This window comes from Denticeps clupeoides, chromosome 3 (assembly GCF_900700375.1).
Source record: "Denticeps clupeoides chromosome 3, fDenClu1.1, whole genome shotgun sequence".
Taxonomy (NCBI): Eukaryota; Metazoa; Chordata; class Actinopteri; order Clupeiformes; family Denticipitidae; genus Denticeps; species Denticeps clupeoides.
The window spans coordinates 30,783,407-30,844,354 of NC_041709.1; the positions used below are offsets into that span (position 1 = coordinate 30,783,407).

Sequence of the window (60,948 nt, forward strand, 5' to 3'; positions counted from 1 at the left end):
TTGCATTGATTTTGCAGATTCGCTGTAAGTATAGCTCTGTTATGCTGGTCAAATGACCATTTGTTCATCATAATCAGGAAAACAGCATGTGATGTGATATTATAGTTTTGTACATGCATATAAGTTTATACTAGTCATCAGAGACTGGAAAAGGCAATCCAAAAATATATTTTATATATTGAAAATTTAATTAGCTATTTTTCATTGAGGAATTCATATATTGTAGGACTGTTAAAGAGAGCTTTTTTTTTTTTTTTTTTTTTTCTCTAGATATTGGAAAATACCTTTTTGAAATGTTAGTGTATGATATGGGTAAGCATGGACATTTCACTGGGATGAGTGTCAGGCAAGGCTTTCTGGGAATGGGGTCAGCTCCCTAATGAAGGGGTGATAGTGAGAGGTGGAGTTTTAAGGCAACTTTCTTTCTTCGTCTCCTGTTGTCTGTGTCGACCCTTTGTTACATTTAGTCTTGTTTGCCGCATTTTATGCATTTTTTTTTTTTTTTTTCTTGACCAGGTGTCTCAACCTGACCACTAATGATCGTCATATTGAACACTGGGTCATTTGTGCCTTTTCGTGGCTATGTAGAATTATCGATTCTCGCACTCATGTGCCACAAACCAGCCCGTTACCACAGAAATCACAGGCATGTAACAGTGTACTTGGACAATGCAGAGCTCAGATAATTAGTCATTGTCTCGCCTGGAGAGAGGAGAGGTAATCCTTTTCTTTTTTCCTGACAAATACCACATGGCAGCCCTGGCACAGTCACGAAAGAAGAATAAAATTCTCTGAAGCAATGATTCCATGCCACATTTCAGATCAGATACACCCCTTTTTTTTATCCATCTGCAGTTGCATGCGAGCAGTCGTCACGTGATCGGTTGGCTGGGCAGCCGCCCTGCACTCCGCCGGGGTACGCTCATTAGTGAACCTCACCGAGATGCCAGGCTACGGTTTTGGCCGAGGCTTGAGCTTATTTCCAGTGGAAGGTCCCTCAGTGATGGTGATGGTCTGAATTCTGGCTCCCTGACACAATTGACCATTTAACTAATTTTTTATTGTGAAATGTCTCATTTGTAATTATTTACCTGCTTTACCATGCAAATACCATATTTTCTGTGCCTGTTGCTTCTGGAAATATGTACATTTCAAAAAATTTTCTCTCTTGTAGAATAGAGACAAAAGATTGACAGTTATGACTGTTTTGCTCAATAATCAACATTTAAGCAGGGTGACTTTGCATAGGCAACAGAAATGAGCATGAAGAGACATAATCAAATCACACTCAATCACATGGCTGCATTTAAGCGATGCAGCTTGACCTGTTTCAAAATCAGCAGCAAAAAAAGTGGTCTGCATTGGTCCAATCAGAGTAGCTGTCACTGGTGATGTCACATCGTGTGAATAATATGAACTCCATTAATTTTGGACCAAAATCATTTATGTGAATCAATGGTGACATGGGATTTTCTTTATTGTTTGTACATTTTTATGTATGATTTATTTAATCTAATAATCTTTTAGACTGTTAAAATAGTAAAACTGAATTTTTCAAAGCTCAATAAGTAATCATTTAAAATAATTGTGATTTTTATATTTAAATCCATAATATTTGTGTATGTGAATTGTGCGTGAACTATATTGTGACTCAATTTGTCAAGTATTAGCCACGTTAGGGTGTAACAAACTGGCGTTACCCAGCTAATTATGTGTGAAATGCTATTTTAAGAATGGCCTCCTGGCAAGATCCTTACATGATGTTGGCCTCTGCATGTCTGATTGTCTTCTACCGTCATTGTCCATCACCACTGACTGACTGCACAGACCAGAGTCTTACTCTGCTGCGCACGTGACTTGAGAAATTCCTGCACTTTGTCTTTAGTGCACAAGTCATTAACAGAACAGTTCACAGAACAACAAGAATGGTGCCGTGGAACATTTAGTGGCTTGAAAGCAAGACTTCTTTACATTGTACGCTGCGACAGACTCGTTTCTGTTGTAAACCAAGTCGGAGTTGCATTACACAAATTGGCCCATAATTTCCCCTCATCGTTCGTATGATGTATAATACTGTACATACTATAATGTATCAGTTTTTGTTTACTGTGTGATGGCATGGTTGATTCTGAAAGTGTTGTTGGTCAGCTTTCCATCAGTTAAGTGAGAACTTTTCCCCTGAAATCGTGTTGCCCGGCGCCACGACACCCCCCCACCCCGCGTGCAGTCCGCGGCGATGCCGCAGCTGAGGCCAGACTGAAATGTTTTGCTGCCACAACTCGCACCGCACTCTGTACGATGGTGTCCGTCCCGCCTCTCTGCACGTGTGTGATTGTTCGATTTCCAAACACTCGATTTGTCACTTGTTCTCCATCGTTTCATATATCGTTTATTCTAGAAAGAATAATGTCTTAGTTTCCAGTTTTTTGTTGAGAGACCTGAAAGACTGTTTGTGAATAAAAATGCGTAATTTCGCCACCTCGTTCCTTCTCTTTCTGCCTTTTGTTTTCTTTTCTTCTCTTCCCCCCCCCCCCGCTCTCTCCTTCCTGAAGCCCAGCGTCCTCCTCTCATCTCTGCCTTTCGCTCCCTCCCCCTGCCCTGGCTGTGACATGTGTTTACTCATGCTGGAAGCAGCCGGGGAGTGCCAGTGGGGCCACAGGCTGCATGGAGCAGCGGTCTGGCCTCACGCGCCGCACGTAGGCCGATCATTAAAACACAGCCTGTCTGGCCAAAGTCCAACGGCGCGCGGTTTACTACAGTTCACTCGGCGCGCGGCATACAGGCGGCCGCGTCCAGGTTCACACGCGATGCTGCGGATGCATGGCTCCGCCCCACTCGCGCGTCATATTTGGTGCATGACCACATGATAATTACTGTTTCCTAAAATATGACACAACCCCTAAAAAATGGCAACGTATTTAAATGTAATGGGTAAAAAGTTTATTTTATGTGTCAGGTTATTTATATATGATTTAAGTAGGTATCACACTTCACTTTGAAACTAAAGGACACAAGTAATCATACATTTTGACTATTGTTATAATAAAATAATAATTTGTTTAAAATTATTTTTCTGTTGCGAAAATCTGTATTATGGCATTTCTTTAATTGTTAATTAAATCTCAATTTAATAAAGGAAATCCATTTTAACATTACTGGACATCCAAAAGGTTCAATGTTTCAATAATTTCTACCTTACTGACTTCAATATTGTGTATGGGTTTGAGCTTGATATATGAGGTCGCACGTTTTTTGTTGGGTGAAGTTACTTGGGAGGGGCTTATAATGATTTAAATGGTTTAGAAGACCTACAAGTGCTACTCAGACACATTGATCCGTCGTAAATCACGCTGGTGACCGTATGGGCGGTGCTCTGAGTTCAAAAGGTCAAATGTGCTTTTTTTTTTTTTTTTTTTTTTTTTTTTTTTTTTCCCCTCCTTTAAGAGTGACAATGAAGCTAATGTGAATTCAACTAGTTTAAACATTAGTGTTAATGTTTCTTTAAACCTCTTAGTGTTGTATTTAGTGTTATATTTACCGTTTAGTGTTATATTTACCATTTTACCTTTGCTGTGTGCAGTTTTCTGCAAAATGTATAAAGGTTTTGTGAGAAAAAGAATGGCATTAATGGCCAATTTTTCTTTTTAGTGTCAATCCTGAACATGAAAGGTGGCAACAAAGTTAACCTGACAACAGGAATGAATGAATAACTCCTAAAACACAGGTGTGTGTGTGTGTGTGTGTGTGTGTGTGTGTGTGTGTGTGTGTGTGTGTGTGTGTGTGTGTGTGTGTGTGTGTGTGTTAAAAGCATGGTGTTATTAGTTGACCTGAACTGGCCTTTTCTTCATTGGAGCCCCCTCGTACCAAAACGCCTTCGCTGCCATTGTCCTGTTGGGCCTGAGGTGGGCGTGACTTCCACACTGCGGCTTAGGCAGATCCTGGTCGTCCTCTTGGACGTTTTGGCACCGCGACACAGCTGCCAGCTTCCATTGACGCAGCCGAGGTGCCCCCCCCCGGCCGCGGCGGCGAACGCTGACGCAGGTCGCCCGGCTCTGGAGCGGGCGAGCATGCGAGCCGCCGTTATCTCCGGCCAGTCACTCGCGAGGTGTTTTCTGTGGGCTCCATTGAAGAGTGCTTACGTCAATGCGCCGAGCTCGTCTCTTTATCCCCCCCTCCATCTCTCTCCATCTCTCTGTTTACGTTTTTACACACGTGTCATTTGTTTTTCGAAGCCCCTCCCGCCACCTCGCACCTGCTAGGAGGAAATCGGTGTGAACAGGACGCGGCGAAACGGCGGCGCGTTGATTGCGCCGAGTCATGCATAGCGTGCCAATGCAGGCGCGCCTTTCTCATGGACCGCACGTTACCCATTCAGGCACGGGAGAGATGGAGCGTTCCGCCCCGCCCTGTCCCGCCCCCCCGACTCCTGCATTCCACCACCGCTTCCAGAACGTTCCGCCCGCCCAGTGTCCTGTGCGTTGTGTGTGTGTGTGTGTGTGTCGCGCCTGTGCGTGTGTTTCCATCGTTAAGTGAGAACCCCGCTCAGATTTATGCTAACAGGAAGTGACCTGCCACAGAGGCGTAAAGGAGGGGCGTACGGCGCATCCTGTGTGTATATCGGTCATATGGAAAACAGCTCAGCGCGTCCTTCTTGGAAACAGCCTGAGAAAACTCCGCCCCGCTGCCGGAACGTGGCCCTTTGACCTCGCCTAATGTGAAATCGTTGGCCCGAGTCCCCTCTTGTAAAAATAGGCCCGTCTGTGTTAAAATAGCCACGTTCAGGGATGACCTGGCGTGATGAATATCCAGCGACCTTGTTTGTTGGCCGCGATCTTGCGATGATCTGTCTGCACAGAGTTCGCACGTCCCCAGTGCGAGACGCGGTCCCCGGCGACTCGTGCGGATCACTTAACGGATGTTTATTAACTGAAATGACAGCGGCGCGCTGCCGCGGCCCAACATGGTGCGTGAAGGAGGAAGAGCGGCTTTTGCTGCGCGGAGCATGCAACAGGAAGCAGGACGCATGTGTGTGTATAAGAGGAAGAGTGGACCGTAAACTAGTTACGCCGGCCCATTGTTTCCTGGCATTTGTAATACGGACTAATTACAAAGCAGAAATGTGCCCCATTACCCCAATTACAGCCCGCCTAATAACGTCCGTAGCCAATAGAGGTGTCAATTTTAGCGCCTTCTTGGGACTTTTGGAGTCTTAAGTATTACATGCATTAAATTCAGTCATTTAAAAAATGTCACCTTCACTGACATTTTAGGAAATAAAACCTCTGTATAAAATTTCTGTATTTTCACACACACACACACATTCTCCAAAAGACTTTGCCTCACTGCAGATGCACTCACACCTGCCTGCTGCCATTCTTGAGCAAGATCTGCACTGGTGGCACCCCGATACTGCAGCTGGATCGTCTTTAGGAGGCGCTTGCTGGACTTGGGTGCCCTGAAGCCTTCTTCCGAACACTTGAACCTCTCTCCGAAAAATGGTTGATTTAGGTGCAGTCTTTGTAGCAGCAATATCCTTGCCTGTAAAGCCATTTTTATGCAACGCAATGACGACTGCACGCGTTTCATTGCAGGTAACCACGGTTAACAGAGGAAGAACAGCGATTTCACGCATCACCCTCCTTTTCATTAAATTCAGTCATTTAAAAATGTTCACCTTGACTGATGTTTTAGGAAATGCTTTTACAATTACACTGATGGCATTTATCAGACGCGACTTATCCAGAGCGACTTACATGGACGGTCCCCCTGGAGACACTCAGGGATTGTAGTCAGTGGGATTTGAACCTGGGTCTTGTGGTTCATAGGCAAGCATGTTACCCGCTAGGCTACCAAAACCTGCACTGCCATCGGTTTTTGTGGATCACCGTTTGCAAAATAAAAACAACGCAGACGGTTTGTGGGCAAATGTGTCGTATGTAATTATTGAATAAAATCTCTGGATTTACCCTTGTGTAGTTGAGTTCATGTTATGCAATTTTTGCCAGTTTTGATGTTGTCGCTATGTATTAAATACAAATCTCACTCCCACAGAGAAGGTGCTGAGTGGGTTCTGGTCTCCACTTACTTATTAAAGTAGTTAATTGGTTTGCCTTGAGTGCCTTAATTAGTACATGATGAAGCTGCGATCCCCCCCGGCCCGCCTATTACACCCCTTCCGTGGTAGAGCTGTGATCCGGAGCGAAACTCTGGCTCAGTCAGTGACGCTGCATTTCTGAGACTCCCATCATGACCCTGTTTCTCAGAAAGCTTTTCTTTTCTTTTTTTATTTTATTACAGGCTATGGTGGCCTGTTACCCAGGCAACGGCACCGGGTACGTGCGGCACGTGGACAACCCTAATGGAGATGGAAGATGTGTCACTTGCATTTATTACCTAAATAAAGACTGGGACGCTAAGGTACGCTTTTTGGTTTGTTTGTTTTCTTTTTAATTACGTAATTTGTAAAATTCTCCCAGAATTCTATGAACCCCAAAGTCCCCGGTTAGAACCCCACTTACTACCATTGTGTGCCTGAGCAGGACATTTAACTCCGAGCGCCTCCAGGGACACTGATTGTCGTTCTGGATAAGGGCGTCTGATAAATGGCGTGCTTTTATTAATGTAATGCAGTGCTGCTTTCTGCCATAATGGCCGTTTCATTGCATTGTTTCATTTTCATTTTTTTTGTATTTAATCCAATCAATGAATTCATTGTTCCCAGCTGTATGCTGTGAATGCATCTATAGTTGTGGCCAAAAGTTTTGAGAATAATACAAATAGTGGTTTTCATAAAGTTTGCTGCTTCAGTGTGTTTTGATCTTTTTGATCTTTTGTATAATTAGATGCATTTTATATGTTTCAGGCTTTTACTGACAATTATTTTAAGTTTATGCCAAAAGTCAATATGTTTTTATCCCAAGATGTCTGCAATTTGCCCCGACATGCTGTCAATCAACTTCTGGCCAAATCCTGACTGATGGGGACCATTTCCTTCATAATCAGTGCTTGGAGTTTGTCAGAATTTGTGGGTTTTTGATTGTCCTCCAGCCTCTTGAGGATTGACCACAAGTTGGAGTAAGATGGAGTAAGAGTTTCCTGGCCAGGGACTCAAAATATCAATGTTTTGTTCTCCAAGCCACTTATTTGTCACTTTGGTCTTATGGCACGGTGCTCCATCATGCTGGAAAAGGCATCGTTCTTCACCAAACTGGTCTTGGATGGATGGGAGAAGTTGTTGTCTGAGGATGTTTTGGTACCATTTTTTATTCATGGTTGTGTTCCGAAGCTAAATTGTGAGTGATCCCACTCACTTGGATGAGAAGCAGCCCCACATATGAATGGTCTCAGGTTGCTTTACTGTTGGTACGAGACCGGACTGATGGTAGCGCTCACCTTTTCTTCTCAGGTTTCCAGATGCCCCAAACATCGGAAAGTGGTTTCATCAGAGAAAATGACTTTACCCAAGTCCTCAGCAGGTCACCCCATCCCATTATCCAAAAGACTTTGCCTCAATGTGCAGATGCCCTCACACCTGCCTGCTGCCATTCTTGAGCATGTTCTGCACTGGTGGCACCCCGATCCTGCAGCAGGATCGTCTTTAAGAGACGGTCCTGGTGCTCGCTGGACTTTCTTGGGTGCCTTGAAGCCTTCTTCCGAACACTTGAACCTCTCTCCAAAAAATGGTTTATTTAGGTGCAGTCTTAATAGCAGCAATATCCTTGCCTGTAAAGCCATTTTTATGCAACGCAATGATGACTGCACGTGTTTCCTTGCAGGTAACCACGGTTAACAGAGGAAGAACAACGATTTCATGCATCACCCTCCTTTTAAAGCATCCAGTCTGCTATTCTAACACAATCAGCATGACAGAATGATCTCCAGCCTTGATCTCCTCAACACTCTCACTTGTGTTAAGTGAGAGTGTTGTGAGAAATGATCTCAGCAGGTCTCTCCTTTTGTTAACTTCTTAGTTCATTTTCATGGCAAAGAGGGACTTTGCAATTCATATGTTCACTCTTCATAACATTCTGGAGTTTCTCAAAACTTTTGGCCGCGACTATATCAAGTCATACAATGTATGCTTTACAATAGACCTGATATGGAACCACACTGTCTTATTACCTATGAAGTAGTTTAAAAAAAGATCAGTAATGGAATTGGTTACCTCATATTTTAATTTGCAGAAGAATATTGTTACGGTTTAAGTAGATTCATTTTGTTCTTTCTTAGTGAGAATGATACCCTAAATATTATATACCATTAATATAAATATACACCATAATAATATTTTTGTTTAATTTAATTGCATTTTTTTTTTAACTTATGCATTTATTACAAATTTTTGACATTTTAATGACCTTTTCGTTTTCTTCCAGTATCTCATTCTGAATATTACAATACCATATAGTATTATCTTAAGCAGGTGCTATTTGCCCTGTAAAAGTTTTAAAATAGCCGCCGACTGAACCAGCTGTAGTTGGTGTTAAAGGTCAGATTGTTTGTTTTTCATATTTATTTGCCATAGTTTGCTTCTGCTTTTCACACACATTCACTCACATCCCTTGATTCTTCAGACCTTCCCGAACAGCGTTCGATGCCAACATTGTATAAGGTTTACTCGGTACTCTGGCACTACAGGAGATGTGTGTGTATGTGTGTCCAAGGTCAGCTGCGCCACTGGGCACTGATGAACTACCTGGGTCTCACGCGAGGACTCAGTACAGTTGCCACGGTTCTGTAGATTTGACCGTCACTGCAGCAATTCTTCTCTTATTTTTAGCATCTTTAGACAGGAAAAAGCATTCTGCTCTTGAATCTTCCCACCGTCAAATATGAAGGCTGAATTAAAACAAGGAAGAAAGTGTCTGAAGGGTTTGTTTTGTCTGCGGTGTAGGGTTTGGATTTACATTTACAGCATTTATCAGACACCCTTATCCAGAGCAACTTACAATAAGTAGTTACAGGGACTGTAGAGTCCCCCCTGGACCAATTTAGAGTTAAGTGTCTTGCTCAGGGACACAATGGTAGTAAGTGGGAATTGAACCTGGGTCTTCTGGTTCACAGGCGAGTGTGTTACCCACTAGGCCACTACCACCCTGGATTAGGCACGAAAGAGTCTTGTTGCATACGGGTAATAACATTTACTATCAGTCTACACACAAGATAAGCGTGTGTGCGTTAACTTGTTCCGCAGCTGATGCAACAGACCCATGTACTCGTGTTTGCTCCATGGTGCCGCAGGAGAGATTACATGGGCCTGAATGGAGCAGTTAATCCAGGTTTTGATTTTAGGATTGGATCAGGAAATGTCCCGATGTTTTCTTTTGTGACCTTGGTTTTGCCTCCCTGCAGGAGCATGGAGGCCTGCTAAGAATATTCCCAGAAGGCAAAGCGCAGTTCGCTGATATTGAGCCCAAATTTGACCGACTTCTCTTCTTCTGGTCGGACAGACGGAACCCCCACGAGGTGCAGCCAGCTTACGCCACCAGGTACACCCCAGTGCCACCTTCATTTCATAAGAACCCTGAAAATATGGGTTTGTTCAATTAAATCTGTGACTATTTGTCTGTTTGAGCCTGAACCTCGATTTTCAGTATGTTTGCATGATGTTTTTTTTCATTGTGTCCAACAAGGGCATGGCCATATGGCCAAAAATAATATTACTGTGCTTTTAAGCTTTAACCATAACATAACCACAACAGAGCTCTAGAGTGCAGCCAATTTCATATTGGTGCGACTAAAAAAAAATCTGTTTTGGGGGGGAAATTTCCATAACTCAGGCACACATTGGGTCTACAGCATATTCTAAACCAATCAGAGATTTTAAAAGGCAGGCCCCGCCTCTGATTGGTCCAGATATCTTTGTTCTTTTGAAAGTGGGGTACTACAGTGACGGAGAGAGGTGAGGATTCCAACATGTTTTGCATGCGTTACGAGTCCTTTATACTACTATACAGTGGTGGCCTAGCGGTTAAGGAAGCGGCCCCATAATCAGAAGGTTGCCGGTTCGAATCCCGAGCTGCAAAGGTGCCACTGAGCAAAGCACCGTCCCCACACACTGCTCCCCGGGCGCTTGTCATGGCTGCCCACTGCTCACTCAGGGTGATGGGTTAAATGCAGAGGACAAATTTCACTGTGTGCACCGTGTGCTGTGTATCACGTGTGACAATCACACACTTGTGTGTGAGAGTGTGTGTGTTTAATTATTTAAATTTCAAACTTTTATTTTCCTCTGCAACCATTTTCATTTAATTTTCTTTTTATTTCATTTATCTTCTTTTAATTTCAGCTCAGTTAAAAACTTTAAGCACAAACACAATTTACTTTACTTTTTTAGTCGCTTTTATCCAAAGCGACTTACAAGAGGAAGACACCAGCAATTCTCGTTCGATTTCTATAGAATATTGAGTTTACAAACTAAGAGCCCTGATAAAGCTCAACTTGTCAGCGAGGAGCATGCTCAGAGTTTCAGTAAGTTACCTTTTGTTACTGATTTGTGCATCAAATAAAGAACTAGGGAAACTGTAAAACTGTTTTTGGGGCACCTGTTTTGCTGTTTTTGTGCTGGTTAGACGCACTAGTGCAACCAGTGCAAACGGTCACTCTAGCACAATATATATCAATACCTTAGAATTTTCTTATAAATCAATATATAAATGCAAAGTTCAGCCCAATGTAATGAATTTAGGCAATAAGGTTTTTATCCATACAACAGGTCAGAGAAGCGAACCTCAAAAGCGAAGTTGTCTGTTTAACTGTAATGTTACGCTATATCATGTCATGATATATGGTCATTTACTACATTGCACATGGATACATAGAGTACATTTGATTGTAATCGTATTAAATTACACCTCTTTTTGCTAGTCGAGCTGTTCCTGCATGTGTACGGTGAACTGGATCTACGTTTGTGAAAGGGATAATGCACGTCTCATTTGAAAAAATAAGATGTAAAGCTGTGCAGTTCTCCTTTTATTCTACTCTGTTGTCCCTGGCTGGTGGAACAACTTGCCCTGCTCCATTCGACTAGCCAAGACTACTACCACCTTTAAAGAAGCAGTTGAAAACCCACTTATTCAAAAAGTATTTCAGACAAAACTAACACTAACACACACATGCACACACACTGCACAAAAAAATGTCCTCGTCTAGCACTTAACAATTTCCCAGCATGTTCTTTTTCTGACAAGCTAGGCCTTATCAGGGCTCTTAGTTTGTAAACTCAATATTCTATAGAAATCGAACGAGAATTGCTGGTGTCTTCCTCTTGTAAGTCGCGTTGGATAAAAGCGACTAAAAAAGTAAAGTAAAGTCATGTGCCACTATTGTTTGTCTATTTTTGTGGTCTGTGCCATAAAGCGGAAAGAGCCTAAAAAGCAGATCACCACATGGCGTGACGGAGACGGCCAATAAATCGATTTCTCTCCCATTCGTGTAGACTGGGACGAGGACTCTAGCTCACTACTTAATTACAGTGTCCATGGAAACATACTGATTGGTCGTAAGAGTTTAACATGTGACTTACCAGCTCCTCTAGAGGCAGGTTGTGGGCTCTAATCCCAAACAGGCAGGGTGCCACTGAGCACCGTCCCCCACACACTGCTCACCGGGCGCCTGTCATGGCTGCCCACGGCTCACCACGTTGTCCAATACGGAGGACACATTTCGTTGTGTGCAACGTGTTCTCTGCTCGCTGTGTGTCACAATGACAAAAATGAACCACCGTGTTCATCCTGAACGTGTGTGTGTGTGTGCGCAGGTATGCCATTACGGTTTGGTATTTTGATGCAGATGAGCGGGCGAGAGCTAAAGAAAAATATCTGACAGGTAAGCGTTTGTTTTATTTAATTATTTATTTATTTGTCTCTTTATCTGTGACTTTGTAATGAATTTTGTAACTTTTCTGTGACCCTCAGGTGCGGGGGAGAAGGGAGTGAAGGTAGAACTGAACAAGCCGTCAGAGCCAAGCTAACACAAAAGACTATGAACAGAAACAAAAGAATCAAGGAAAGCGGAGATGGAGATGGATCCACCATCAGCGCTTTGTGCTTTCGGGTCGTGAAGCAGGGAGTGAATAAAGAGAAGAGAAGAAGACTGGAGTGGAGGAAAGTTCTGCCAGAGACACGCCTCCCTCCTGGACACTCTTTACCAGAGCGTAGACTGGACTGTTGGCGCCATCTCTACACTAGGAGCCTGTTCTTAATTTTGCTTCATGTGAAGAATGCTTGCCATGACGATGAAAATGAAAGTAGTTATGTAACTGTAAATACGTGTGTGTGTGTGTGTGTGTGTGTGTGTGTGTGTGTGTGTGTGTGTGAGCGTTTCTGTGATTTGTAACATGCTCCCTCACGGACGGTTGGCTCACTTTACCTAAAGTCCTTCGCTGTGTCTTTCAGGAACTAATCTTGCTCTCTAAGAATTTTAATTTCTTTGGTCAGGGCTTCTTTTTTTTCCCCTTTTTCTCCTCTGCATCTTGTTTCCAAAAGAAACGGTACCTTTATATTCAACACTATTTCCATCCTGGCATAAGCTATTGTCATAGGTTGATCAGAAGCTACAGTGAGGGTCGCCACGCCGTCTTTTCTCTTCTGAGCTCGTCTGTGTTGCCTCGTGATCGAGTGTGTTGCTGGAGCACCTGAGCCAGTGTTCAAAAATCTGTCTGTTGTTGCAGACGCAATGTTTCTCTCGTCTTTATACCAAAACTGACGACACCTACCTGTGCTGCTGCTCTCAAGTTGAAAATAAAAACTCTGCCCGTTTTCACCTTGTTGCAGCACTTGTCTACTTATCAGGTGGCGGTGTAGCGCCGCCTTGTGGTATGCTTGGATATCTCTGTTTGACATCATTTCCCCATCCCCAGTCATCCACTACCGTTCAGTATGTTCTTAAATAAAGTTTCCAGTACTTTACCACCACGGAACTGCAGCTCTGGTCACTGTATAAGAAGCCTGTAAAATGAATTAGTTAGGGAATTAAAGTCCACAGGTTCTAGATTGAAAGGAGGAGTTCTAGGGGAACGAAGGTGGGATTATACAATTCCTCCGGATTCATGACAAAATGGGGAATGTAAATTGTATCACGTTTTATCGGAACATAACATTTCTTTTATTTTTGTAGTTTCACATGACCATGCAACCTATGGAACATGCTGCCATTCCAGCATTTTTTTTTCCCCCCTTCATGTCAGAACAGAGCATGTCTTAAACAGACTAATGTCTGCTGGTGAAGGTAGCAGTCCTTTACTTTACTTTTACTTTACTTTACTTAGCAGACGCTTTTATCCAAAGCAATCCAAAGACACCAGCAATTCTCATTCGGTTTCTATAGATTTTGAGTTACAAAACTATGAGCCCTGATAAGGTCTATCTTGTCAGGAATTGAACATGCTCGGGAATTGTTAAATTGTTTTGTGTGTGTGTGTGTTAGTGTTAGACTAAAATACTTTTTAACAAGTGGGTTTTCAATTTTTTTATTTAACTTTTTTGACTGAGCCTGGAAATGTTAAAGATGTCTCAGGCAGGACATCATTGTGAAGGTGATCCATGGCAGCAGCTACTGTTTCCTTTAGTTTATTTATTATTTTTGGTTATTAACGTACAGAGGAAGCATTTTAAGATTCCAAGCTCCAACCGAGTTGATGTTTCTGCAGACTGGACGGAGAATAAAAAAAAGAGATATTGAACTATTCCCCAGTCTCATCCTCACCACCCACGCCTCTGTCCTTCCAAGGCAGGGTGACAGACAGACGGACTCCCCCTTTTGAGTCAGTACCTGCAGGGATTTTTTTGGTTATATATCTGGTACAGACTTTGTGGGTTCCCTTTTGTGGGTTCAGATGCGCTTTCCTGCACAGCTTCTCTGTTACTGCGAAATCTATTAAAAACCCTAATGACTGTGTTGCATTGAAATACATACGATACTGTGAGAGGGAAAAAAAAGCGTTTATTGACCAATGTACCATTTTTAAATGAATGCGTTACCACAGCTGCATTTCACTTACTGTACGCTCACACGTACACGTCACGTCTTTGACGGTGGCCATGTCTGCCGTGCCTGGAGCGCGTTATTTCTCGCTCAGGACAGTGTAGCTGCGTAACCCGCAATAAATCCGACTGATTGGCCAGTGCATAAGCAGGGCGCAAGCTGAAATGTAATCGAAATGTTACATCGATTGATTGCCCAAGTTATATTTACATCCGTTCAAGTATTTCAAATATGACTAATATTACAGTCGTTGTCAGGATTTATTGCAATGTGTATATTATGCTAATTTGCGGGTCTTGGGATTCTAAATCCCAACCACGGTCGCGGTGTCCCCCGCCAGCCACCTGAAAAAGCGGCACGGGGCCATTAGAGAGAAAACGCAGAGCTGCAGGAATTTTCCACACACACACACACACACACACACACACACACACACACACACGCACACACACACGCACAGACAGACAGACAGACAGTGTCGAACGTGCTGGAGTTCAGAGCTTGCTCATCCAGAGAAGCCCTTTGCGTGACTGAGGACTGTGAGATCAGGCTGACCTTCTCTCAGCGCTCTATCGCTCTTCATTTCCTTTCTTCTCGCTCTTCATTTCCCCCTGCCTCTCTCTCCGGCTGTTCAGTAGCGCTGTTGTTCAGATAATGCAAGGTTTCTCTAGGCTCAATACATGCACTTCTGGACCCTGACCACAAGTTCTATAATCACAGAGTCAGCACAGGGCTACTGAGTAATTAATAAAAGGCAAATATGCTTATTATAACGTCCCTGTACATAATTGAAACAATTCATTATGTACAATTGACATATTTTTATGAGTTCAGAAGGCGACTCAGAAAAATCTGTGCTTGCTGCTCAAGGACGTTCAATGTTGTCATGTGCTTTGTGGTTTGACAGCAGCAAGATCAAGCAGGATGAGGAAGGGGTGGGCGTGGACTAGTGAGATCAGTCATAGCTGGCTTTCCATTGGTTAACCACAGCGTGCCCCACCGCCCCCCCCCTTTTCACCTTACGCCATGACGTCACCGATCTGAGATTTAACCCCGTTCCTCATGATGCAAAATACACACACGCATGCTGACTCACAGCAAAAGCCCAATGGGCCACTGTAGTCACGCAAGAGCACTTACCATATGACACACAAACACTTCCAGGTCAGATTCACCCCATGGTGGAGGTGCTGAGTGTGTGATTCCTGGTCCGTGCTCCATTTCGCAGGAATACATCTGACAAACAACTGGGGTTTTAAACAGAGGACTCTGTAATCGTGTCAAAATAAGTGTCTTTTATAAATAAATTTGAACTAAACGTGTAAAGTGGACGTGTTGAGACTACATATACTTCCTGTGTCAACCCAGCCTGGTTTTAAGTTAACCACAGGTTAGACCACCAAAAGTGGGTTTCCATAGAAACGTCTCACTTATTCTGGTAATTGGGCACAGGATGCATTAAAGGGGAAATAAGTCACTGATACTTATTGACTTTGTCCTAATTATTGCTGGTGATTTAACATCTCCTACCTGTCTTATAAATTTCTGTCTTTGGTTCAGATTTTTCTTTTTGTTTTTTTTAGATCAGGCAGCTTCGTGGACAGCCCTCCAAGTTCCCCAACACAGGAAACGGTGGCTTTCAGGACCTGTGTCTGGCCAGCCCAGCGTCCGCAGAAGGCGAGTACCTCAGCTCGGACGAAGACCTGCTGTCCAGTCCCGTGCCTGGTAGCGCGCTGTACCCGCCTCTGCCTGCCCAGTGCCACCCCAGCGCCCCGCTGGACAGCGAGGGCAGCACGGACAGTGAGGACCCCCACACAGAGACCCCCCAGCAGGTCTTCTCGAGCTTGGTGTGCACCGAGGCCCTTGACAATTGAGCCCTGTGCCTGGACAGTGGTGGGCACTCTAACACACAGAACTCAATGGAACACTATGGAAGAACCTATGGACCAAGGCCATGTATGTGTGGGGGTGTGTCACCAACTTTTTTTGGACACCCCAAGCTTCCCCATTTTGTGTTGTTTTAGTTAAAATCCCGTTCATATCCACTCTGGACCAAGCAGCCAGATGCCCGTCGCATGTTTACCGATGGACCAACCAAATGGGCGAGTGCTTCGCATTCAGAACTGGCCTCCGTGCCCAAGCAGCTCGCCGGCTCGGCCGCTGCAGCCCCCCCCCATCCTTTTTTTAGCTGTCGTGTCCATGTCTTTCTGAGTTGTCCTCCCGCTGTAAATAATCATGCGTGCCATTTCTGCTGCCTTCAGAGATCATTAGAACAACCCGTCCTGGTGGGAATGATGGACGGAGAGGTAAAGAGGACGTGGCTTCGAGGAGATTTACACAGATGGACCAGTCTGTGTGTGTCTTCAAAATGGCACAACCTGTCAATGAAGAAAAAAACATATATATATATATATATATCTATGTTGCCAAATCTTACGTTTTGCTGTTATTTATTTTGATATTTTTTTATTTTTTTATACATAGATATTTCAGAAGCCAATATTAAGATAAAACTACTTCATACCAACAGCGGCCAAACTTGTTTATAATTGTCATTATGATTTCGTTTTCCTGCACCGTGCCAATCTTGTGGAGGAGAGATCCTGACATCACAGATGGCGTCCAGGACTTAAAGAATGTCTTAAAGGAACAGGATGTTAAAGATAAAAAAAAAAAAACCTGCTGCTATTTCGCCACACAGCCCTTCTGGAGGTGTCAGTGTTTGCTCTTTCTAAGCGTCCTCAGAAGGGATCTGCCATCAGCAGCGTCCGCCCGTGAATGATGATGAGTCAGACAATGCAGCCTGTCAGTGTCAGCGATGTCTCATAACCTATTTTGGCAGATGGACCGGTGATGTATCTGGTGGATCCTGTAGATATGATTTTTGGCCACAGTTCTGTCCGATCATAGACGTGCGTGTGGTCGCATCACGCGGCTACATGCCGTTCGTGAGAACGGGTACGGTGAGAGCCGACGGTCTCGCGAGGAACCACGAACTTGTTCAATTATCGGTCAGTCGAATATTCTCCAGAAGCATGAAACCACGTTACTGCTTCAGATTCATGCTACTGTTGTAACATTGTAACTGTTTACTTGTCTGCCTGGAAGTGACTGAAACTCTGACAAATACCCTTTTAATTTAATTTATTTAATTTATTCGATTCGTTCTTTTTTTTTTTTTTTTTTTTTTTATGTGCAGATCAGATCGAGCTGTGGAGAAGCCACTTCCTGCTGTGAGCACAGATTTCCCCTCCTGCCAAATATAAAACACAATACTCACATTCTGATTGGTCCTGGACACCTTTTTAAAAATTCTAATATTTATATCTGAAAGGGACCTGATTGGTTTTAAGGGGCTTCTGTCCTAATATCTGGAGCATTTGATTCGGGGTGTGGTCTGTGCTGCCAGAATTTTAACCCTACAACCATGGTGCTTGGTGAAAAATGCTGTCTGACTGACATTTATTATAATTTAATTTATTACGGATTATTTTTTTTATTTTTTTTCCTCATTTCTGTCTGTCATAAAGGTTATCGATGTATAATGACTACTGTGAAGACCACTGCTGTTATATGTGTTACTGTACCCATGAGTCTGGATTTTTACACGGAGACTACTTCAACAATATGCAGTGCCATTTAAAAAAAAAAAAAAAACGTGTTTCATGAACGTGGATGGAATTCCAGGACCTTTACAATATTTTCTCTCACACCTGCGCTGTGTATTTTTTTTATGTGTGTGTGTGTGTGTGTAGGTGGCCTCAGATGCCACCTGGTAATTATCACGGTCTGTGACATTTCTTTAATGTTGCTGAGGAGGACCTGTGAGGGAGCAGGGCCGGCGCGGACACCCGCTTCCCTTTAGAGACTAGGCGAGGTCCCGTCTCCGGCCGTCTGGTGTCTCAGCAGTGTCCCCGTCCTGTTCTGCACCCCAGGGTGGGAAAAATATTCAGCACCACTCAACCCCCCCCTTTAGCAATGTTGTTGTCAAAGTATATCCCTGACAGTTACCAAGACGATATTAATGATATATGAAATATTTCAGTGTTCTGTACTTGAAAGATATGAAATAAAGATTTACACGTATCTCCTCTGAGTTTGTGCGCAACTTCAGTTCTTCATTTGCTGTCCACCACCGCTTCTTTCTTTCTTTTTCACAATCACTCGATCTCTCTCTTTCGTAGCTTCCTTCCTAAACTCTGCTGGAGGGATTCTCTTCACCTCCACCATTCTCTCGAAATCAACCTGCCATCCCCAAGAGGTTGGCCAACAGTGTTGCAGAACTACAAAGTGTCACGAGACACTTTGAAGCAACAGCTGCAACGCTCAACTGTTAAAAGAAAAAAAAAAAAAAAAAAGAAACCCACACACACACACACACACACACACACACCCAGAAAGGCTGAGTTCAGCCCGCACAACCATCAGTCCAGAGTCAGCACTTACTGGCCCTGTTCCTCCACCTCCAGCCTGAAGCTGAGAAGAGAGCGGCAGCTCAGCGGTTGGCGGCGCAGGACGCCACAAGTGAGTACTTCAACAACGGCAACAACAACAAAAAAACTTCATATTTCGTACATTTTGTGGTGTTCAGGGTGAGTGTGTCGCGAGTGTATTTTTGGGAGCTGAACCCAGGCTCTGCTGCTCGATGCAGGGCCGCGGCGTGAGGGTGCGAGGGCCCCGTGGCGACGGTTGCCGGGCTGTTGAGGAAGCGGGGCTGTGCCGCGTTTCCACCGCGCGTTCAGTCTGTTCCGCTGCCAGGGCCGCGCGTCGGGCCCTGGCACCGAGGCCGGAGCCCCGCACAAATCACTGCAGGCCAGGTACGAGGAGAGAGAAAGAGAGCGAGAGAGCTGACACACACACACACACACACACACACAGGTACCAGTTTCAGAAATACATATATTCAAAAAAAGTACAAAACATTATAAAAAAAATGTTGTATTTTGAGTAAATATTGCTAATATTGTTTTATTCAAATATATTTTCTTTGGAATGTCTTGTTTTAATTGTACTTAATTTAATATAAGCACTTAAGCCTGTATAATTAGGCCATATTAGGTATCATATGTGTGTCTATATGTATGTGTAAGTTGTGAGCGGGGGGTCAACTTCCTGATGCAAATTATTAATTCAGAATCAATCCGATTTAAACAAAGCCGCAATTAGAGAAGGTGTTGTGTTGAGAAATTCTCCGTAATAAATTGCGATGCTTGTCGTGATCCGTAAGAACACAACTGCGGCGAGGAGTGTGGACTCGCTGATTAATAATGACAGCAGGGCATCGTGTGTTGTTAGGTTGTACAGTTTTGTTCGTATTGCTCATGATTTTTCGGTGGAGACGTGTACTGATGACTGGTTTCCGTTTGAGTCGACTTCTCTGCCTCTCGTAGATGTGTGTGTACGTGTGTGTAAGTGACACAGATGATTTAAGGTCAGGGGGTCAGGGGAGAAATACAGCAAAAAAAAATTACACACAATGCCAGGAGGTGGTAGCCTGGTGGGCAAAAAAAAAAAACAGGCCCCTCGGAAAAGTTGCAGGTTCGAAGCCCACTTTGCAACCCGACCTGCTCCGGTTATTGAGTGGTAATCGGCCCGGACCAGAGCATCAGCCGAACGGGTCTGCCCACTAAAACGCCGGCGCTACAAATTCCCACGAAACGATGGCGTGAGAGGGCGAGTCAATATTCCCAGACAATATTCCAGATGTAGGACGGATTCTGGATCGCGGGCAGATTCGCTCTGATTTTCAACCACTTGAGTCTATGCTGCCCTCCTGTGGACTAAACGTTACTCCAGACTTTTGCTTTTTTGACTTTTTTCCCCCTAGATTCTCCATTCTTCCTTCCCCCGTTCCTCAACCATGCCACGTTCCTTCCTGGTGAAGTGTAAGAAGGTGTCCTCCCATCCGCATCGGCCCGCAGCCGAGAGCCCCGGCCTGTGCCCCGCCCCCGTCCTGGAGTCTCCCGACGGCAGAGCTGGCGATTCGACTCCTCCTTTCCGGAGCCCGTCGCCACCGAAGGACCCGAATGGCATCTCAGTCGACGTTGTGCACGCCCACATGTGGCCCACAGGTAAAACGCGGCAGAGCCCAGGTCTACAAGGCTTTTACGATGTGGGGCCCCAAAATGCCCAGTTCGGTGGTGGTAGTAACCTAGTGGGTAACACACTCGCCTGTGAACCAGAAGACCCAGGTTCAAATCCCACTTACTACCATTGTGTCCCTGAGCAAGACACTTAACCCTGAGTGTCTCCAGGGGGGGACTGTCCCTGTAACTACTGACTGTAAGTCGCTCTGGATAAGGGCGTCTGGTAAATGCCGTAAACGTAAGTTTAGACCGATGGGCGGGTGTTGGGGGAGAAGCCTGGGACATGCACGCTGACCTGGAGGCCGGATGGCACGACTGATCACTGCCTTCACTACAGTAGCAACTCGTGACCTCTGGGCTCCCAGGGTCATGTGGGAATTGTCTGTATGGGGTGTGGGCGGAGTTTCGCACGTTGTCCCCCATGCGCTGGCGTGAGTGTAACTCCCGCTTCGCAAGGCATGTACGGGGCATGGCGACCGCGTGTGTGAATGAATGGTGTAACCTGTCCCGTCCTGTACCCAAAGTCCCAGGGCGGGCTACGCAATAAGCGCTGATGGGAAGTGTTCATTTGGCCCTAGATTGAACGAAAACAGCAAATCAATCAAATATTCACGGCAAAATCAAGATGGTGATGGTATTGCCCTCATGCCGGCATCCGGTATCGGTGTATCAACGTTAATATAAAAAAAAAGCCGTGACTTTCACAGGTTTCTTTGAAAAATCCCACTGAATCCCACTGAATTTATTACCCTCAGGGAGACCTGGCTGCAGGGAGGGCTCCTCACCAGCGCCACGCCTCTGGAACCCCCTGCACCAGCCCGCAGGCCTGGGCCGGCAGGAGCTGGCGCAGCTCCTCAGCGGCGAGAGGGGCCGTCCTGAGGTCAGGCTCGGCAGCTCCTCGGTGAGGGAGTGCCCGCTGTGCGGCAAGGTGAGACGTCCAGGCGCGGGCGGGGACTGAGATACGAATTTCATGCAAGATGTTTTATAAACTTGTAAGAAGAGGAAATCGGCACAACCAACATCTCTGAACTTCTCACTGGAGAAGTTGATCTGGTGCCACATACATTTATTTTGGGTTATTGCTTCATCTCAGGAACACCACCTGAAATTCTACATTTTCCAGAAAATCCCCTTCCTCTCCTCCTGCGAGACTTCCCGTAGGGAACACACTCGCCTATGAACCAGAAGACCCAGGTTCAAGCCCCAATTACTACCATCGTGTCCCTGAGCAAGACACTTAACCCTGAGTGTTTCCGGGGGGGGGGACTGTCCCTGTAAATCCGTATTGTAAGGCGCTCTGGATAAGCTTAACTCTCATCAATATCTCACTAATAAGAAAAGTAATAAAATGAAATAAAGCACAAGTATTCAACCAAAATTATAATAAATAAATGCTGTAAAAAAAAAAACAAACAGCTCTAACCACATACGTATCTTTTCACCTCTACACGTATAAATCTGCTGTGCCACACAGGGATGCTGGATATAGTGAAGTGATTGTCACTTGTGATACACAGCAGGACAGCACACGGTGCACACAGTGAAATTTGTCCTCTGCTTTTAACCATCACCCTGAATGAGCAGTGGGCAGCCATGACAGGCGCCCGGGGAGCAGTGTGCTCAGTGGCACCTCAGTGGATTTGGATTCGAACCGGCAACCTTCTGATTACGGGGCCGTTTCTTTAACTGCTAGGCCACCGCTGCCCCCTTAAAGTACGGCACTGCCCGCGTCCGGGATTTGAACCCGGGAACTCTTGCACCCGAAGCGAGAATCACACCCCTAGACCAACGAGCCAATATAAAATTTTAAATAAAATATAAATATATATAAAAATATAAAATATGAAAATAACATGGTGATGACGATCCTCTGCATTTATTTGGAGGCTATTAGGCCGATCCTGATACATTTATCAGATGCCCTTATCCTTCGAGGCACTCTGGATAAGTTATTAATTTAATGATTAAGCGAAATCCAGCACACCATCGACCAGAAAGACCGGCTCATTTAAATAATAAAACTTGCATTCAAATAAAATGAGGTATGAATTCTCTTGTCAAGGCTCTGCAAATTAATCAAGTTTATTATATACGTTGCCAGATATGATGTGCCTTTGATGAGCGTGTGTGTGTGTGTGTGTGGTGCACTTTCTCCCCAGGGATTCTCGTCCCTCTCTGGCCTGGAGGCTCACACACAGAAGGCTCACGGGGCCCGACACAAGCTCCGCCTCCCCAAGGCTGGCGAGATTCCGTACGGCCTGCGCTCGGAGGCCGGCCTCCGCTGCCCAGTCAAGGTGCGGATTCCACCCTCTTTCCATTGGAATGTTCAGAATTTGTGTGAATAGTCGTAAATGGTGATTGGTTAGATCAGAGTATCACGAGTTCCATTCACGTGACCGGTCTGGCGCTGGCGTGCTTGTGCAGGAGCGGACGTTCGAGTGCAAGGTGTGCGGTAAAGTGTTCAAGCGTTCCTCCACCCTGTCCACGCACCTGCTGATCCACTCCGACACGAGGCCGTACCCCTGCCAGTACTGCGGCAAGCGGTTCCACCAGAAATCCGACATGAAGAAGCACACGTTCATACACACGGGTGAGCCTTACAGCGCATCTTTAACCAAAAATCAACCCGCACATTTATACTAACCAAGGTGCACACGTCTCTTCGTTCCCCTGCGTGCAGGAGAGAAGCCCCACGTGTGTGCGGTGTGCGGCAAGGCCTTCAGCCAGAGCTCCAACCTGATCACACACAGCAGGAAGCACAGCGTCTACAGGCCCTTCGGCTGCCCGCTGTGCCACTACAGCTTCCAGCGCAAAGTGGACCTGCGGCGGCACCGAGAGCTGCACTGCACAGGCAGCTAATGGTCGATCGTATTCAATTTATCACGCCGGAAGACACAGGCTTGCGGTGATTTCAATGTTATTCCTCTGGGAATCCACCATGGCTTTATATATATATATATATATATATATATATTAGTGGTGGGCCGTTATCGGCGTTAACGTGCTGCGTTAACGTGAGACTCTTATCGGGTGATAAAAAAAAATATCGCCGTTAATCTATTCACAAAGTTGGGTTGGGAGCTGGGTCTATACTACGCAAGCTATTGTGCCGGAGTTAAATGGTTACACTAGACTTATAAGTACATTTCTCCTTTCTTGTGTCTTTTATTTTCTTATTTTCTACAGACTTATTTTGTTTACCTGTATTCTGATGTGGGTGAGGGAATTATAATGACAAACCGGGTTTTTGTTTAATTGTAGAATGTTAAAGTGTGTTAATATTTCTGGTTATGTCAAATATGTTTCTGTATTTTTGTTTGTTCAATTTATGGTTATTGTAAAAAGTTATGTGGGTTGATCACCCCCCGAAAATTTTTTGGATGCAGCCGTGCCCTTGGGTTAGTGGGTTGGAGACCCGGTTTAGTTCTCTTGGACACATGGCCTGAGCTGTGAGAGGTGCGTGGGGTTTGTGTGCAAAAGGTTATTTCTTTCATTTTAATTTATGTACATATTAGGAATATTTTGCAAATATTGCGATTTTGTGAATATTTTTATGTTCTTTTAATACTGTATATTGTAGAGAGAGGTGCAGAAATGTTCTGACGCGACCTTGCTTTTTGTACAGAATACACTTTGCACAGAAAATCTCTTGGGTGTCAGCTCATCATTTGTGGTTCAAGAAACAAAATTAAAAAGTTACACAAGGCAGAAGAACCGCTACACTATGATGACTTTCACCTTGATATTTTAGCGCGGATATATACCTAGCCGAATTGCACTGTAGGGGGCGAGAACGAGTCTTCGAACTGTGAAATTACCACATCAAATGTGACGTGGTAACATGGATGCAGCTATTTAACTGAATAAACAGTTGGTAAACACAAGTACATCTTATTGAACATAATTTATTTTCCATCACCAACTATCATAGTAGACCAGCTTTCTCAAGCAGTTTGTGATGCATTTTGGAAACAGGAGATGAGCCCCTGGTCTAATGCGCCACCTGGCTTGAGAAACCCGTTCTCAAAGACGTACTTTTAGTCATTGTTTGGGTAGCACACATATTCTGAATGCCTTCGGCAGAATTCAAATAGGCCATTTTAATCTAGATTAATCTCACTCTATGCCCACCTCTAATTAAAAAAAATAAATAAATATATATATATATATATATATAATATTATAATATACACACACACACAAGTATATATTACAAGTCTACTTGGACAAACGAATGAAAAATGGCTTTTTTATGGCTAGTGAAAGATAAAAAGGCAAAAGGGTTCTAGACAGGCATTTATTTTGTGAATTATTATTATTTTTTTTTTTAATAGTTTCTAAGCCCAGTCTCCATGTTCTCTCGTCCCCATGTTCTCACGTTCTCCACTAGCAGATGGATCTATAATGAAGATGTATGGGTTAATTAAAAATACTATTATGTATGCAGAGTACTGTGGTATGGGGTTCAAGCCACGCCCTGAACATGGCAAAGCTCACCGGTAAAGCAGCCTTCTACACAGGGTCCATCAGAGGGAGAACACACCTCCGTTGAACACATGAAATAGATCTGAGGGACAGAAGATGAATGAAAGTTCAAACCCCACTTACTACCACTGTAACCCTGAGCAAGACACTTAACCCAGAGTGGGGGTTTGGGGGACACGACGACGACTCTCCCAGTCACTATTGGATAAGGGCTATATGCATAGTTACCATGGACACGGTGAAGGAGGGTGGGGTTACCTCTTCATCGGAGGGCTCTCCTTGGGGCATGAACTGGAAGGTGGAGATTGTAAACCTGCGGGTTTGGCCCAGCTCTGTCGGGGGTTGAGGTGGAAGGGTCACCTCAGGGCTGGGGTCCAGGGGGTTTGGACACCTGCAAAAACGAAAAACCCAGCAAGTTCTCTTTCCCTGGTTCCTCGCCTCAACCCAGGAAAGAGGCCCGAAACCTCAACGCACCCGTTGTAGAGGAGGACCCACACAGACTCTGCAGAGCGGGGGTACGCCACACAATAGTGCACTAGGAGGACCACCTTTGGATCAGGGGGGTTCACCAAACGGACTTCCAGATACAGAAGGTTTCCCAGCAGCATGCGCAGGGGTCTGTGGTACTGTGGGTAGTAGTTGGAGTAGTTCTCATCTATTTATAAAAAAAAAAAAAAAAAAAAGCAGGTAAGGAAGTGGACCTGTAGCCGGAAGGCTGCCAAGGTGCCACTAAGGTCCCTTTGATCAAGGTACCGTCCCCACACACTGCTCGCCGGGTGCCTTTCATGGCTGCCCCCTTCTCACTCGGGGTGACTTATCACTATTCACGTCTAAAACTACACAGTCTGTAAAACCAACACAAACCTGTGGCAATTCGGAGCTGCACACCAAACACCCCCTGGGCCTGAACGGCGGGTCCGAGCGACGGTTTCTTCACCAGGTAGCCCACGCTCACCACCGAGCTGGACGAGTAGCGGCACTCTACCAGCACCCTGGGAACACGGGATCAAAAGAACCGGTCGGGCGTGGACCCAGCCGATGACGCTCTGCAGGACCGTAGATAAAATTACCTCACTGGAGAGTCTCGTGTGATGGTGCCATAGTTCAAGGTGATGGTCTGCACCCGGTTCAGGATCTCCAGCATGTGGATTACATTCTGGCCCACCACCTTTGAGAACAAACCAATGCTCAGAGTTGCTACATGATTAAACTAAAATCCTGCTCTGAGCCATGTTCTTTATTAGGCCATTAATAAACCTGCAGCATAATTCAGGTAGGGCTGGGGAGTTCACGCAAAACCACAACCGCCCAGAGGGGGCAGTACAACTTGTCCCACTCACGTATCTGTGCGCCCCGCAGCCATTCAGGGGGATCTTAAAAACTGCGTATTCACCGGTGACCCTGACAGGGGCACAGGACTCGTTTCCAGCAGCAACAAGCAAAGTCGGGTTGAGGGGCGGGGTGGCGACCGAGGCGGGCACGGAGAAAACAAAATGGCCGTCAGCGGTGCACTCTGAAATGCACATTTTTCAGAAAGAGCATTCAAAACCGCACCAAGGACAGAAAAAAGGATGGATTTGAAGGTAACCCACCATCCATGGGGTAGAAGCAGGCGCCCGAGTTGTGACAGCAGCCCAGAGACAGGCACCTAGAGGCTGAGGCCGAGGCTGGAGCACATGGCAGGCGCTGTTTTTCCGGAAGATCACACCCTAAAGATGAAGGAAAGTGATACCAAAGTCAGACTAATTACTGTGCTGCTTATCCAATTCATTTATTTTAGCAGGAAATCAGAAAAGACATTAATAAACACATAAAAACCATGAATTATTGTCCCTGTTTGCTTGCTGTAGTGGAGGGGGAAGGGGAGGGTTGTGCCGCAAATGTATTATTACTATGTAAAATTTCTTACCTTTATTCAGTGGTATGATGGAAGGATCGATGAGACACATACATTACCTGCGCATTACCTGTGGGTATACTATTCTGATCGGTATGCTGATCCGTTAAAAGTGCAATTCATATATCCTGCAAGCTCTTGTTTGGTGCAAAAGAAAACCCTACTCTCTACGGCAAAAAAAAAATAAAAATAAAATAAAAACATGTCAAAATGTCTTAAGTTATCTGGTGTCCAGGGGAGGAAAAGAAATGGAGGAAATTTGCGCACAAAAAAATAAATAAATAAATAAAAAAAAAAAATAAAATAAAATAAAAAAAAAAAAAAAAAAAAAAAAAACTTACTTGGAGGAGTCACGGCGGTGTGAGCCGGGCAAGACAGTCGGGCCACGTCTGTCTGGCCCCCATCCACGGTATATTTGAGAACCACTTGTTGCTGACCCCCCTAATTATGAACCAGAATGGGCGGAACACATGACCTTCAGTTCACATTTCTGATACAGAGTGTGTAACGGGGGTGAAGGTCACCTCCAAAGTCACGTGGCAGGAGTTGAAGGGGAGTACAACCGTGGTGCCGCTGCGGTTACGCCTCCCTCTCCTGACCACGTACCCACAATTCTTTGGGGCGCCCTCCAAATCCATTTCATTTCCATTTAAATCTAGAGTGGAAAAATATTGAAGTCGAACAAAGAGCCAACAGGTGACAAGGTGACCATTCATCACAAACCTACCCTGGACAACCAGTGAAGATCGAGGTCCCGGGGGCAACAACACAGTCATGTGACGCGAGGAGCAAAGGATCTGCGGCTTTAGGGGCTGAGGAGGTGTAGGGTAGACCAGGTCAGCCAGGACCTGTACCGGTGGGCTGGAGGTAGAGCTTGTGGAAACCACTGATGGCTTTTGGGAGACGTGGGGACACTGCAGCTCTAAGGTGCGATAACGTTTCAGCACGATGTCCCAGAACTTCAGAGGGAATGAAAGCTTGGAAGAAAGCTGAAGAAACATTTTATTGGCACAGATGAGGGCTGCACTTCTTCACTCGTTGAAGTTTCACCCATCAGGAAGTTCAACGAACGTTCGTTCACGGGATTTAATTCAAGAACGAGCCCTCAATTCGAGCACCGTTCAAACATCTGATTAAAAAAAACCAGCCGACTCACCTGTGGATACGAGTGACAGGCAGGGAGAGGAGAAGACATCAGCAGTCCTCTCTCAGTGGACTGCACCACATACCCGCAGTCCTCTGGAGCAGCGCCTATGGGAAGCCAGGAGCTTCCGGCACCTGCAGAACAAGAAATGCAGCCGGAAAAAACTTCACGCTGGGCTTCTCCAACCCTGCAACTGTAGGACTTATTCTTATTGGACAAGTCATCACCAGCCCTGCACTGACACCACTTGCAGGCTCACTCTACCCTGGAAGGGGGTCCCTCTCTGTATCACTCCTTCCCAACGTTTCTTCCTTTCTTTTTTCTGTCTCCTAGAGTATTTTTGTGTGGAGCTTTTTCCTTGTGTGCAGAAGGGTCAAGTGTGGGGGGGGGGTGTCAACTGTAGGGTGTCAAAGCCCATTGAGACATACTGTATGTGATTTGTCTCCCCACACACACACATCTGGATTTGGCTCACCTTTGACCTTGATGGAATGGCGCATGGCGGAGGGGAGTGAGACGGTCATGTAACCGGCCATACAAGTGAGCGAGGGGGCCGGCGGCAAGGGGGCGGAGCCTGGCGTAGACGCGGGCCTCGGAGGCGCGAAGGCAGTCGGTCTCGGAGGCGCGGTCACTTGTGCGGGTGGCGCAGGGCCGACGTGGAGTTGTGGGTAAAGGGCACAGAGGCGGGATTGTGGAGGGCACCCAGGCGGACGGTGCGGTCTGCCAGCTGGAGAATGGACCGGCACCAGGGGAGAGGAATGGCCGGCCGAGGAGGGGCCGCTGCTGCCACCGTTTATTTGAGCCGGGGCAGAGGTTGGCACGCGAGGCCGGTCTGGGTAAGGCGGGTAGGGGTACTCTGGTGGGTAAACATAATACGGCATCACAGGGAGCTTGGATACCGGAGCTGGACCGAGTCGGAATAGAGGGCATCTTACGAGCTGGTCTCTGGCCCGGAGCAGGTAGTGAAAAACGATGAGGTGGAACATCAGCCTTGGTAGGAGTTCGAGTTACAGGTTGCCGTGGGGGTTTTGGCTGGAGGGGATCTTCTGTAGGTTTATGCCCAGGGTAGACATAATTGTAATAAGGATGGAAATAATGAGGGGGCGCATTTGGAAATGGGAAGTTCTGAAAAGACTGAGGCACAGACGGCTGAGTCCGGGAAGGAGCTGGTAGGTAAAAATAAGGATCAGCACGATAGCCTGAATAATAGTATGGAGGCAAGCCACTGTCATGTGGAAATAATGGAGGAAGAACTGTAGGATGAAGAGAAGGTGGGTGAAGTGGAGGAGGAATGTAGAAGTTGGAAAAAGGAGGATAAAAAGTATCATCTGCAGGAGATGCAGAGCTTGGTTGGCTTGGTGTTAGCGTTGTTTGATGGACAGGAGAAGTGGGATACGGGGGAGGCAGTGGACCAAATTCGGGAGGGCAGGTCAACCTAAAGGTCAACCCATCAGACATAATGTCAAGGGTGTACAGTCCTTCCTGGAAAAAGAAAAACAACAATTACAGCCTCAATCTTCTTCATTTCTAATAATACATATACATACGGCACCTTTTATCATGATCTGATACGTGGTGCAAACTAATAGCCATCCACCATTTCCAAATTATAAAAAAACTAGCATTGGTTGGTGGTGAGCAGATGCCATACAGCTGTACCTTCACAGTAATGCATGTGGCTGCAAAGGGGGCCAAGAGGAGCGACTCTTCGACAAACTCTGCACATTCTGTGGACACTATGGGCATCCAGGCGTCTTCAACTGCTCAGGGTACGAAAAGAAAATCACTTTATTCTTTATGGACAGTTGAGGACTAAGGGAACATCTCACCTTTGGTTTTCAGCCTCTCTTTGGGTCCCATGGCCTTCAGAACGATACCGGACGTACAGCAGAACGCCAAGGGGGCAGACGACTTCAGCTTTGGGACGTCAGGACAGGACACCTTGACTTGAACCCCCCACCACAACAACGGCAGAACATAACTACCATTCTGGGGGGAGGGAGAAAACACCACATTAGATTTAACCATTAATGCATTAAATACAGATACAATGATAACCATGATACCTCGTGAATGACATGGCAGCCATCATACTTTGCCTTTAAAACCAATTTCTGCAAACTGCTTTCCACGGAGTACCCACAGGACGCGGGCAAGTGGAACAGGGGTACAGGAGACGCGGTCCCTGGAAATAACGCATTAAAAATAACATTTTTCCCATTAATATCCGGACCCTGCGCTCGGTTTAATAATATAAAAATTAAACAGTCATGACCTCGGTCCACGAGAAGATGCGCGTACGCCCTGCCCTGCGCGCTCAGGGTCATGGCGCCGTCCCCACACACCACCAGTGGCCTCATCGCCGGCCAGTCCTCGGCGACCGTCCCTCGGACGCCGCGCCCCTCGTCACCTTTTGTCGCGCGCGGAGAGACCGCGCGTGAGCGTGAGGCGCCTGCTGCGTCCGCGCGTCGCGTTCACGCGTCGACGCAGCGCGTCCTTACCTGCGTCCGAACGCGGGTCGTAGCTGGCCCTCCGCGGCCGCGGATGGAGGCCGTGCGGTGCCGTCTGCGGAACCAGCCTGGTGTCGTTGGGCTGCGGGCTCCCCAAACCGTCGCCCAGCTCCCAGCTGCCCTGCGCGTAAAAGTTTGCCTCCTTCCTGGGGTCAGGGGCGAGTTCGAGGTACGCGTTAAAAACGTCTCTTTCGCTGGCGTCGACAACAGAGTCGAGAAATAACGTGAGCACACATAAAAGCAACCCCATTTCTTCCTTTCTGCGGGACATCGCAGATGAACAATTACGGCAGAACACTCAGCACTGGATTAATGAACTGGCCGCGCATGCGCAATCGCTTCCACCTGCGCGCTTTCCCCGCCTCTCAGTTAATATCGTGAATTAAAACTTAAAGTGTGTATATATATATATATATATATGTGTGTGTGTATGTATATATATATATATATGTGTGTGTGTGTGTGTGTGTGTGTGTGTGTGTGTATATATATATATATATATATATAAAGTTACTAGATGACGGACATTAGCTTTCAAACTTTTCAAACAGTGTCTGTGTGTCATTTTATTTCACGCAGGTTTCAGCTGCCAGACTGCATCCTGGGACACCCAGGGCACCAGCCCACCATAAGTGAAAGTGAAGTGATTGTCACGTGTTACACAGCAGCACAGCACACGGTGCACACAGTGAAATTTGTCCTCTGCATTTAATCATCACCCTTGGTGAGCAGTGGGCAGCCATGACAGGCGCCCGGGGAGCAGTGTGTGGGGACGGTGCTTTGCTCAGTGGCACCTCGAACCGGCAACCTTCTGATTACGGGGCCACTTCCTTAACCGCTAGGCCACCCGTGCACCATAGGGCACACGGGGGGGCGCGCGCACACACACACCTAAAGTCACTTTAGAGCACATCTGTCAAACTCAGCCACATCCCACGAGACCACGTTATATAGATCTATTATTGGGGGTGGTAGTAGCCTAGTTGGTAACACACTTGCCTATGAGCCAGAAGGCCCGGGTTCGAATCCCACTTACTACCATTGTGTCCCTGACCAAGACACTTAACCCTAAGTTGCTCCAGGGAGACTGTCCCTGTAACTACTGATTGTAAGTCGCTCTGGATAAGGGCGCCTGATAAATGCTGTAAATGTAAATCTATTATTATGGCCCGGCGATATGATGCGCTGATAACACACAAACAACAAATCCCACAATGCAGTGCGCACTTTGCTCACAAACCTTTACGACGCTTTGATGACTTTGAAGCACAAAAAAAGAATTTCGAGCTGCTTTACAAAAACCCATTTGCCGTTGACGTGGAAATAGCTCCTGTACAGTTTCAGCTGCAGTTTAAAGATCGTGGCCACTGAAACACTGCATTATGGGATCTGAAGTTTGTGTGTTATCAGCCGGGCTGGAATAACATAGTTTGACAGCCCTGATTTGGTGCAGCCAATCCAGCTAGTTTACATGCCTTTGAATGGTGGGAGGAAACCAGAGAACCTAGAGGAAACCTGGACCAACACAGGGAGAGCATGCAAACACCACACAAAAGGTCTGAGATGGGATTAGAATATACAACATTGAAGGAGCATTTGGGCCTGTTTGATTTTCGCAAAGTTAGATTTATATAAAATTGCACTATATGGTTTCTAAGACTGTTTATTCAAACTCATTAATATACATGTTTGAAGTGTGTACACATAATTGAAATGCCAACGCAAAGAAGAAAGACTGACAATGCATTAAACACCCTTTATTAATTTAACATCAACTGAATTTCAATAATCTTCCTCAAACCCCCAACTCTCAGACCTTTAAACTCGTTCCATGGCTACAAATAGTGGAACGTTGAAATGCCCGCCCCGCTGCAGTCCAGTGGTCATGATCCTCAGGTTAGAAAGAAGAACTACTAACCAGGTGTACGTGGTACTAACCAGAACACCGCTTGGTCAAATCACAGTCGGGAGCAATAATGGCCCCTGAGGAGGGAAAGTGCGAGATTATTGCAGGTTTCTGGTGGACTAACGTCCATATTAGAACTCGCTTGCATCACCTCCCATGTATGAGAGGTTGGTGGTAGAAGAGAAACGGTGTAATTAGATCATATGGACCCTGAGCTGGCATGATGGCGTCTTCATCACGGTGGGATTCGGCGACAGACGGCTGGTGTGGGTACTGAGCGGAAGGTGGAGTCTCTGAATACCTGCGCACATACCGATCGGCAGCTAAAACAGGAGGGTTCTTAATAGAGCCGAGACCAGGCCAGGGACTCCTCAAACGGTGAAACTGGGAAGCCGGGTCTTTGGCCGGACAAGAAAGAGTCGTGACTTCTTCTCCCACACGAACAGTCAGGACCACGTGATTATTCTGCAAATAAAGTGACGGGTGGAAAAAAAAAAAAAAAAAAAAAGTATAATAATAATCATCCATTTTCCCCAAAAGGTCTTCCACCATTTACCCGTCGCGTCAATCCACAGCTGCTGTAGGGGATGGAGAAGGACTCCATTCCAGGCGACGAGGCGGTGTTGTACCAGCACAGAGCTGCGGTAAACAGCAGCGGAATCCGCTCACCGTTCACTGAAAAGAAGCCCAAGAGAAACGAGCGAGTAATACAATTCTGAACACGAAATGACATTTCTTATCAACAAGGTCTGCGTGATTAAATTCATTTTGCGATATAAAATTTAGCCACAGACGTTATATGTTGCGGTACATAATCTGATGAGTACATTTAAACTGTTTTTGAAAGGGTGCCATGTGACCGTTGCAAAGGCGCTGCAGCAGCATGTTGCACGATAAACTTTTTACAGATCCATCAACACGCAGCATAACCGTCCAGATCAAACTTACGGGTTTCTGTCACACCCATGAGGCCGGTGGAATGCCACGGATTTGTATGATGCGAGTGTCCCTGAGCAAGACACGTAAGACACAAGAGTGTCTCCAGGGAGACTGTCCCTGTAACGACCCTTTTGTAAATAGGGCTGAACAAAGTATAAAAAACGCTGTAACTAGCATACCACGAGTTGACCACGAGTGTCCTTTCATGTCTCGCTGGTAGCAGCCTAGTGGGTAACACACTCGCCTATGAACCAGGATACCCAGGTTCAAACCCCACTTACTACCATCGTGTCCCTGAGCAAGACACTTAAAACGGAGTGTCTCCAGGGGGGGACTGTCCCTGTTACTACTGATTGTAAGTCGCTCTGGATAAGGGCGTCTGGCAAATGCTGTAAATGTAAAAACATGTGGGCATGTGATGACACAGGGACATCAGCGCAGGGTGACGGGACTCCCCCACGCATTGACCCACAACACCACATTATCATCTTAGAAGGACTGAACTCTGTTTACTCTGCTGCACGCCTGCTCGGACTGAGCATCGCCCGCCCACGTTCGTTGGCCCGGTCCCGTTCTCGCACACCGAAGTGATTGTCATTGTGAAACTCTGCAGCACAGCACCAGGCGACAACGAAACGTGTCCTCTGCTTTTTAACCATCGCCCTTGGTGAGCAGTGGGCAGCCATGACAGGCGCCCGGGGAGCAGTGTGTGGGGACGGTGCCTTCCTCAGTGGCACCTTGGCGGCTCGGGATTCAAACAAACTACCTTCTGATTACAGGGGGGGGCGTTCCTTAACCGCTAGGCCACCACTGCCCCCCCCCATGAAACAACAGTAGTAAGTGCTGTTGAGCCCAACATGACCGGCCTGAAATCAGTTCAGAATGGTCAGATGGAGGCGTTGATAGAACAGATCCACAACCTCGAGGAGGTGATGGAGACGTTCCAGGACAAGGATGACTATGCAGAAAAGGAGCAGATGCTGAGGGCCTCTAATGATAAACTGAAGATGGCTCTTCATGTGGCGCGTGAGAACAATGTGGTGTTCCGGTTCCTAAGCATTTACCAGACGCCCTTTCCCAGAGCGACTTACAATCAGTAGTTACAGGGACAGTCACCCCCTGGAGACACTCAGGGTTAAGTGTCTTGCTTAGGGACACAATGGTAGTAAGTGGGGTTTGAACCTGGGTCTTCTGGTTCATAGGCGAGCGTGTTACCCACTAGGCTACTACCAGCCAGATGACTTGCCAACCAAGGCGATAACTCAAAGTCTGTATCCACAAACTGGGGACCCACCCCCCCTCGAGCACGTCTCCAGTTCCACAAAATACGGTCACTGATCCGGATTCCATTACAGATCCACTTACACTGAACGGAATATCTGCCGGCGGCCCCGGCACCAAAAACGGTCAGGTCCATGGACTGCGGCCTACAGACGATCTTCAGAGGAACGATGGCGAAGGGGCAGGACGCTCGCACGGGAACGCCGTACCAGCGGAACGGCAACACGTACCCCGACCGCTGAGGGACAGGACAACGTTCACAAGGTCTTCTGCCTGAGACTTCAGAAGGGCTGGGCCTTTGGAGGAACCACCTCAACTCCTCCAAAGGACAGCTTATTCCTCAAAGAAATATATTACATTGGCAGCTCATACCTGCGTCTTGACAAAGCAGCCATCATAGCGAGATCCTACAACGACCTCGTCCTTCATGGTTCTGACGAAGATGTTACAGAAGGAGGGCAGCTCGGACAAGGGCAGAGGAAGACCGTCCGCTGGACGAGAAAGGTGGGGGTGACCGGTGAAGAGGAGAACAAGCCTTCAGCGTGACGGACGGACGGACGACACCCAACTTACGCGCGAAAACCTGAACGTGGCCGACATCCCACGGCTTGAACGTCACGATCATGAGCTCGTCCCGGCACTCGACCTGCGGCTCCACGGCGGTGCGCGTCCTCGTGTGGCCGTGGACGTCACCGCTTTCTGCGGCATGCTCCCCGTTTCGCCCGTAACTTCTGCCAGACCGGACCAACCTCTCCGCGCTGCTCCCGGCGCCGGAACGTGGAAGGGCGCAGGCCAGCAAGGCGCATGCGCAAAAGAAAGTTGCATTCTGAGGTTTCATTGTGAGCCAAGCCGACCTGCCTACATGACTACAAAAGCCTCGCCGGTGGCTCCTCAAACAGCCACATTACAGCTACACCGCGCCCGCGTCAAACCAGGGGTCAAATAGGGTCACCGAAGGCGTCGCACCTGAGTTGCGCATGCGCAGACGGAGCCATTATAACTCATTATTTATTTAATACAGGCCCAGTTCTAAGAAAACTAGGCCTGTATACAAGTAAACCGCTATTACTTAGAACGATATACATATATATACATATTGGCGTCAGCCAATCAGCGTACAGTGGCCGACTTGTATAAATAGTTTCGGATAAGCGGATGTGGTTTCCACCAGGTAAAATCGGCCAAGGGAAGCAGCATTTCAAGTAAAAGGGACGCACAACAATATATTTATATACGGTGCTTTGCTCAGTAGTACCTCAGTGGCACCTTGGCGGATCGGGATTCTAACCGGCAACCTTCTGATTACGGGGCCGCTTCCTTATCCGCTAGGCATTCATTTCACCTATATGTATATATAGGTGAAGGTCATGCGTCGGTGTGCAAAATCTATTAATAGAAATTTAACACGTTTAATTAAGGAATCCAGGATAAATTTATACAGTATTTAAAACGAGACCTTTCATGGCCTGCATACCGACGCTCAATCAGGGCGCGTTTTGAAATACAGACGCTGATTGGCTAGAATGCGCCTGACCGACACCCGCGCCGACCAATAGAAACGCGCCGCGGCGATCCGGCTCCGCTCCCGCTCCCGGTGTCCCGGCCGCAGACGGAGGATGCGATGCGGCACTAGGCGTCCAGCCGGCGTGACCTAGAGCCCAGTCATGTACCATTTAACGCAGCAAGGTAGATACGCGCGTCCGCGCCGCGAATAAAGTTGTCGAAGTGACGTCGTCCGCCGGCGGGTGTATGCGTGGAGGTCGGGACGTGTGTGTGTAGGGGGGGAGTAAGTCCGCGGGATGGGTGGGGTCTCCACTGCAGCAGATCCACGCCGGGGAGGCGGGGGTGCCGTCCGCGCGTCCGCGGGGTTTTAAATGCGCTCCTCTTCACGACAGCCACCAGGTAACGTTCCAGCAACGTTTCTTTAAAAAAAAAAAAAGAAAGGGCGCGATGTCGCGTATAACGTGGGTAGTTGTGCACAGTTAACGCATTTATTTACCAGCAAGGTTAATCAGGTTAATACCCCCACCCTCCCAACACCGACGCCACCAAAAAAAAGGCATGTCGGTGATGAGCTGCTGCTTTTTAATTTTCAGTCTGCATGATGGGTGCAGATCTGCTGGTGCTGATGTGATGCTGGTGCTGATGTGATGCTGGTGCTGATGGGATGCTGGTGCTGATGTGATGCTGGTGCTGATGGGATGCTGGTGCTGATGGGATGCTGGTGCTGATGTGATGCTGGTGCTGATGTGATGCTGGTGCTGATGGGATGCTGGTGCTGATGGGATGCTGGTGCTGATGGGATGCTGGTTGGCTGCCGTCAGCAGGACTGAATAAGAGATGCGACGCGGCCGGTGGCCCGGGAACGGGACGCCCTGACTCCTCTCCTCCGTTCCCTCTGCAGTGAACATGTTAAAGGCGCTGTCCGGAATCTGCTTCCTTCACCTCACGACCATCGTCCTCCTGTTCATCGCCGTCATCGACGACGTAAGCGGCGCGGCGGAACGGTAGGCTGGCCGCTGGCTGGGCCCCTCGTAACGAGTCTGTGTCTGTTCAGGCCTGGTGGTTCACCAGGAACATGTACACCGACATTTGGGGGCGATGGGCGATGGGCGACGGTGAGTTTGAAGACGAAGTGTGGGTCTACACGGACCTGCCCACGTCCTACAGAAAAGGTGGGATGGCAGGATGACTCGATAACGCTGTCGGTGGCATCTTCTTTAGATGATGATGGTTTGCCCCCCCCCCCCCCCGTCTGTAGATTATCTCCAGGCGGTGCAGGCGTTTGCCGTGTTGTCCTGCCTCTTTGCGGTCGTGTCCCTGTTCGTGTTCATCTACCAACTCTTCACTCTGGGGAAAGGAGAGAGGTTCACCCTGTCCGGAGTCCTGCAGCTGACCTCCGGTAAGTACTTTACTTTAGTGTACTGTACTCGGCAGACGCTTTTATCCAAAGCCACACCAGCAGTTCTCCTTCGGCTTCCATAGATTTTGAGTTACAAAACGAACTTGTCAAGAATAGAACATGCCAGGGATTTGTTAAGTGCTAGACGATTATTTTTCTTTTTTTGCGAGTGTGTGTGTGTTAGTGTTAGACTCGTTTGAAATACTTTTTAAACAAGTGGGTTTTCAAATGTTTCTTAAGTAAAAGGACAGTTGAGGGGTGGTGCAGATTCAGACACCTTGCAAGGCAGATGGTTCAGATTCCGGTCCCACCCCGTCTCTCCAGGTTTCTGTATCATGGTGGCCCTGTCCATCTACACCGACCACTTCCACCGCGACGAGCCGGGCGGCTGGTACGGATATTCCTACATCCTGGCCTGGTTCGGCTTCCTGCTGGCCCTGCTGACCGGGGTCATTTACGTCATCCTGAGGAAGAGGATGGAGTGAAGACGCCACACTCACCAAACCAACTTCAGACCCCTGACCGGCTTGTTGTTTTTTCCCCCCCATCTTCTGCTGCTGTAGAAATCGTTCGCACAACCCAATGCACAAATTATTGCATTTGCAGGGGTCTGAAGTCTCAGCAAGGCCATGTTGGTGTTCCTGATGCCAACGGTGCTATTCACTTGTGCTACAGAGTCTTGGTGTAGCCACAGGATGAGGTGAGGACACTAATGGTCGTGATGAAGAAGAGAATCTGTAAAGTCATGTGGAGAAAAAAAAAAAAAAAGAGAGAACACACACACAGGAGTGTATGTTTTATATATATATATATATACATATATAGAGAGAGAGAGTTGTATATAATATTATATATATATTATTCCCAGATTTAGGACCTACCCGTGTCATTTTAGTAAACCCGAACTCAGAAGTGAGAGAACATGAAGAAAATCCAGTTTCAGTAGTGCAGCAATATTATCGTTTTAATTTGACTGCGGATGATAGTCAAACACGCAGAGACGTTTTTAAATCGCTTGAAGGTACAGAAATTGAACATGTACTCCATGCAGTGAGCTATTCACATTAGACAGCTGTTTAAGAATTAAGATCCTTGTATTACAGGGCTGGTTCGTTCACAGGCGGCTGAATTGTGGAGAAGTTGTGTCAACACAAAGATTCATTCCAATAAATTCAAATAAAAATACTGAAACAACAACCTTGTAATATATATTTATATATATTTTTATTTACACGTAACATTTTTATAACAATATATTCCACAAGGAGGGACATAATAAATAAACACTCTGCATGATGTGACGCGTAAAACTGACTCAAGATGGAGGACAGAGAAAATGCCGTCATGGTCACACACACTGGGCAGCCGCCCTCTCACATTCATAAGTAGGACCAGAGAGTTGACGTTCAGGGGGGCAGCAGATTTCGTCCCAGGCCCGTGGACTTCACCACAAGCAACATTTACTTCTGTCCTTTCCAGATCTGAAACGTTCTTCCTCCTAACTGCACCAGGCAGAGGAGACTGGAATGTACCAATGTGGCTGAAGGGTGGGGTGGGGGGGTGGGGGGAGGGTTCCACGGACTAAACTACACACCCTGGCCCGAGGGGGTGATCCGCTCCTGAACCACCAGGTGGAGAAGGTGGTTTTGCTCAGCTGAGAGAAGTGGCCTGGGTTGGAGACGAGAGGAGGATCAGTTCACTGATAAAATAATAATAATAATAATAATAATATTTTTAATTTTACCATAATTCAGTCTGAAGAGACTTCAGTGAGTCAATGTCCTTCTCCTGACAAGCCATCTGAAACATACAAGCCCATAGCAAAAAAAAAAAAAAAAAGGGAATAAAACATCACTTGATTCTGCCACACTGTCTACCATAAAAACATGATTTATTGGTAACCAAACGAACATTTAAAAAATTACAAATAAGTTTTTTCTTTTTATAAAAATGCGTGTTTTGTATAAGCATTTTAACGTTAATGCTGTTACTGATATTCTGCTAGGAAAACGATGTGTCTTAAACCCATTTTAGCATTTAGCTACTGCAATAAGACAGCAATACAGAAGAGGCCTTCATTAGAAAACAAGACACTTACCACCACCGACTGCAGCAGCAGAAATATGTTCTCGGGGAGGAAGGACACTAAAACAGAGGCTCGAATCAGTGACAGCCCGCGCTCAAGTCCTTTTTCATGTTGATAAGATGTAGATTTTTTTTGTCTATTTATTGTACCGCACATTGTTCTTCTATACACACTTATAGACCTATGTACATTCATACATATATTTATATTCAGTATCTATATTTATAACATTGTGGTTTTTCTTCTACTCTGTACTTGAGATACACCATCTACTTGACTTGGCCAATCAACACGATTCTGATTGGATTTAAGTGCAGGGGTGGCAAGTCTAAGTGACCTCCGACAAGCACCCCTGCAAGTTCGCCCGAGCGAGGTTTACCTTGGCTGTGCGAGTCGAAGGATTCCCAGGCGTACCTCTCCAGCGTCTGGGCGTGTTCTGGGAGCAGCTTCTGCGGGGGAGGCTGAGGTGAGGAGGCCGGTGTTAATGAATTACAGCAGCAACACAACAATTTAGAAATGATTTCCTGTCCACGGCTGAAGCGCTAAAGAAATAATAATAAGAAGAAGAAAACATACCTCAAGCAGCATGAGTAAAAGCACTCGTGAGATCTCACACTTGGCCACAATGTCCATAAACGCACCTGGGAAAATGTGGGAACGCATGAGAAGCGGCATATAACGGGTTTTTATTCGTACAACCAGCCTGGGGTCCTGATACCATGTCTACTGACCCAACTTACCGACAGGCGTGTTTGTGCCGGGCAGCTGAAGCCCCCTCTCCTGACACATCATCTGCATCTCGGACAGCACAACCAGCGCACCGTCGTAATCCCCTGACCACATAAAAAAAAACCCCACAAAGTCACCACACTGGCATTCGTGACAGAAAACGGTTGTCTAACACCGGGCAGCAGCACTGACGGGTGAGTATTTTGCAGGAAGCCAGCTCCCACAGAGACAGCAGGGCCTCGACGGGCATCTGGGTCTGCAGCTCTGCCGCCCTCTGGAAGTGGACTGTAGCTTCTCCTGGCCGGTTCATCTCCTGTAGGACAGTTAAAAATAAATAAATAAATAAAAATAAGTGACAGTGACGAGTGTGTGGCTGGAAAATCGCTTTTACATTTACATTTACATTTATCAGACGCCCTTATCCAGAGCGACTTACAATGAGTAGTTACAGGGACAGTTCCCCCCTGGAGCAATTTTAGGGATAAGTGTCTTGCTCAGGGACACAATGGTGGTAAGCGGGGTTTGAACCTGGGTCTTCTGGTTCATAGGCGAGTGTGTTACCCACTAGGCTACTACCACCCCATGGTTTTTAAAAGGCGGTGTTACCTTGAGAGCATTGCCCAGTTCCAAGCACAGGCTCGCCGCCATCACAGGCTGATTCATTTCGATGTAGACCTTACAGGGGAAAAAAAAGAGAACGCGGGAGGGGGGTCACGGACGCGCCGCATCGATCAGACGCGCGTACAAGTCACGGCAGGTTCACCTTGATGGCGAAACTGTAGCAGTTGAGCGCGGCCTGCAAGTGCTCATCGAAGCCCGGGGACCGGAGGGCATGGTTCTCGCGCTCGGACAGCAGGAAGAGGCGGGCGGCGTCGGTCAGCGCCAGGGCCTCTCCGGGGGCATTAAACAGGGTCTGCTCGCACCTGTGTGAAGACACACCATGCCTGCCTAAAACCGATCAGGACCAATCCTGATACCATCATGCTGATTGCAGTCGAGGGAAAGTTGAATGCGGCCAAGTACAGGAATGTCTTGGATGAAAACCTTCTCCAGAGTGCTCAGACCGGGCCAAAGGTTTACCTTCCAACAAGACAATGACCCTAAGGTTGAGGTTGAAGTTTATTGTCATATGTACAAAGTACAGCGTACAGAGCACAATGAAATTCTTACTTGAAAACCTCTCCCACGTAGACAGAACATAGAACATGATACATAGAAGACATAGAAGACAAAGTGCAGCAGCAATAAATAATAAGTCACAGAAGGGTGAATATATATAAGCACACAGCTAAAATAACGAAGGTGTGCTGTGTATACATTAATGAGGACCCACTGTGTAAATTAAATAGAACAACATGTAATAACTACTTTTCACTTTGTTACCTGAAACAATGAGGTGTAATTATTTAACTCATTAGGTCATGTGATAGTGAGGGTGGTGCAGAGTGATGGCGTTAACCACGCCCACTTTTTGTGCTGATTCTGATTGGTCAGGTTTAAAATAAAGATGTAAGTATATGAGTTTGTTTTGGACATGGTCCACATGCATGAGTTCTGCACAACACGTAATGGTGATGGAAAAACCTCCTACCGAGCCATGGCCAGGTTGCAGAAGGCCGCATACTGCAGACAGTCCTGCTGCTTCAGCTCTCTGGCTAGCTGACCTGCGGCGGGACGGTGCAGACCTGAGATTATGCAGGTTACATACGGACGCTTTCTCTCCACCTCCAGGTTCAAACTCACCGAACTGCTCGCTCGCCTCGGCGACGTTGGGCTTTCGCAGAAAACGTCTTAGAAAAGAAACACGTCACACTGTGATGTGAAAATGCACTGTAAATATATGAAGCATCATGCTAACTAGCATGGTATGCTAAAAACAAAACGATCAAGGTTCGATCACGAGCAAGAGACCATGGATGCTCATAACATAAACGAACTCTATAAACTAAACTGTTTATTAATAATGACAAATCAAGGGGTATAAGTCTTACTTTTTCAGCTTATTTGACACGGCTCTGTATCGCATTAGGAAATCTCCCTCGGCCGCCATGACTGTTCGCTAGTGTTGCGTCGTTCGCGAACGATTCGTTCAAAAGAACAAATCTTTCGGAGAACATACTGAACCGATTCACTTCCCGCAGGAGGGAGGGGGGACCCAGAATGAACAAATCACCTGGTGAACTACACTCTCCTGAATCATTTCCCTCTGACGGCGACATTTGGCGACCTCGCTGTTGTCTTAACAGTTTCCAGATAAACCTTAAACTTAGACTTGCTTATGGCCATACCAGCTGAAGAATGCCTGATCTTGTCTAAGGCGGGTTGGGCCTGGTTAGTACTTGGATGTGAGCCTGGGATGTGAGCCAGGTGCTGTAAACAGTGGTGGCCTAGCAGGTAAGGAAACGGACCCATAATCAGAAGGTTGCCGGTTTGAATCACGATCTGCCAAGGTGACACTGCACAGTGCCTGTAATAGCTGCCAACTGCACGCTAAGGGTGATGGTTAAAAGCAGAGGACACTTGTTGTGCTGCACTAGTGAAACTCATCAGCAGGAGAGAGGGATTCAAGTTTTTTATTCTGTTATAGTACAGGCCAAAGGTTTGGACACAACTTCTCATTCAATGTGTTTATGTCTTTATTTTCATGACCATTTACGTTGGTAGATTCTCACTGAAGGCATCAAAACTATGAATGAACACATGTGGAGTTCTGTACTACACACCTGTTTTATTTTCTAGTTTCTTCAAAATAGCCACCCTTTACTCTGATTACTGCTTTGGACACTATTGGCATTAAAAAATCCAGTGTTTTTTTGTTCCGTTGTTCTGTATTGGATGCATTGTCTTGATATCTGATATTATTTTTTATTAATTTTTGTTAAGTGCAAATACTGCTGTGCAAAATGGAGCAATAATAGATAAATACTCACTATAACAGAGATAGTGCACGAGTGTGTGTCAATCCAGAGTGGAAAGTTCCGGTGTCTGATGGTCTGTGGGATGAAGCTGTTCCAGAGTCTGGTAGTGAGGGCCCGAATGCTTTGGTGGCATTTTCTGGACGGTAGGAAGGTGAAAAGTGCATGTGAGGGGTGTGTAGAGTCCACCACAATGCTGCTGGCTTTCCTGATTTAGTGTGTGTAGTAAATGTCCGTTATGGAGTGAAGAGAGACTCCGGTGATCTTCTCAGCTGTCCTCACTATCCGCATCGAATACAGGCTCTTCTGAAAATGCACGCTGAACAGGTCCTGACTCCTGATCTGGCCACCTGATTGGCCGTGGCGAGTCGGCTGTCCCTGTCCTCCAGCTGCAGCTTCAGGAACCTGTTGGGTCTCCGTCAGGACGGTCAGCATTCGGCCCGACTCTGCATCTCCTTCCTTCAACTTCAGCACCAAACTCTGCAGGATCTGGAACTGGCAACTCACACTGACCACACAGAGTCAACGTGAGCTTTTATTTTATTTATTTTACTTTACATAAACGAATTCGACATGTTGTGTCGACATGTTTTAATGCGACAACACACAACTTTACATCTGTCACAACAATATTTCTGTAATAAAAATACATTTAAAAATCAGTAATGTTTTATGACCTCACGTTGCATTTCAAACCGACTAATTAGCACAAAAAAGCTCAGGAATTCTAGTCAGTAGAAGGTGATGAACTAATTGTGAAGAATACCAGCATCTGCAGCCCCTCCATCCATCCTGATCACTGTTCTCTCAGGAATTCAGGGACTGCCGGCTGCAAAAGAAGCAAAATTCTAAACGGCAAAGAGCAGATTTTTCTGCTTCTGCAGATAAAAAAGATGAGGCCGGAACGTACGGACAGCGCCACCCCGAGGCGGGAGAATAGAAAAACAAGCTACGCTTCAATTTAAATTGAAAAGTCGGTTAGTCCCGCCTACTTATTCTGGATTGGCCAGAAAAAAAGCTTTTTCCTGATCTAATTGGCTGAACGAAAAACGACTTCCTCAATAGCCAATCACATTCAAGCAGTTCAGAGACCGGCGCTTTCTGATAAACATTCACTCCTGACAAATTTCCTGAGGGATTAACAACGTTTTCTGATTCTAATTCTTTTCTGATTATGACTCTGTAGTTGGGCCGCATGGCGGCGTGGCAGTTTGCAGCAGATCGTAAGTTTGACAGCGTAACAGGACTAAAAGATTTAGGATAATGAGAAAGGGAGTGACTATGTAGTAATAGTTATTTTGCCATTAATATACATTACTATACAGTGAACAAGTGAATGTTTTCAGTTCTATGCTGTAGAGGCTCCGCCCTATAATGGGGTTCCCTAATGCATATCCCCCAATCCCGTACTAGCATCCTCACAACAACAAAAAACTAAATGTGATGGCTGGATGAAATCACAATGTTTCTGAATTATTAGCATAACCAGCTTAATGAAACCAGCCAGTCACATTGTTTATGAGCTCTAGTTCTTTAGTGCGAATTACTCAATGAAATCAGCCAATCACATTGTTCCTAAGGTCTTGTTCTTTAATCTGATTGGCTGAAAAAAGAGTGACGTCATCAACAGTTCTCTATTTAAGTGATGAACCGACAAGCAATAAATCATTTCAGATTTTTGAGAGTTCAGCACAGAGCTACAGAAATGAAGCAGTGGAAGAAGTTTGTTAGACGGATCAGGCGTCCCTTCTGCAAAAAGAAGGTTCCTGTTGAGCCCAACATGACCGGCCTGAAATCAGTTCAGAATGGTCAGATGGAGGCGTTGATAGAACAGATCCACAACCTCGAGGAGGTCATGGAGACGTTCCAGGAAGAGGATCACTATGCAGAAAAGGAGCAGATGCTGAGGGCCTCTAATGATAAACTGAGGATGGCGCTTCATGTGGCGCGTGAGAACAATCTGGCTCTTGTTGGAGACCTGAAGCGACTGAAAGATAGAGACCTTTCCATTCAGGTCCTTCGGCGAGAAAAAACAGCAGAACTGGAAGCAGCAAGAGACCGTGAACGTCTGCGATATGAGGATCTCCAAAGACAGCTGAGCATGGAGAGACACAACAGAGAAGAAGCAGAAAGGCGTTTCTCTGATGAAGTAGAGACTAGTAAGCAGATGGAGAAGAAGAGTGAAGAGGCTCTTTATGAAGAGATGCTGCAGAAAGAGGAGGAGGAGATGGACGAGTTAAGAAGGGAAATAGAAAATGAGCAGAGGAGAAGGGAGGAAGCTGAAAGAGAGCTTGAAGCAGAAAAAGAACACACGGAAGAGGCAGAGAGGCTTCTCCTGGAGACCAAGAAAAAGTCCCACGAACAGATGGACAGCAAAGAAAGTCTCAAAGAAGAGACACTCCAGCCAATAAAACAGGAGCTTGAAATGATGAGAGCTAAAAGAGACCATGAGCGCAAAAAACGAGAAGAACTTGATAAAGTGCTCCTCAAAGAAACGGCTACCAAGAACGAACTGCAAAAACGTTTCCAGAACATAAATGATACAACTGAGAGTAATGAGGTTGAGGAAATCCTGGAGATCCTCCTCAAAAGGGAGAAGGAACTGTCTGGGGAAAAGGAGAAGACAGCAGAAAGGAAAATAGAACTAGAGCGTCTTCTAGAAGCTTCACAAAGAAACGTGAAGAAAGGAAATGAATACAAGCACAGGACTGGGCCGAGACAGGCTCCTCACAGAGAAGAAGATGGAAGGAGGAAACAGCAAAGAAGCAGATGGAGAAGGATGGACATCAGCACGGAGCCATGCGGACATGAAGGGATGGAGAAGGGATCGGGTGTGAAGGGATGATTTAAAAATGTGTCTGTAAATAAAAAATTGTGTAAATAAAAAATCTACACATAAAAAATGTATGAAGTCTGTCTGACTGTCTTAAGCGTCACACATCTGAAACACCTGGTCTTACATAAGAGAAACATTACATATCATTTAATAATGCAGTACAAATGGTCATATAATAAAATGTATAAACAAGAAACAAACTTGCACTGGTGTCCAATTGGCCCATTTGTATAGGGGGCGTGTCAGCCAGTGTGCTTAAGCTTCTATCTGGGATTCGTCTCTGCTGGTGAGGTAGGACGGGTTTTAAAAAGTCTAGTGTTTTTTTGTTCCATTGTTCTGTATTGAATGCATTGTCTTGATATCAGATTTTATTTATTTTTTTATTAAACAGTGCTAATACTGGTGTGCAAAATGGAGCAATAATAGATAATTACTCACTATAACAGAGATAGCGCACGTGTGTCTGTGTGTGTGTCAGTCCAGAGTGGGAAGTTCCTGAGTGTTCAGGTGTCTGATGGTCTGTGGGATGAAGCTGTTCCAGAGTCTGGTAGTGAGGGCCCGAATGCTTTGGTGGCATTTTCTGGACGGTAGGAAGGTGAAAAGTGCATGTGAGGGGTGTGTAGAGTCCACCACAATGCTGCTGGCTTTCCTGATTTAGTGTGTGTAGTAAATGTCCGTTATGGAGTGAAGAGAGACTCCGGTGATCTTCTCAGCTGTCCTCACTATCCGCATCGAATACAGGCTCTTCTGAAAATGCACGCTGAACAGGTCCTGACTCCTGATCTGGCCACCTGATTGGCCGTGGCGAGTCGGCTGTCCCTGTCCTCCAGCTGCAGCTTCAGGAACCTGTTGGGTCTCCGTCAGGACGGTCAGCATTCGGCCCGACTCTGCATCTCCTTCCTTCAGCTTCAGCACCAAACTCTGCAGGATCTGGAACTGGTGCAACTCACACTGACCACACAGAGTCAACGTGAGCTTTTATTTCATTTATTATACTTTACATAAACGAATTCGACATGTTGTGTCGTTTTAATGCGACAACACACAACTTTACATCTGTCACAACAATATTTCTGTAATAAAAATACATTTAAAAATCAGTAATGTTTTATGACCTCACGTTGCATTTCAAACCGACTAATTAGCACAAAAAAGCTCAGGAATTCTAGTCAGTAGAAGGTGATGAACTAATTGTGAAGAATACCAGCATCTGCAGCCCCTCCATCCATCCTGATCACTGTTCTGTCAGGAATTCAGGGACTGCCGGCTGCAAAAAAAGCAAAATTCTAAACGGCAAAGAGCAGATTTTTCTGCTTCTGCAGATAAAAAAGATGAGGCCGGAACGTACGGACAGCGCCACCCCGAGGCGGGAGAATAGAAAAACAAGCTACGCTTCAATTTAAATTGAAAAGTCGGTTAGTCCCGCCTACTTATTCTGGATTGGCCAGAAAAAAAGCTTTTTCCTGATCTAATTGGCTGAACGAAAAACGACTTCCTCAATAGCCAATCACATTCAAGCAGTTCAGAGACCGGCGCTTTCTGATAAACATTCACTCCTGACAAATTTCCTGAGGGATTAACAACGTTTTCTGATTCTAATTCTTTTCTGATTATGACTCTGTAGTTGGGCCGCATGGCGGCGTGGCAGTTTGCAGCAGATCGTAAGTTTGACAGCGTAACAGGACTAAAAGATTTAGGATAATGAGAAAGGGAGTGACTATGTAGTAATAGTTATTTTGCCATTAATATACATTACTATACAGTGAACAAGTGAATGTTTTCAGTTCTATGCTGTAGAGGCTCCGCCCTATAATGGGGTTCCCTAATGCATATCCCCCAATCCCGTACTAGCATCCTCACAACAACAAAAAACTAAATGTGATGGCTGGATGAAATCACAATGTTTCTGAATTATTAGCATAACCAGCTTAATGAAACCAGCCAGTCACATTGTTTATGAGCTCTAGTTCTTTAGTGCGAATTACTCAATGAAATCAGCCAATCACATTGTTCCTAAGGTCTTGTTCTTTAATCTGATTGGCTGAAAAAAGAGTGACGTCATCAACAGTTCTCTATTTAAGTGATGAACCGACAAGCAATAAATCATTTCAGATTTTTGAGAGTTCAGCACAGAGCTACAGAAATGAAGCAGTGGAAGAAGTTTGTTAGACTGATCAAGCGTCCCTTCTGCAAAAAGAAGGTTCCTGTTGAGCCCAACATGACCGGCCTGAAATCAGTTCAGAATGGTCAGATGGAGGCGTTGACAGAACAGATCCACAACCTCGAGGAGGTGATGGAGACGTTCCAGGAAGAGGATCACTATGCAGAAAAGGAGCAGATGCTGAGGGCCTCTAATGATAAACTGAAGATGGCTCTTCATGAGGCGCGTGAGAACAATCTGGCTCTTGTTGGAGACCTGAAGCGACTGAAAGATAGAGACCTTTCCATTCAGGTCCTTCGGCGAGAAAAAACAGCAGAACTGGAAGCAGCAAGAGACCGTGAACGTCTGCGATATGAGGATCTCCAAAGACAGCTGAGCATGGAGAGACACAACAGAGAAGAAGCAGAAAGGCGTTTCTCTGATGAAGTAGAGACTAGTAAGCAGATGGAGAAGAAGAGTGAAGAGGCTCTTTATGAAGAGATGCTGCAGAAAGAGGAGGAGGAGATGGACGAGTTAAGAAGGGAAATAGAAAATGAGCAGAGGAGAAGGGAGGAAGCTGAAAGAGAACTTGAAGCAGAAAAAGAACACATGGAAGAGGCAGAGAGGCTTCTCCTGGAGACCAAGAAAAAGTTCCACGAACAGCTGGACAGCAAGGAAAGTCTCAAAGAAGAGACACTCCAGCCAATAAAACAGGAGCTTGAAATGATGAGAGCCGAAAGAGACCATGAGCGCAAAAAACGAGAAGAACTTGATAAAGTGCTCCTCAAAGAAACGGCTACCAAGAATGAACTGCAAAAACGTTTCCAGAACATAAATGATACAACTGAGAGTAATGAGGTTGAGGAAATTCTGGAGATCCTCCTCAAAAGGGAGAAGGAACTGTCTGGGGAAAAGGAGAAGACAGCAGAAAGGAAAATAGAACTAGAGCGTCTTCTAGAAGCTTCACAAAGAAACGTGAAGAAAGGAAATGAATACAAGCACAGGACTGGGCCGAGACAGGCTCCTCACAGAGAAGAAGATGGAAGGAGGAAACAGCAAAGAACCAGATGGAGAAGGATGGACATCAGCACGGAGCCATGCGGACATGAAGGGATGGAGAAGGGATCGGGTGTGAAGGGATGATTTAAAAATGTGTCTGTAAATAAAAAATTGTGTAAATAAAAAATCTACACATAAAAAATGTATGTAGTCTGTCTGACTGTCTTAAGCGTCACACATCTGAAACACCTGGTCTTACATAAGAGAAACATTACATATCATTTAATAATGCAGTACAAATGGCCATATAATAAAATGTATAAACAAGAAACAAACTTGCACTGGTGTCCAATTGGCCCATTTGTATAGGGGGCGTGTCAGCCAGTGTGCTTAAGCTTCTGTCTGGGATTCGTCTCTGCTGGTGAGGTAGGACGGGTTTTAAAAAGTCTAGTGTTTTTTTGTTCCATTGTTCTGTATTGAATGCATTGTCTTGATATCAGATTTTATTTATTTTTTTATTAAATAGTGCTAATACTGGTGTGCAAAATGGAGCAATAATAGATAATTACTCACTATAACAGAGATAGCGCACGTGTGTCTGTGTGTGTGTCAGTCCAGAGTGGGAAGTTCCTGAGTGTTCAGGTGTCTGATGGTCTGTGGGATGAAGCTGTTCCAGAGTCTGGTAGTGAGGGCCCGAATGCTTTGGTGGCATTTTCTGGACGGTAGGAAGGTGAAAAGTGCATGTGAGGGGTGTGTAGAGTCCACCACAATGCTGCTGGCTTTCCTGATTTAGTGTGTGTAGTAAATGTCCGTTATGGAGTGAAGAGAGACTCCGGTGATCTTCTCAGCTGTCCTCACTATCCGCATCGATCAAAAAGCCATCAAAGCTGCAAGTGAATACAGGTTCTTCTGAAAATGCACGCTGAACAGGTGTGGTGGGAAATTTCCTGTCTGGGGAGCTGCAATAAAGGAAGTCAATTGAATTGATTATCCAAGTTTATTTACCAAGAAGACTTGCAAGAAGAACTCCCACCCATTAGTAAGTTCACAAGCATATTTATACCACTGTGGGTGACGCAGGGTAGGACAGCGGCGCCCATCAAGGTCACAGAACCTTCCCCTTATCAGCTTATGTTCAGCTTTTGCGTCAACAAGGTCAGACATAAGATACATGGTTGTCTTCTGATTGTTTCCTGACCAAAGGTTGTGGTCAAATAACACGTGAGAAGTTCAGGCCATACATTTTTCCTCCACACTTCCCCCCTTTTGATCATTATCACCACAATAGGGACAAAAAAAAGGTGAGGAGTACAGGGTAACTCATCACAGGCAGTTGCATTAAAAATAAAAACTCAAAACTGAAAACAATTCAAAACAAAGCAAATCAAGAAATAGAATTATATGTATGCATCATTCTCATCCGAGGGAGGTGTCAGATTCAAAGCAGGTTTGATCTCTAGAAACAAAAGTTACATCATTGTCAACACGGGTCTGGGGTCTGTTGGGGTTCTGTTGGGAATAGACAAGGTGAGGAACTTTTAGATCTAAGGCGGTATCAATAATCCCGACTAACAATGCCCTAAAACAGGGGATGCAACAGAATCCACAGAGAATTAAAACAAGGGGAAATACAGCAAGGGCCATGCAAATGGAGACGGCTGGATTTCCATATTTCCAAAACATATTTTAATGTTCTTTCAATTTAATACTGAGGGTTAAATTTAACACTGAGTCGTCTACCACACGAGTCAGCTTCCCAAGGCGAGCTGTGTCGTTGGGGATAAAGGAGCAGCATTGGTCGCCAAAAATGATCAAATTCCTCTTTTCTCTGGTAATAACATATCAACTTATATCTATCCATATTAACATATCACAAGTTATAAGCAGAACAATGTCGTCATCTCAATGCTATCATTTAAATCATGAGAAAAAAAAAATAAATACAGCGTCATATTGGTCATCAAAATGCTGTGGCAACACAATAAAATAAAACCCACAGTACAATATAAAAGCCTTTATTTTTTTTTAAACTTTGGGTCAATATATCTTCCACTGTGCTTCACGCAGGCAAATCAGATATTTTGAACTTGTCAGAGGGAGCAGGATGTGTGGAATGTGCAGGGAGTGTATGCGTGTATCAGTGTGTTTGGGGAGAGTGTGGGATGTGGGATGTGTGTATGTCTTCTGCGGCCGCGCCTTCGTCTGGAGCGCCGCCCGCTTCACCTTTTCAGTCCAATTGGGGATGTCCGTGGTGGACGTGTCCTCCTCTGTCTCCGGGAACGGCAAATCCTCTTCTTCTGTGTTTGTCGGCGCATTCTCTCGCCCAATGTCCGCTTTGGCCACAGCTGAAGCACACATCACACTGTTTCTTGCTCTGTTGGCGGGCCGTGCCGCGATGTGGAGTGGACTTTTTTTTTTTTTCTTGACCCTTGCGTCAACCTGTCTGGCCTGGGCGTGACTCAGTGAAGCATCTGCCCAGCGTCTGTAGCGGGACTCGAGCCATTTCGGTGGATGTCGGTGTGAATTCTCTGATGAAATCATTCACGGCTCTGGACAGGGCTGCACCCCCTCGATCTGCCTTTGGGAGGTGCTTAGAAGAGTTCAGAAGATCTTCAGTCGTCCATGGGGAGGGTTGCAGTTGAGTGTCCAGATTGTCCAGATGATGGTGAGGCATCCAACTCGTAAGTGGCGCCTGAAGGAGTCTTGGGAGGAGAGAATGGGTCAGCTGGTCTGATGGTGGATTTCTCCTGTGGAGTTGAAGCAGTGACGTCATCGTGCTGTGGTGGTGTCTGTTGTTCCTCGTAGCGGTTGCTCCAGCAGAGCTTCCAGTGGAGCTTCAGATTCCGGTCGGCCTGCAGGCCCAAGAGTTCTCCCAAAGTGCACATACAACGGTGCAAAATTAATCTAAAATCGCCCAGTTTAGGTGTAATATATATTTATACTTATATTTTTCCCAGCATTCCACAAACCTCATTTTAAAACTCTCAGAAAGAAAAGAAGACAAACAAACAAAATCCACAAAATGTTCATGAAAAATATTTTCCCATATTCCCTTTAAGGCTGAATAAGGTGGAAACCCGCTGTAAATCGCTGTGCTGATGCCCAGACGGTAAAATCTATTGCTAAGAGTTTAGTCCCAAAACAAAACGAGAGAGAGAGAGAGAGAGAGAGAGGCGCCCCACACACACACACACCAGAGAGAGATGGGTGGTAGTGGCCTAGTGGGTAACACACTCGCCTATGAACCAGAAGACCCAGGTTCAAACCCCACTTACTACCATTGTGTCCCTGAGCAAGACACTTAACCCTAAGTTGCTCCACGCTCACACACACACACACACACACACACACACACACCAACACACACAGAGGCTGGAGTGTCAGAAGTCAAAAGCTGCCAATGCAGGGTTGAGCGGAATGACGAGTATAAGACAGGAAGTTAGAGAAACGCGAACCTCGCCTCTTAACAGCACTGCAGTCAACCCGGTGATGGAACTCATTAGAGCTCTGGTCCTACACGAAAACACACACCTTACTCACAACTTACACTTTCTCACACACACACAGACACCAGAGAGAGGGAGAGAGAAGGTGTGCCCTCTCACACACACATAAACCACCATTTATTCAGAACTAGTTGGAGTGTCACTTTTCCCATCTTTATTTCCCATATTTTACTGGTCTTATTCTCACAAGGGTTTTTTTTTTTTTTTGCGCACACAACTTTGCGCGATCTTGCCTGGGGAACGGAAACAACTGCTCTTGCTCAGAAAGCTCACAGATAACGAATCTATAATTCAATCTCTATAAGGTGGTAGTAGCCTAGTGGGTAACACACTCGCCTATGAACCAGAAGACCCGGGTTCGAATCCCACTTACTACCATTGTGTCCCTGAGCAAGACACTTAACCCTAAATTGCTCCAGGGGGGACTGTCCCTGTAACTACTGATTGTAAGTCGCTCTGGATAAGGGCGTCTGATAAATGCTGTAAATGTAAATGTAAATCTCGCACCAATGGCTCACAATTTTCTCGTTTTACGTTTTCTTTCTTTCTTTTTTTTTTTTTTACTTTGGTCTTGCCTTATTTAACTCACACTTGAATGATTTTTGATCTTGTTAAAAAAAAAAAAAAGGCTCACATTCAGCGGTGGTCTTGATTCACGGAAATCCCGCTCTTTTCTCACACCCTTATTTCACACTTGATCTCCAAGATCGTTTTTGGCTCACGGGACTTTAAACCTGTTCTTGCCCCCCAGAGCCAGGGTACTGTTTTCAAATAAGAAAAGTGACACCCCCTCACTTGGATCAATTCAGTTGACCACAGAATAAAGCAAATATTTGGTTTTGGATTTCTTAATCTTCTAGATTCTACAGTTTTAATTAAATGTTTGAGAGGTGGAATATTGTAGCTCACCGGACTCGTGTCCCCAGACAACAAAAAAGTTATTCGCAAGAAGAACTCCCACCCGTTAGTAAGTTCACAAGCATATTTATACCACTGTGGGTGAAGCAGGGTAGGACAGCGGCACCCATCAAGGTCACAAAACTTTCCCCTTATCATCTTATGTTCAGCTTTTGCGTCAACAAGGTCAGACATAAGATACACAGTTGTCTTCTGATTGTTTCATGACGTACGGTTGTGGTCAAATAACACGTGAGTTCAGGTCATACATTTTTCCTCCACACTGACTCCTGATCTGGCCACTTGATTGGCCGTGGTGAGTCGGCTGTCCCTGTCCTCCAGCTGCAGCTTCAGGAACCTGTTGGTCTCCAAACTCTGCAGGATCTGGAACAGGTGCAACTCACACAGAGTCAACGTGAGCTTTTATTTCATTTATTTTACTTTACATAAATAAATTAGACTTTTAATGTGACAACACACAGTTTTACATCTGTCACAATAATATTTCTGTAATAAAAATGCATTTAGAAAGCATTCATGTTTTATGACATAACGTGGCATTTCAAACAGACTAAATAGCACAAAAAAGGACCTTCAGGATCCTCCAGCGACGCCCGGGTTTTACTCCCCTGCATCGCATCACTGGCTGCTAGAAATTTAGTTCCCAATTGCATATCCCCCAATCTCGCACTAGCATCTTCCAAAAAAAAAAAAAAAAAACGAAATGTGGCTGGATGAAATCACAATGAGCTCTTGTTCTTTAGCATAATCAGCTGAATGAAATCAGCCAATCACATTGTTCCTAAGGTCTTGTTCTTTAATCTGATTGAAAAAAAAGAGTGACGTCATCAACATTTCTCTCTTTAAGTGGTGAACTGACAAGAAACAAATCATTTCAGATTTTCGAGAGTTAAGTACAGAGCTACAGAAATGAAGCAGTGGAAGAAGTTTGTTAGACGGATCAGGCGTCCCTTCTGCAAAAAGAAGGTTCCTGTTGAGCCCAACATGACCGGCCTGAAATCAGTTCAGAATGGTCAGATGGAGGCGTTGATAGAACAGATCCACAACCTCGAGGAGGTGATGGAGAAGTTCCAGGACAAGGATCACTATGCAGAAAAGGAGCAGATGCTGAGGGCCTCTAATGATAAACTGAAGATGGCTCTTCATGAGGCGCGTGAGAACAATCTGGCTCTTGCTGGAGACCTGAAGCGCCTGAAAGATAGAGACCTTTCCATTCAGGTCCTTCGGCGAGAAAAAACAGCAGAACTGGAAGCGGCAAGAGACCGTGAACGTCTGCGATATGAGGATCTCCAAAGACAGCTGAGCATGGAGAGACAAGACAGAGAAGAAGCAGAAAGGCGTTTCTCTGATGAAGTAGAGACTAGTAAGCAGATGGAGAAGTAGAGTGAAGAGGCTCTTTATGAAGAGATGCTGCAGAAAGAGGAGGAGGAGATGGACGAGTTAAGAAGGGAAATAGAAAATGAACAGAGGAGAAGAGAGGAAGCTGAAAGAGAGCTTGAAGCAGAAAAAGAACACATGGAAGAGGCAGAGAGGCTTCTCCTGGAGACCAAGAAAAAGTCCCACGAACAGCTGGAGAGCAAAGAAAGTCTCAACGAAGAGACACTCCAGCCAATAAAACAGGAGCTTGAAATGATGAGAGCTGAAAGAGACCATGAGCGCAAAGGACGAGAAGAACCTGATGAAGTGCTCCTCAAATAAACGGCTACCAAGAACGAACTGGAAAAACGTTTCCGGAACATAAATGATACAGCTGAGAGTAATGAGATTGAGGAAATCCTGGAGATCCTCCTCAAAAGGGAGAAGGAACTGTCTGGGGAAAAGGAGAAGACAGTAGAAAGGAAAATAGAACTAGAGCGTCTTCTAGAAGCTTCACAAAGAAACGTGAAGAAAGGAAATGAAAACAAGCACAGGACTGGGCCGAGACAGGCTCCTCACAGAGAAGAAGATGGAAGGAGAAAAAAGCAAAAAAACAGACATGTTCATTGGGGAGGTGTGACAATCCTACAGAGCCATGCGGACGTGAAGAGAAGGAGAAAGGGTTCGGGTGTGAAGGGGTGATTTTAAAAATGTTTCTGTAGAGATGAATATAAAAAATTGTGTAAAAAAAAAAAAATCTACACATAAAAAATGAATGAAGTCTGTCTGACTGTCTTAAGCATCACACATCTGAAACACCTGGTCTGACATAAGAGAAACGTTACATATCATTTAATAATGCAGTACAAATGGTCATATAATAAAATGTATAAAAAATAAACAAACTTGCACTGGTGTCCAATTGGCCCATTTGTATTGAAGGCGTGGCAGCCAGTGTGCTTTAGCTTCTGTGATTCGTTTTAAATACTGTTAGGTTCAACTTAGCTGAATGGTTTATTGAGTGTACAAGTTGTATAAAAAAATCTATTTTTTTGTTCCGTTGTTCTGTATTGGATGCAAAGTCTTTTTTTTTTATTAAATAGTGCAAATACTCCTGTGCAAAATGGAGCAATAATAGATAATATTACTCACTGAACAGGTCCTGACTCCTGATCTGGCCACCTGATTGGCCGTGGCGAGTCGGCTGTCCCTGTTCTCCAGCTGCAGCTTCAGGAACCTGTTGGTCTCCGCCAGGACGGTCAGCATTCGGCCCGACTCTGCATCTCCTTCCTTCAGCTTCAGCACCAAACTCTGCAGGATCTGGAACTGGTGCAACTCACACTGACCACACAGAGTCAACGTGATCTTTTATTTCATTTATTTTACTTGACATAAATAAATTAGACGTGTTGTGTGGTTTTAATGCGTGTTGTGTGGTTTTAATGCAATACACAGTTTTACATCTGTCACAATAATATTTCGGTAATAAAAATGCATTTAGAAAGCATTCATGTTTTATGACATAAGATTGTATTTCAAACTGTCTAATTAGCACCAAAAAGCTCAGGAATTTAATAAACGGCGTCAGTAGAAGGTGATGAACTAATTGTGAAGAATACCAGCATCTGCAGCCCCTCCATCCATCCTGATCACTGTTCTGTCAGGAATTCAGGGACCTTCAGGATCCTCCAGCGACGCCCGGGTTTTACTCCCCTGCATCGGATCACCGGCTGCTAGAAATTTCATAAGCAAAATTATAAACGACAAAGAGCAGATTTTGCTGCTTCTGCAGATAAAAAAAGACGAGGCCGGAACGTACGGACAGCGCCACCCCGAGGCGGGAGAATAGAAAAACAACAACACTTTAAATGGTAATGTTGGTTAGTCCCGCCTACTTATTTTTTATTGGTCAGTAAAAAGCTTAATTCCTAATTGGCTGAGCGAAAAATGACTTCCTCAATAGCCAATTGTCATAAACATTCACTCCTGACTAATTTCCTGAGGGATTAATAACGTTTTCTGATTCTAATTCTTAAATTTTCTGATTATTTAATGATTCTGACTCTATAGGCAGACTCCGCATGGCAGTTTGGCAGCGTAACAGGACTAAAAGATTCAGGATAATGAGAGTGACTATGTAGTAATAGTTATTTTGCCATTAATATACATTACTATACAGTGAACGAGGGAATTTTCCAGCTCTATGCCGTACAGGCTCTTTCCTACAACGGGGTTCCCTGTTGCATATCCCCCGTACTAGCATCTTAAAAAAAAAAAAAAAAAATGTGATGGCTGGATGAAATCACAATGTTTCTGAGTTCTTAATCTTTAGCATAATCAACTGAATGAAACCAGCTAATCACATTCTTTCTGAGCTCTAGTTCTTTAGCGTGAATTACTCAGCCAATCACATTGTTCCTTCACGTTTTTGCCCCCACTGAAGAAGGAGCGCTGAGCAGACAAAGGCTGAGAGAGAACGTCCTGCCGATCGGCTCGAATTTATGGCTCTGAAATGGAGTATCACAGAGAAATTCAGTCATTGGTTGAAGGGGCATGATTTTACTGTATGGACCGATAACAACCCGCTTACCCATATACTGACTACACCTAAGGTAGATGCTTATGAGCAGAAGTGGGTTTCAACACTCATCATATACCTTTGATTTGAAACACATACCGGGCCCTAAGAACATAGTGGCATATGCTCTCAACCGTGATCTTTTTCCACTTTCCATCAGTACCCGCATTATTCGGGAGCCCTACGACAGCCCTATTAAGCTGAAGGTGCTGTGACTGAAGAAGTACAAGAAGTACTTTCAGATCTGGCCTCCAACAGCAAATTCAGGTGATTCAGCAGTCAGATCTTACTGAGGGATAGGGGAGCTCTTACAGAACATCCGAGGTTCAAGCAGCTTTGGCCAATCACTGTGACTGGGAGAGTAATGCAGCGAACAGAGCCGCTCACTTGATCCAACGAGTTCAACAGATTCAACACTCACTCACCTTGCGGGACCTGGAGGATCATCTACTTCGAGATTCAGCTATCTCCAACGGGGGCCCCGAGAGATTGAATCGCACACTCGGGAATATGTTGCGAGCTCTCCCTCTGAGAGCCAAACAGGAGTGGCCACAACAACTTCAGACACTGACCTTTGCTTACAATGCCACAGTTCACGAGACTGCAGGATTTGCGCCATTTTACCCGATGTTTGGCCGTGTCCCGACGCTCCTGGTGGACATTGTATGTAAGACTTTTGTGCAAGATCCTGTTGTGGGAGATTTCAGCAGTTATTCCAGGACTCTTCTGACATATCTGTCTGAAGCTGCCAGAAACGCTCAGCAACACCCAAGCAAGGAACAGGAACGCCAGGCTCGTCAGTACAATAAGAAGGTCAAAGGAACCTCTCTTCAAGTTGGAGATCGGGTTCTACTGGCCAACAAAGAGACAGGGGCAGCCCACTGGCTGACAAGTGGGAATCTGTGGTGTACAACCTTCTAGCTCAGATCAGGAATGCTACGGGGCAATGCAAGGTTGTGCACGGAAACCTTTCTGTTGGATGTAACTTTCCTCCCAGTGAGAAATACACTGCAAAGTCAATCACAGGAGGATTCATTCAGTGATGATGATCTCAGAGAGGGTGAAGAATTAAGTGAGCTTAGTAGTTTGGACGAGGAATCTTCTCAAGCACGGACATCGTTATGGGAGCTGTCTGATACAAATTCTGAAGATTGTGAAGACTGTGCAGCAGAAGTGCCTGTTTCACAAGCCATGGGAGAGCAGGGAGAATGGTTAAAAAAAGTCAACAGGCAATTGTTGGGTGGGGTCTTTTACCACTAAACAATTCCTAATTTGTGACCTAGAAAGGTTTTACAGTTATTTTGTGTGATGGTGGAATATAACCGGTTTGCACTTTATCAGTCTGTATTTGGAGAGACCAGATGTTATGGGGGTGTAGGCCGCACCTTTAAGTTCTTGAAGGGTTGGAGGCCCGATCAACCGTCCTTATCCTTCAAATCCGCCTAATGGATAGTTTTCTAATTGAACAAAGAAGTGATTTCTTTTTGGATGACCTGGTCTAGAGGTAATGTATGAACATGTCAGACTGTATGGATGGTTTAGTGGGTTATGACTCGAGTGTGCATGAAACTGCATTTCACCAAAACATGCAACCTCTGGTATTTTGTGTTTTTTTTCTGTTATGTGCATTTTATTTGGTTCTATAATATGTTTTTTTATATCTCCTGCCTTTTGGTTCTGGGTGTGTGTGCGAGCGCGCATTATTGTGCTGATTACGTGGGTACCTGCGTGCGCATGCGTGCTCCGGTCAGACACTTTCTTACCTTTACGAGGTAGGTTAGTCGTGCCACGCTGGGTTTGGAAAAAGTGAATAAATCCGGTTTGGGACCAAACTTCATTTTCACCATGCAGTATATTGCCCATTTGAAGTATATTAGATCGGTAGTGATGGATCGGGAGTGTTAGTAATTGAGTTAGACAGTTTTATTTGGGCGCTAGCATACGCGCTAATGGTTAGCGCTTGGAACATGTGCTGCACCTCGTTCACCGAGCGCCTTTCATATTTATTCAGAGGAGCCCAGTGTGAGACGCTCTGCACCCACAACCCATATTTTGTTTGTTTCAGTAAGACGTCAGTTGCAACCGTTCGGTGTCCTGTCTCTTACTATACGATCACAACGCAGAGTACCTGGAAGAGACAAGTCCAGGGACTACAGGTTACATGAGCTCTTGTTCTTTAGTATAATCAGCTGAATGAAACCAGCTAATCACATTCTTTCTGCGCTCTAGTTCTTAAGTGTGAATTACTCAATGAAATCAGCCAATCACATTGTTCCTAAGGTCTTGTTCTTTAATCTGATTGAAAAAAAGAGTGACGTCATCAGCATTTCTCTATTTAAGTGATGAACCGACAAGAAATGATCATTTCAGAGTTCAGTACAGAACTACTGAAATGAAACAGTGGAAGAAGTTTGTTAGACGGATCAGGCGTCCTTTCTGCAAAAAGAAGGTTCCTGTTGAGCCCAACATGACCGGCCTGAAATCAGTTCAGAATGGTCAGATGGAGGCGTTGACAGAACAGATCCACAGACTCGAGGAGGTGATGGAGACGTTCCAGGACAAGGATCACTATGCAGAAAAGGAGCAGATGCTGAGGACCTCTAATGATAAACTGAGGATGGCTCTTCATGAGGCGCGTGAGGACAATCTGGCTCTTGTTGGAGACCTGAAGCGACTGAAAGATAGAGACCTTTCCATTCAGGTCCTTCAGCGAGAAAAAACAGCAGAACTGGAAGCAGCAAGAGACCGTGAATGTTTGCGATATGAGGATCTCCAAAGACAGCTGAGCACGGAGAGACACAACAGAGAAGAAGCAGAAAGGCGTTTCTATGATGAAATAGAGAAGAAGAGTGAAGAGGCTCTTTATGAAGAGATGCTGCAAAAAGAGAAGAAGGAGACGGACGAGTTAAGAAGGGAAATAGAAAATGAGCAGAGGAGAAGGGAGGAAGCTGAAAGAGAGCTTGAAGCAGAAAAAGAACACATGGAAGAGGCAGAGAGGCTTCTCCTGGAGACCAAAAAAAAGTCCCACGAACAGCTGAAGAGTAAAGAAAGTCTCAAAGAAGAGACACTCCAGCCAATAAAACAGGAACTTGAAATGATGAGAGCCGAAAGAGACCATGAGCGCAAAGGACGAGAAGAACTTGATAAAGTGCTCCTCAAAGAAACGGCTACCAAGAACGAACTGGAAAAACGTTTCCAGAACATAAATCAAACAACTGAGAGTAATGAGATTGAGGAAATCTTGAAGATCCTCCTCAAAAGGGAGAAGGAACTGTCTGGGGAAAAGGAGAAGACAGCAGAAAGGAAAATAGAACTAGAGCGTCTTCTAGAAGCTTCACAAAGAAACGTGAAGAAAGGAAATGAATACAAGCACAGGCCTGGGCCGAGACAGGCTCCTCACAGAGAAGAAGATGGAAGGAGGAAACAGCAAAGAACCAGATGGAGAAGGATGAACATCAGCACGGAGCCGGACATGAAGGGATGGAGAAGGGATCAGGTGTGAAGGGATGATTTAAAAATGTGTCTGTAGAGATGAATATAAAAATTGTGTAAGTAAAAATTCTACAAACAAAAAATGAATGAAGTCTCTGTCTTTTTTTTTTTTTTTTTTTCAAACTGCCATATTGATTGGTACGATATTAATAATAATAGTACTTAAACAAACACAAGGTCAAAGATAAAAGAAAAAAAAAGACGGAGAGACGAAAGAAAAACAAGCAAATAAATAAAATTATATAAATAAATAAATATCT

General features: G+C 45.5%; 7 protein-coding genes across 9 annotated transcripts in view; 4 read left to right on the plus strand and 3 right to left on the minus strand.

The window, feature by feature from the left end:
• Nucleotides 1–13,145, plus strand: part of LOC114786091 (egl nine homolog 1-like) — a 23,258-nt gene extending 10,113 nt beyond the window's left edge. The window contains exons 2-5 of the mRNA XM_028972919.1: nucleotides 6,298–6,417; nucleotides 9,352–9,488; nucleotides 11,759–11,826; nucleotides 11,916–13,145. Coding sequence (XP_028828752.1) covers nucleotides 6,298–6,417; nucleotides 9,352–9,488; nucleotides 11,759–11,826; nucleotides 11,916–11,971 — 381 coding nt within the window. The 3' untranslated portion in view covers nucleotides 11,972–13,145. The remainder of the gene's footprint in view (nucleotides 1–6,297; nucleotides 6,418–9,351; nucleotides 9,489–11,758; nucleotides 11,827–11,915) is intronic.
• A 5,216-nt stretch (nucleotides 13,146–18,361) lies between these two features.
• Nucleotides 18,362–23,106, plus strand: LOC114786755 (zinc finger protein Gfi-1b-like). The gene is made up of 6 exons (XM_028974180.1): nucleotides 18,362–18,507; nucleotides 19,811–20,054; nucleotides 20,825–20,997; nucleotides 22,229–22,363; nucleotides 22,494–22,659; nucleotides 22,750–23,106. The coding sequence occupies exons 2-6, from the start codon at nucleotides 19,844–19,846 to the stop codon at nucleotides 22,926–22,928; spliced, it is 864 nt and encodes a 287-aa protein (XP_028830013.1). The 5' UTR covers nucleotides 18,362–18,507; nucleotides 19,811–19,843; the 3' UTR covers nucleotides 22,929–23,106.
• A 4,497-nt stretch (nucleotides 23,107–27,603) lies between these two features.
• Nucleotides 27,604–30,376, minus strand: LOC114785215 (nascent polypeptide-associated complex subunit alpha, muscle-specific form-like). The gene is made up of 8 exons (XM_028971094.1): nucleotides 30,097–30,376; nucleotides 29,662–30,005; nucleotides 29,425–29,584; nucleotides 29,255–29,355; nucleotides 28,531–29,077; nucleotides 28,071–28,451; nucleotides 27,681–27,729; nucleotides 27,604–27,607 (listed from the first exon to the last, which is right to left on the minus strand). The coding sequence occupies exons 1-8, from the start codon at nucleotides 30,374–30,376 to the stop codon at nucleotides 27,604–27,606; spliced, it is 1,866 nt and encodes a 621-aa protein (XP_028826927.1).
• Nucleotides 30,377–31,988: 1,612 nt separating this feature from the next.
• On the minus strand, nucleotides 31,989–35,147 carry LOC114786841 (uncharacterized). The gene is made up of 5 exons (XM_028974376.1): nucleotides 34,805–35,147; nucleotides 34,604–34,722; nucleotides 34,316–34,469; nucleotides 32,568–32,686; nucleotides 31,989–32,476 (listed from the first exon to the last, which is right to left on the minus strand). Exons 1-5 carry the CDS (start codon nucleotides 35,067–35,069, stop codon nucleotides 32,159–32,161), a joined length of 975 nt encoding a protein of 324 aa, XP_028830209.1. The 5' UTR covers nucleotides 35,070–35,147; the 3' UTR covers nucleotides 31,989–32,158.
• Nucleotides 35,148–35,807: 660 nt separating this feature from the next.
• LOC114785876 (epithelial membrane protein 1) lies at nucleotides 35,808–38,290 on the plus strand. Of its 2 annotated transcripts, none has more exons than XM_028972522.1 (5): nucleotides 35,808–35,917; nucleotides 36,636–36,718; nucleotides 36,789–36,906; nucleotides 36,993–37,133; nucleotides 37,458–38,290. In XM_028972522.1, exons 1-5 carry the CDS (start codon nucleotides 35,896–35,898, stop codon nucleotides 37,616–37,618), a joined length of 525 nt encoding a protein of 174 aa, XP_028828355.1. In that variant the 5' UTR covers nucleotides 35,808–35,895; the 3' UTR covers nucleotides 37,619–38,290. The 2 variants fall into 2 exon arrangements, with proteins under 2 accessions (XP_028828355.1, XP_028828354.1); XM_028972521.1 differs by lacking the exon at nucleotides 35,808–35,917 and adding an exon at nucleotides 36,029–36,133.
• Nucleotides 38,291–38,335: 45 nt separating this feature from the next.
• On the minus strand, nucleotides 38,336–42,053 carry f8a (coagulation factor VIII associated). 2 transcript variants are annotated; one of them, XM_028972431.1, is made up of 12 exons: nucleotides 41,940–42,053; nucleotides 41,692–41,738; nucleotides 41,540–41,612; nucleotides 40,712–40,871; nucleotides 40,555–40,623; nucleotides 40,141–40,261; nucleotides 39,960–40,052; nucleotides 39,796–39,860; nucleotides 39,599–39,680; nucleotides 39,232–39,278; nucleotides 38,878–38,933; nucleotides 38,336–38,801 (listed from the first exon to the last, which is right to left on the minus strand). In XM_028972431.1, the coding sequence occupies exons 1-12, from the start codon at nucleotides 41,996–41,998 to the stop codon at nucleotides 38,720–38,722; spliced, it is 954 nt and encodes a 317-aa protein (XP_028828264.1). In that variant the 5' UTR covers nucleotides 41,999–42,053; the 3' UTR covers nucleotides 38,336–38,719. The 2 variants fall into 2 exon arrangements, with proteins under 2 accessions (XP_028828264.1, XP_028828263.1); XM_028972430.1 differs by having other exon boundaries at nucleotides 41,540–41,633; nucleotides 41,940–42,041.
• Nucleotides 42,054–58,972: 16,919 nt separating this feature from the next.
• LOC114785217 (histone-lysine N-methyltransferase, H3 lysine-79 specific-like) lies at nucleotides 58,973–60,698 on the plus strand. The gene has a single exon (XM_028971114.1). It carries the CDS (start codon nucleotides 59,589–59,591, stop codon nucleotides 60,696–60,698), a length of 1,110 nt encoding a protein of 369 aa, XP_028826947.1. The 5' UTR covers nucleotides 58,973–59,588.
• The last annotated feature ends 250 nt before the right edge of the window (nucleotides 60,699–60,948 follow it).

Coding starts and splice junctions, on each gene's coding strand:
- LOC114786755 (XM_028974180.1), top strand. CDS start 19,844: ATGCCACGTTCCTTCCTGGTGAAGTGTAAGAAGGTGTCCTCCCATCCG. Junction 20,055..20,824: donor CGCCCACATGTGGCCCACAG/GTAAAACGCGGC, acceptor TATTACCCTCAG/GGAGACCTGGCTGCAGGGAG. Junction 22,364..22,493: donor GCCTCCGCTGCCCAGTCAAG/GTGCGGATTCCA, acceptor GTGCTTGTGCAG/GAGCGGACGTTCGAGTGCAA.
- LOC114785215 (XM_028971094.1), bottom strand. CDS start 30,376: ATGTCCCGCAGAAAGGAAGAAATGGGGTTGCTTTTATGTGTGCTCACG. Junction 29,356..29,424: donor AGAGAGGCTGAAAACCAAAG/GTGAGATGTTCC, acceptor TACCCTGAGCAG/TTGAAGACGCCTGGATGCCC. Junction 27,730..28,070: donor CCATTCCATCAAGGTCAAAG/GTGAGCCAAATC, acceptor CTTGTTCTGCAG/GTGCCGGAAGCTCCTGGCTT.
- LOC114786841 (XM_028974376.1), bottom strand. CDS start 35,069: ATGAAACCTCAGAATGCAACTTTCTTTTGCGCATGCGCCTTGCTGGCC. Junction 34,723..34,804: donor CCACGTTCAGGTTTTCGCGC/GTAAGTTGGGTG, acceptor TTTCTCGTCCAG/CGGACGGTCTTCCTCTGCCC. Junction 34,470..34,603: donor GCTGCTTTGTCAAGACGCAG/GTATGAGCTGCC, acceptor CCTGTCCCTCAG/CGGTCGGGGTACGTGTTGCC.
- LOC114785876 (XM_028972521.1), top strand. CDS start 36,106: ATGCGCTCCTCTTCACGACAGCCACCAG. Junction 36,719..36,788: donor TCATCGCCGTCATCGACGAC/GTAAGCGGCGCG, acceptor GTGTCTGTTCAG/GCCTGGTGGTTCACCAGGAA. Junction 37,134..37,457: donor AGTCCTGCAGCTGACCTCCG/GTAAGTACTTTA, acceptor CCGTCTCTCCAG/GTTTCTGTATCATGGTGGCC.
- f8a (XM_028972430.1), bottom strand. CDS start 41,998: ATGGCGGCCGAGGGAGATTTCCTAATGCGATACAGAGCCGTGTCAAAT. Junction 39,279..39,598: donor CTTCGACTCGCACAGCCAAG/GTAAACCTCGCT, acceptor CCTCTGTTTTAG/TGTCCTTCCTCCCCGAGAAC. Junction 38,802..38,877: donor TCTCTTCAGACTGAATTATG/GTAAAATTAAAA, acceptor TCTCCAACCCAG/GCCACTTCTCTCAGCTGAGC.
- LOC114785217 (XM_028971114.1), top strand. CDS start 59,589: ATGAAACAGTGGAAGAAGTTTGTTAGACGGATCAGGCGTCCTTTCTGC.